We start from the raw sequence: 68,925 nt of genomic DNA, 5'->3' as shown, positions 1-68,925 counted from the left end.
TAATTTTCTCTCACATATCACACAAGTATGTCTGTGATCATGGGCATCATCACATTTATTAAATCAAGTATTAATACTACACTAATAAATAATGTATTATGTTTAGCGAAACATACCTTTACTTTGAGCCTGCTTTTCTCCATCTGCTTTTCTCTTCTTTCTTTTTTTTGGCTCCGGAAAGATATCGTTTGGATGCCATTTAATTTCAAATTAAAATAGCATCAATGTGCATTGCATAAATTAGAAATACGTCGATCAAAAATAGCAACCAGACTTATGACGTTATATAACTTTAGACTTATTTAAGACACTTTCTCGAGTATATATCAAAAGGAATTTACAGAGATATGTGGCTAAGTGGAATATGTGGAATATGTACTAGGAATACGTTATAACATTCTAGTTCACCCAATAGCCTATTGTGGGAGGTGTTATGCTAAATAGAGTTTGGTGCTGCTGTGTATGTTTCTAATCTTTTTTCCACTTTTATTTAGACAGTTTATTATTATTATTATTACTATTATTATCGTTTTCAGCTATTTGTCATGTATGAATTATTCAGAAATATTCTTTTAATAAAATATGTTTTGTATTTTGCTCACCGTCATTGTGAATTGTATCGTGTTTAATTGGGTCTGTGCATTACAACAGCGTTATAAGTGATATATGATTACTCATACTATATGTGGACATTTGAAAAAATAAAACATTGAAAAATGCGTGGCATCATTTGTGGGGGCGCCCTTAAAGCAAAGAGGGTCCCCCAGGCGACCGCCTGTTGGGCCTGTATCGCCTGTTGGACTGGCCGGCACTGCTAATGATCCGAAAACAGATGCAACCGGTTCTTGACTCGAGAACGAGAATCGCTCTAACCGGCATGTGCTGCAGTTCAGTATCATCAGCTGCTCTACTGGTGTTCATGTTCTGTTTACTACAAACTCAATTTGTGAATGTGTCATCATTAACTATAAATACAGTACAGATATTTCATAAGTCATCCCTTATTCCTATTAAACATAAAGTCTTTAGAGTCTTAATTATTGTGCCACTTCCCTGAAAACCCCTTAAGCCTATACATTATCTACAATATACAGATTAGAAACATTCGTCTTAAAAAAAAAAAAAAAGCAAAATAAAATATTTATTTTATCCCACTTTCCGATGTTTAACAAAATACTTAAAAAATTACACGTATGCGCAGTATCATCAGTTCATCGGTTCTCAAAACGGACGCGTCTGAAAAGAAACGGTTTTTGGTTCAGTGTACTGGTGATCCGAAAACCGATGCAACCGGTTCTTGACTCGAGAACGAGAATCAGCTCATCGGTTCTCAAATCGGACGCGTCCGACAGAAACGATTTTCAGTTCAGTGTAGGCCTACTGGTGATCCGAAAACCGATGCAACCGGTTCTTGACTCGAGAACGAGAACTGCTCCAGCAGTGGGCGTGTTCGTTCGTCATCTGGCACAGCTCGGTGTTCATCTTCAGTTCGGTCTTCACAGCAGTTCAGTCAGTGTACTGTTTGAGTAAATTAATTACTCCGGGATATTGGTTTATTCTGACGCAGAGGGAGTGTCAGTCACGTTAAAAAAGTTAACAGTTTAAGTAATTTGTGGATTAATGCTTATTGGAGACGTGAACCGTTTCAAACGATTCAGTTCGATTTGGTCAACTGGTTCAACCGGTTCACTAAGAAGAACCAGTTAAATAGAACGATTCGTTCACGAAACGGACATCTCTACTTCATGTGTATTTAACGCGTATTTAACACGTGAAATATATGGGAGGCCGTTTGAGGCGAAACCCTTTGAAAACTTGTGATACACACTGAAACACTTGCGATACTCACTGAAACACTTGCGATACTCACTGAAACACCTGCGATACACACTGAAACACCTGCGATACACACTGAAACACCTGCGATACTCACTGAAACACCTGCGATACACACTGAAACACTTGCGATCCTCACTGAAACACTTGCGATCCTCACTGAAACACCTGCGATACACACTGAAACACCTGCGATACAATTCAATTCAATTCAAGTTTATTTGTATAGCGCTTTTTACAATACAAATCGTTACAAAGCAACTTTACAGAAAATTATGTTTCTACAATATTTAGTAGTAGCTAGTAGTTTGTGCACGTTTGACAGGATTTTAGAAAAATAATAATAATAATAATACAAGACGTAGTCAGATAGATGATGAACTATCAATATTATTAATTAATAGTAATTATAGGATGCAGTCACACATGTAGCAATAATTGTTAGTTCTGTTTGTTGATTCAAGGTTAGCATCATCTGGGGTCCTCTGAGGGTCAGCATCATCTCTTCTCAGGTGTTCTGGATCCAGACTGGAGCTTGTGTAAATCCTAGTTACCACGGGATGTAAATCCCGTGGCAAAACATAGAAACAAAATAGAGACATCATTAGCATAGCTGCTGATCCAACAAAGTAAAATTAGTTTAACCCAAGCTAAAGAATAAAAATGCAGATGCAACTACACTCACAATTTAAGAGATACATTATTCGAATGCTTGGCGAAAGAGATGCGTTTTTAATCTAGATTTAAACAGAGAGTGTGTCTGAACCCCGAACATTATCAGGAAGGCTATTCCAGAGTTTGGGAGCCAAATGTGAAAAAGCTCTACCTCCTTTAATGGACTTTGCTATCCTAGGAACTACCAAAAGTCCAGCGTTTTGTGACCTTAGGGTGCGTGATGGGTTGTAGCGTGGTAGAAGGCTAGTTAGGTACGCAGGAGCTAAACCATTTAGGGCCTTATAGGTAAGTAATGATAATTTGTAACTGATACGGGACTTAATAGGTAGCCAGTGCAGAGACTGTAAAATTGGGGTAATATGATCATATTTTCTTGACCTGGTAAGGACTCTAGCTGCTGCATTTTGGACGACCTGTAGCTTGTTTATTGACGAAGCAGGACAACCACCTAGAAGTCCATTACAATAGTCCAGTCTAGAGGTCATGAAAGCATGAACTAGCTTTTCTGCATCAGAAACAGATAACATGTTTCGTAGCTTGGCAATGTTTCTAAGATGGAAGAATGCGGTTTTTGTAACATTGGAAATATGATTTTCAAAAGACAAATTGCTGTCCAATATAACACCCAGATTTCTGACTGTAGAGGAAGTAACAGTACATCCGTCTAGTTGCAGATTGTAATCTACAAGATTCTGTGTGGTGTTTTTTGGTCCAATAATTAATATCTCTGTCTTATCCGAATTTAATTGGAGAAAATTATTTGTCATCCAATCTTTTACATTTTTAACACACTCTGTTAGCTTAGATAATTGGGAAGTTTCATCTGGTCTCGTTGAAATATATAGCTGAGTATCATCAGCATAACAATGGAAGCTAATTCCGTATTTTCTAATAATATTACCAAGGGGCAACATGTATATTGAAAATAGAAGGGGACCTAGGACGGATCCTTGTGGCACTCCATATTTTACTGATGATAAATGAGATGACACCCCATTTAAGTAAACAAAATGGTAGCGATCGGACAGGTAGGATCTAAACCATCTTAGAGCCTGCCCTTGAATACCTGTATAGTTTTGTAATCGATCTATGAGTATGTCATGATCTACGGTGTCGAACGCAGCACTAAGATCAAGTAAGACTAGAAATGAGATGCAGCCTTGATCTGACGCAAGAAGCAGGTCATTTGTAATTTTAACAAGTGCAGTTTCTGTGCTATGGTGGGGCCTAAAACCTGACTGAAATTCTTCATACAGATCATTTTTATGCAGGAAGGTGCTCAATTGAGCAGACACAACTTTTTCTAAAATTTTAGACATAAATGGAAGATTTGAAATAGGCCTATAATTTGCCAGTACACTAGGATCTAGTTTTGGTTTCTTAATAAGAGGCTTGATAACCGCCAGCTTGAATGGTTTTGGGACGTGACCTAAAGATAACGACGAGTTAATGATATTGAGAAGCGGTTCTTCGGCTACAGGTAACAGCTCTTTTAGTAATTTAGTGGGTACAGGATCTAATAAACATGTTGTTGGTTTAGATACAGTGATAAGTTTATTTAGCTCTTCCTGTCCTATATTTGTAAAGCACTGCAGTTTATCTTTGGGTGCGATGGATGAAACTGAAGTGTTAGACGCTGTAGAATCTACATTCGCTATTGTATTTCTAATGTTATCTATTTTATCAGTGAAGAAATTCATAAAGTCATTACTATTTAACGTTGGTGGAATATTTGAATCAGGTGGCGTCTGGTAATTTGTTAATTTAGCCACTGTGTTAAATAAAAACCTTGGATTGTTTTGGTTATTTTCAATGAGTTTGTGGATATGCTCTGCCCTAGCAGTTTTTAGAGCCTGTCTATACCTGGACATACTGTTTTTCCATGCAATTTTAAAAACTTCCAAGTTAGTTTTTCTCCATTTGCGTTCAAGACTACGAGTTACTTTCTTGAGAGAGTGAGTATTACTGTTATACCATGGCACAGTACGTTTTTCTCTAACCTTTTTCAATTTGATGGGGGCAACAGCTTCTAATGTATTAGAGAAAATAGTGCCCATGTTGTCAGTAATTTCATCTAATTCATGTGTATTTTTGGGTACAAATAGCAGTTGAGATAGATCAGGCAGGTTATTTGCGAATCTGTCTTTGGTGGCTGGAACAATAGTTCTGCCCAGACGGTAACGCTGAGACATATAGTTAATATCAGTTATACGCAGCATGCACGATACAAGGAAATGGTCTGTAATATCATCACATTGGGGTACAATATCTATAGCAGTAAGATCGATTCCATGCGATATAATTAGATCTAGTGTATGATTAAAACGATGAGTGGGCCCGGTGACATTTTGCTTGACTCCAAAGGAGTTTATTAGGTCAGTAAACGCAAGTCCTAATGTATCATTTGCATTATCAACGTGAATATTAAAATCTCCCATGATTAGCGCCTTATCAACTGTAACTAGAAGGTCTGAGAGGAAATCTGCAAATTCTTTTAGGAATTCTGTATACGGCCCTGGTGGTCTCATACACACTGAAACACTTGCGATACTCACTGAAACACTTGCTATACACACTGAAACACTTGCTATACACACTGAAACACTTGCGATACTCACTGAAACACCTGCAATACTCACTGAAACACTTGCGATACTCACTGAAACACCTGCGTTACTCACTGAAACACCTGCGTTACTCACTGAAACACTTGCTATACACACTGAAACACTTGCGATACTCACTGAAACACCTGCAATACTCACTGAAACACCTGCGTTACTCACTGAAACACCTGCGTTACTCACTGAAACACCTGCGATACTCACTGAAACACCTGCGATACTCACTGAAACACCTGCGATACTCACTGAAACACCTGCGATACTCACTGAAACACCTGCGATACTCACTGAAACACCTGCGATACACTCTGAAACACCTGCGATACACTCTGAAACACCTGCGATACACTCTGAAACACCTGCGATACACACTGAAACACCTGCGATACACACTGAAACACCTGCGATACTCACTGAAACACTTGCGATACTCACTGAAACACTTGCGATACACACTGAAACACTTGCGATACTCACTGAAACACTTGCGATACACACTGAAACACTTGCGATACTCACTGAAACACTTGTGCGTATAAGTGAAACACTATATATCTGTGCAAATATATAAAAACTTTGAAACATTCTCGCGTGTGAGAGAGCATTAACATTTTCAGTGTGTCCGGAAGTCGTTTCATTGCAACCGGAAGTTATACTGCTTCTTCTTCTTCGGTTTTATGGCGGGTAGCACCAAAGTTAGGTGCATTATCGCCACCTACTGTATTGGAGTGTGAACCAGAGTTTACCCTTTCAAAACGTGAGAAAAAAAAATAATAATATAAAATAAAATAAAAATATATATATATATTTTTTTACATAAATACAATTAAACCCACTAACCGGAAGTTATAGCTCAAATATTCTCCTCATATATTCGGACTAAATGACCGAAAAACACGGGAAAGAAAATGTAAAAAAAAAAAAAAATCAGATTTGGCAATAACGCACGAGTGATCACATACGAAAAAGCCTAGTGTAAAGAATAACAACAAATACCTCATTTTTTAAAAAGTTTGGAAGGAGCCATATACGTGGAGAATATTTGAGCTATAACTTCCTGTTGCAATGAAACGACTTCCGGACACACTGAAAATGTTTATGCTCTCTCACATGTGAGAACGTTTGAAAGTACAGTCTTTGTGCAGGCACAACAGTACGTGGGCGATTACAGGGCATATGCAAAGAGTTTATAAGTAACCGCATCTTTCATATATTTGCAAAGATATATAGTGTTTCACATGTATGCGTAAGTGATTCACTTGTACGCACAAGTGTTTCAGTGTGTATCGCAAGTGTTTCAGTGTGTATCGCAAGTGTTTCAGTGTGTATCGCAACTGATTAAGTGTGTATTACAAGTGTTTCAGTGTGTATCGCAAGTGTTTCAGTGTGTATCACAAGTGTTTCAGTGTGTATCGCAAATGATTCACTTGTACGCACAAGTGTTTCAGTGTGTATCACAAGTTTTCAATGGGTTTCGCCTCAAACGGCCTCGCATACAGTTACCTTCAGGAAGATGGCTTTTCTATTCTTGCTCATCTCCTTGGTAACAGCACGCATCACATCAGCCTCAGCGCACGCGCACTCTCAGTCCTCCACATTGCTTATATAACGACTCAACACGCTCCCATAATGTGCTACTGTACACCAACATGCTGTTCTACAGCCTCAACATTTCTGCTGTATAGATAAATAGATTGATTGACTTTTTACTTGTTTTGAAATTAGCTTTTAGATTTTTAAATACATCTTATGAGTTTAATGTTATGCATTATTTTATTTCTCTTTGCCTGTGGAGTGAGGCACAGTTGCTCCATCAGAGGCTGTCTGAGCTGCTCTTTTTGCTGAATACTATCAGCCTTTAGATCGAAGTTCTTCAAATCTCTTCTTAGCTTGATCAGGGTTTGGACCGCACACCTGCAAAACATCCACCAATCAGAGCTCTGGATTCCAATTCTGTGATTGGTTAATTGAATGTAGCTCACTTTATGAAGTGTGTGATTTCATTCAGTAGCGATGTGAATCTTTAAAGGATTTAACCTGAAAGGACATCTTAAAAATGTAATGCTCATGGTGCAAGACCAGAGTGTCGGTTATGTGTACATTCATTTATGCATGAAACTATAATCAAAAGTGTCAATAAATATATTTGTTTTCTATTAAGAAAAGATTCCACAAAAATATGAAAATGTAAAAAATGTGAAGCACTACTTCAACATTGATAGTAATAAGCAATGTTTCTTGAGCAGCATCACTAAAGACTGGAGTAATTATGCTGAAAATACAGGAATAAATTACTTTTTAAATGTAATATATTAAATATTAAAACAATTACTGTTTTTATGTTTGAACACAAGCGACTTCTTTCAAAAACATTAAAATATCTTACCAACCTTACCAATTGGCAAGTCATGCAATTAATCTGACAGCTCAAAAATTGACAGCTCCAATTTTAACATTAAAAATGACATCACCTTATGAACAGGTTTGTGTGGGTAAGAAAAAGGCTTGTGCTAAGTTATAACCTTTATTTTTCTTTAGAGCATTTCAGTCGTTGATTTCCTCTTCAGAGAGACTATGTAAAGTTTCCCCAGACTGAGTTCTGTGCCAAAAAAAACACTTTTGAGTCCTCTCGCGCGCGTGTGTGTGTGTGGGGAACAGCAGGACTCCCTTGGCTGTGTTATCCACATCAGTAACTCTGAGGGTCAGGCACGGCTGCTGTCTCAGACTTTGTGGGAGGTAGGTGTGGGCCGTCTGCTCAGAAATGAAGCTCGGCACCCTGGGTGACGTAGGCAGAGTGTTAATGAATTAATTTTAGTCCATGTGTGTGTGACAGATGAGTGTGGTGAACCTGTGAGATGTCATGCAGGCACTTGTTCTCCGTTAAAGACTTCTGAGTTTTTACTCTGCAGACATAAAATGAAAACCTAAATAGCACAAAACTCTTTGGCTTTACCAAAGAAAAAAATAGAAGCATGTGAATGGGTGTTTTTTTTTGTGAAGTGGTAACAAATATGAACTAAACTGAACTAGAATGATTCTTTGTCGCACTTTGGGTTAAACAAAACCCCTAATTTGTTCTTTTTTCCCTGTAAATGTAACTTATGGTTTTTTAGATGAGTTATTGATATTTAATTAGAGTTTCTGGTAGCATTTTAGATAATGGCAAAAGAGCACAAACAAACAGCAGTCTTGCAGAATTTTAGATCGGTGTTCAAGACAAAATCAGTGAAAATTATGTCGAAAGAGTTTGTAATTTTTGTGAAATTGAGGTTCAAAACCACTGCTTTCTGCTTTAATAGTTTTCTTTCTTTCTTAGTCTCTCTTTTTCAACACAGTAGTTCAAAAGCTTTTTTGTCAGCTGAACCCTTTTGACCTTACATATTTTCTCAAAAACCCCAAAATACTTGAAATACCTCAAATACTCAAAATAAAGAGTTCAAGTTAATATTTCAATAATTTAACAACACATTTGCATGCTCACCATTTTCTGATGCCAGTTAATGGTCCCCGAAATACAGGTAAACAAATCAAATGTTTAATCTTTTAATAAATGTTTTTTTGATTATGATTTATTCATAATTTGAAATGATTTATTTTAAAAACTAATAATTTTACATTTTATATTAATTAATTAATGATTAGCTTTTCATTAAATCTTGAACCCCCAGCTTGGGAAACTTTGATCTAGCAGGTGCTTTTACCTAGAAGCAGTAAAATCAAAATGTAAATTTATATATTAATATATATATATTAATATATATATATATATATTAATATATATATATTAATATATATATATTAATATATATATTAATATATATATATATATATATAGGTGTGTGTGTGTGTGTGTTTCAAATGTATATTTTTCCCTTCAAATATTATGTTGGACAACACAATTGCAAGATTCTAACTGAGAACTTTTATGTTTTTATGCTATTATATTTTCTAAAGAAAATGTGAGTGGTATACTTGCAAAACTGGCCATCACGATTATTGAGCGCTTGTGGGTAGTTGCAAATGAGTTGCTATGTGCTTGTGAAGGTGTCCAAAGTGATTTTAACAGTGATGCTTTCCTTAGCAAAAACATTATGTATAAAACTACAAAAATGTAAAAATAAAAATGTAAGTGGGGACGTAACCGCTGTGACCTTCTACAAATCAAAGAGTATGAGACAGAAGGGGAGAAAGAGAGCGTTTAGTATCTGAGTCATGTATGTGTGTGGGTTTTAGTTAGTGTGGGGAAGAGTTCTCCTGTAGCGTGGAGGGACACTCATGTGACTGACAGACACAGCATTCTGTTCTAATGACAGCCCTGGGTGAGCATCAGAGAAACCCTCACAATGTTATTACTCACCACAAACTGAGAACAAAAATGGAACAGAGCGAGAAAGAAACAGATACTGACCTTGACAGATGATCCACCATAACCTGCTCAATTACTGCTTGCAGATTCCTCCTACTCACAAACAATTAAATAGGTCATCCAATCACATTAATTGCTCCCATAGGACTTCTGGAGCATAACAAACACCCTCCGCCAGGGGGAGACAACAAAAACATGTAAAAGATGTTTGGTCTGAATGAATGGAGGTCAACAGACTAAACTGCTTTTGTGTGGAAATATATGTTTGGAAAAAAAAATCTGAAATTGCTTTTGTGTAGGAACATGATAAATGTGTGGACAAAAATTATATATATAATTTGTTTTTGTGTAAGAACAATACATGTGGGAAAAAATATAAAATGTTAAAACATAAAATATCAATTGCTTTGTGTGGAATAAATTAAAACAAAATAAAATAAAATATTACTTTTGTGTAGAAGCATGATAAATGTGTGGACAGAATAATATAGAAATAGTTTCAAACTGCTTTTTGTGGAAAATTTGTATAAAATTAAATAATAAATTGACTGCAAATTCACTAGCATTCGGAATGTTTTCCATGACATTCATTTTGGAGTTACAAGAAGGACTAATTCATAAACAAATTTTATGAACGTTTACAAAGTGTTTTTGTGACGTAAGGGTGCTGTATATGATTTATTTATAAAGTGAACATGATCCATCTTGACCATTGTGCTTATTTCATTGAGTTTATAGAGATCTCCCAACATCCCTCCTCCTGCTGGTAGTACAGTGTTGGACTGGCTGTAGCTGGGTTGTGCTGTGATTTTACAGGTGAAATGAGATGAATCCAGGTTGAGTTTGTGATTGGACAGTGGACTTCTCTGTGTCTGGACTCTGTGGTTCAGCTGTAATGATTCTCCTTGATCCACAGCAAACACCTGTTTTTTAACTGAGTCCTTCATCTTGGTCGCAAAACACGGGTGCGAAAGGCACAAGATGCTTAATCTACACACTTGTAGTTATGTACAGCAGGGTTATTATAGGTAACTATGAACCATACAAAAATGTTGTTACTTGAAATGGAAATGAAAACGTTAATTGAAATAAAATTCAGAATATAAAAAAAACTGTAATAGTATCTAAATCATATTAAAATAACACTGATATACAACAGACATAAAGATTTATTATGTGGGGAAAAAACATAACATAACAAAGAAAAAAAAAAAGCTCTGAAGCTCAAAAAACATTCATTGTAAGGTACTGGAGAAAAATATCAGTACTTCAAAATCATTCTTCTTTGTTCCACTGAAAAACAGACCTATATTACGACATGATTGTGATTTTTAGATGATGCTTTCAGTTCTCATGGGACAATCTTGATAGCAGCATCCTCTGGAATTATGGGGAAATGCTGTTCAAAATGACATGTACATTAATACTTAATCCACTTGGACTTCATTTGCTAAATCAAGTTAATAATCTACACAGCATCATGTCTTGTTATCCCACCTCCTCCTCCGTGTCTTGCAGGGTCTCTAACTTTAGTGCTGGAACTCTGAGATATTTAATTATTAAATTACTTGCATAAATAATTAATGAACAACTCATGGTTCTACAGATAAATATTATACAGCTCTGGAATTTTTTTTAAAACCCATTCCAAATTTATTTTTAAATCAGCATCTCTATATGGCAGCCATTCCATTCCAGTGTCTGTTGAATTCCAACAAGCAACCTATAAAAAGAACAACAAACTGCAGCTGGGGAGAAGTGCTCTGCGAGGGCAGTTTAAAACAGACTCCTAGGGACAGGGCAAATCTAGAAAAAAATCCTTCATCAATGAGAAGCAAAGAAGAATAGGCTGAGGTTTGCAAAAGACCATCAGAATTGGACCGTCAATCTTCAGCTTTGCCCAACACCTGGTCGTCTAATGGTGGCATACAAGCCACAGTGTCTCGCACCCACTGAGAAATTTGATGGAGGATCGGTGATGATCAGGGGGTGCTTCTGCAAGGCTGGGATAGGGCACATTCATCTTAAATTTAAATTTATGCATTTAGCAGACACCTTTATCCAAAGCAACTTACATTGCATTCAGGCTAACAATTTTCTCCTAACATGTGTTCCCTGGGATTCAAACCCCCAACCTTTGCTTGCTAACACAATGCTTTACCACTTGAGCTACAGGAACATCTTTGTGAAGGGCACATGAATCAAGCCATGTACGAGGTCACCCTGGAAGAAAACTTGCTTCGTTCTTCTCTGACAGTGTTCCTCAACTCTGAGGACTGGTTTTTCCAGCAGGTCAATTCTCCACACAACACAGCCAGGTCAGTCAAGGTGTGGATGGAGGACCACCAGATCAGGACCCTGTCATGGCCAGCCCAATCTTTAGACCTGAATGCAACTGAAAACCTCTGCTGTCCATTATTAACGTAAACAGTTGTGCAAATTACCAGGTTTTAAGACGGGTTTCACTTCCCCGCTCACGTTGCTCTGTGGTGATTTTAAACCCAACACACGTGACTGTGCTCATGAAAGGATTGTGGGTAACGTAGTCTGAAATGCCCAAATTAAATGGAAAATAAATACCGTGTTAATGCATTTATGAAGACTATGATCATGAATGAGACTTGCATAAAAAATAATTAGTATATAAAGATAAATATTTAGTAAAAAATGATAATAAAACTAAAATTGTGCTACTAAGGACCAAATTTTGAAGGTATACAAATGTATGGTTTGTAAGTACTCCGTTTCTATACATGAACAAGTAAAAAAGACATTTTTAATCTAAATGTAATAATATTGTAAAAGTTGCAAAAGTACTGTATGTAAAAAAGCTAGAAAATTTAACAAAATAATCCATTCTCGTGTAAATGTTTACAATTAAGTGAAAAAATATTTGTAAATTTAAATTATTACAGAAAAAAAATATTTAAGATGCTGCAGTAAATTAAACCATTGTGTAAATGTTTATTTATATACAATCTAAATCAAAATAAATACAAGCAAGTAAATATTAGTAAACAAGAATTGTTGCAAAATTATTAAAACTAATTATTAATGGCAAACAAATAATCAAATAAAATAAAAATAAAATAAAATACACACATCCTTTAACCGACCATGAAAAGAGACAATCTTACTTTTTTAATCAAACAAATAAATAAATCTTGAATGAAAGAAGACCACATTAAAATAAAACTATTATATATATATTTTTTTATTTATTTATTATTAAATAGTGGTTAAAGGCAATATTCCATGAGAACAACCATTATCGTTCTAAATGTTTGATATCCACTACTGCATTTAAATATTTTTTCTTAAAAACTTAAATACACGATCGGGTAAATCTAAAATAAATGAACGTAAATTTATATTTAGCTGACATCTAAAAAATTTATTTTTAAAACATAGATTCTAAATATGAACGGGCCAAATATGTCAAAGTGGGTAGTTTTGTCTTACGCTTTAATATTTGAACAAGTGTGCGCGCTCGCGTGAACTTGTGCGTGAGGGATGAAGACATAGAGTAGCCTGACGCGCATCTTATTTTTTCGTGACACGGTGGGCCGTTCAGCTTTAGTCCTTTAAAAAGCTCCCTGTGCGAAGAAAGACGGACAGACAGACGCAGAAAGACAGCGACAGACAGAGAAAGAGAGAGGGAGAGAGAGAGTGGGCAAATCCACGGCACCATGACGCACAGGTCAGCGCGTCTCCTGCAGTGATGCTCCATTGACTCATTTATCCAGATCGAAGCATAGCTCCTGCTATGGACTCTCTCGGCGGTCTTCTCTTACGGATATCGGTGCTTCTGTACGGCTCCTGCGGCATCCTGTCTCTCTTACCGGAAATAACGGAACCGGAGTTCATCCGCAGGTGTGTGCTGGCGCATAACGCGCAGCGCTCGCGCACCACTCCACCTGCGGCCAGCGCGCGCTCAATGGTAAGACAGGTGCTCAGGACGCAGGTGTTTGGTGTTTCGCTTTAGATTAATCATTTATGATAGTATTTATGTGTTCATAATCATTCACGCAGTTAGCATGTTGTTTACTCACGTTCATCTTCATCTGTGTGTGTTTACCCATTGTCTCAGTGTTTCACATTTTAAATGCTCGTGGTAATATTTCGCTTTAATAACAGCCATTTGTTTTTGTCTCAGAGTAATTGGTTTGTTTTAAAAAAAAATATGTACAACAATCATTGTGGTTGCTATGGCAATAAAGATATTACTAGGCTCCCTATTGTGTTTGTATTGATCTGTACCTATTTTGTAAGTAGAAGAATGAAAAGAAAACAAAGAATCTTGTTGATTGGGATTGTGCCTGAAGAGAGTTCTGGAAGGAAATTCTCAGATATTTCTCCATCAATGATCATATGAATTGTGTGGTTTTTTTTTTAAATCTAATAACCTGTTTTTTAATGTTGTAAATATAAGTTATTGTAGTTGAATTGGTTCAAATACATATTTTAACATGGAATAAACAAAGTTGGTTATTCAGGTACAGATTTAATTCTAATGGCCCGTTGTACTTACCTTTTCGGTAATGGGGCTTAAATGTAGGTTTTAGTGGCACTTGTTCATTCAACCCTGTTAGTTGTATCTTAAAGGGGTCATATGATGCCGCTTAAAAGAACATTATTTGGTCTATTTGGTGTAATGAAATGTTGTTTAAGGTTAAAAAAAACACCTTATTTTCCACCTACTGTAAATTATTGTTTCTCCTCTATGCCCTGCCATCTGAGATGAGTCGATTTTTACAAAGCTCATCTGTCTGAAAAGCGAGGTGTGCTCTGATTGGCCAGCTATCGAGCGCGTTGTGATTGGCTGAATACCTCAAGCGTGTGATGGAAATGTTATGCCCCTTTAACATAATGTGATGCCCTGACCAGCCGGAGCGACTACACATAAACATAAAACACATTCTAAACCTGATATAATATATATTATATATATATAGTTTTACTTTCTCAATGAAACTCCGCTTCGTCCATGGTAAAAGCCGATCCGGTGATCCACAGTGCAAAGTTGATGTATTTCCTCAGCGAACAGCACAGATCAGCTCTAGGCATGATGAAGCAGATATCGTCCTCTATTGGAGGGCCAAACAAAGTAGTTTTGCTTTCACAACGAAACACACAGTGTCTTTACGACTTGGTGGCGACAACAACAATACTACAACGAGAATAAAAGGCACTCCTTCTTTCTTTGGATGAAAATCTGGGCGGCATTAAGCAAATCTTCACACATAGTGAGGTATTTGGGGGCGTGTTAGAACGAGCCATTTTAGGAGGGTGTGGACAAGTCTAAACTTTTATAAGTGTTCCTGTGGCTCAAGAGCATTGCTTTAGCAGCGCAAGGTTGTGGGTTCAATTCCCAGGGAACACATGTTAGGTAAAAACTGATAGCCTGAATGCACTGTAAGTTGCTTTGGATAAAGGCGCCTGAAATGCATGAATTTAGAATTTATAAATAATATCTCTTTGGATTTGAAACTTTAGTCTTTGCAACCTTACAGATCTTCATTATGCACCAAGAGCTTGAAACACTCCAAAGAGAAAGGAAAACATGAAATCGCATCATATGACCCCTTTAAGTCATATCATATCATGTTTTGTAATTCAAATTGATTTGGATTATTGTTTGTGTGTTTGTCTACAGTCCTGGGATAATGGATTGGCCAAGGGTGCAAGAGACCGAGCAAGACACTGTAAAGCCTCTCATCACCCTGGGCTGGCACATTTCGGGCACCCGCTGTTCGGGTGGATGGGTGAGAACATCTGGCTGGGGGCTCCGTTTTCAGCATTCTCAGTGGAGAACGCAATACACGGATGGAGCAGAAAAGGAGCTTACTCACTCAAAAATAACAACTGCTCACGCTTGTGTGGCCACTATGCACAGGTATGTTCAGCTGTGAATATTGTTTAGCAAAGAAAGCTTTGTTTATCAACCTTATGGATTTGTGCACATATTGTATGTTTCAGTTAATGTGGTCTACAAGCTTTAAGCTGGGCTGTGCTGTAAATGTGTGCAATAAAGGAATCGAAAACTTCTCCACTAACCCAGAATCCACTATTTTTGTGTGCAACTACGGAGACACGTAAGTTAAGACTTTATATTTGCAAAAATGCAGCAAAATGTTCCAAAGGTGGTTCAAGAAAATAAAAAAACGTAACAATCACGGGAAGAAGGAGGCGGGAACCTGGTGATGTTTATTAATGTTATTGTAACATGCGCCTTTACAGGGGACATGTTCATGGTGTAACTCCAAGTATAGCAGGTGTGGCCTGCAGCGGTTGTGGGTCAGAGATCTGCCGAGACAACGTCTGTAGTAAGAGCTTTCACAATAAAACACAGAAACAGAATTAAACAACTTGGGTTTATCTTTTCGCACCTTCTATAAACAGATATTCATGAAGACATGTGATAATGACAGCATTCAAAGTCAGACCTTTCTCTTTTAAATGTGTGTTTTTATATATACATACGAACAGCATATATATATGTATTAATATATATATGTATATATATCGAAATTAAGAATATTTACTATTTTTAATATTATTATTTTTTATTTTTAATATTATATTTTGATTATTTCAATAAAAATGTATGTCTACCTGATCTTACTCTTAAAATGACACATTTACGTAATATAATGATATAATGTACACCAAAAAAATCACTTAGAAATTGCTAGTAGATTTCACAATTAAATACAATGAAACAGCAAGTAGCAAATGTAATTATATGTGAAATTTAAAGTAGAAAGACTACTTGCACTATCTTGTAAAGCATAGTCCAATTATCTATTTAATTTTTTTTTTTTTTTTACAGTATAGTCAGTTTTAAGAAGCCATATTAAAGGGGTCATATGACATTGCTAAAAAAAAACGATAACACTTTAGAATAGCGAAAAATTATTCACAACTAGCAACAACTTTTTCTTGAATAAATTCCTAATTTGCTGCTTATTAATAGTTAGTAAGTTAGTTGTTAAGTTTAGGTATTGGATAGGATTAGAGATGTAGAATAAGGTCATGTAGAATAAGGCATTCATATTTTCTTACTTAATACTAATAAATGTATAAATAATATTCTAGTAATATGCATGCTTATAAGCAACTAGTTAAGAGATCCTAAAATAAAGTGTTACCAACAAACATTATGTTGTGTATTTGGTGTAATGCAATGTTTACTTAGTTTAAGGTTAAAAAAACACATTTTCCACATACTGTACATTATTATTGCTCTTCTATGCCCCGCCTTTCTGTTGATTTTTTACAAAGCTCATCATTCTGAAAAGTGATGTGTGCTCTGATTGGTCGGTTATCTAATGCATTGTCATTGGCCGAATACCTCAAGCGTGTTACGCCCCTTAAAATGCAGATATCCAGATAAAATCCAGATAAAATGCGCTGCACACACTCGAATATTTGGGTTGTACTGTTCTGCAACAGTGTTGTAAATACAACTTAACCACTGATTTCTAGTTGTGCCTTCTTTTGTAAGACCAAACTAAGTAGTTTAGCTTTCACGACGAAACATATAGCTTCTCCACAACATGGCGGTGGCAACAATTTTACAGCGAGAATAAAAGTTATGCCTTCTTTCTTTGCGTATACATTTGGGCAGTGTTATGTAAATCTTCCCACACACTGACGTAGATGTATGGAGGAGTGTTTAAATGAGGCGTTTTAGGAAAGTGTGGCTGAGCGTTCACTTTTATAAAGAATATCTCTTTGGGTTTGAGACTTTAATCTTTGTGACTTTACAGATCTTCTATATGCACACTTTTAACAAGCCAAAGACAAAGAAAAACATGAAATCGCATCATATGACCCCTTTTAATCATATATTTGGCTTGACTAAAACCAATTCATTTAGATGTAACAAAATTCACATTATATTAAGTAAGTTTGACAGTACATCACTACAATGCCAAGTCGATTTAATTTGTATAGCACATTTCACAGAATACTTTTCAGACATGATGTTAATATTTAAAGTATCTTAATATCTTCATACCAATTTAATGTTTTTATACTTTATTTATTTCCATATTTATATTCACTTTGCATACATTTACCAGTATGATGCCTTTCAAACATACATCTTGCTCAAATACGCTGTGATGTCTCTCTGTACAGGATATGACTGGTTCCCTGGGTGGGACTATGGCCCTCCCTCTTCAGCCTACAGTATTTCCTATTGGCTGACTGATCTTGGACTGTGTCTACTAGGAGTTTGCTGGCTACTTCACTTTTATGAAACACATTAATGTCATCATGTAATTTAATGTCTCGAATTTGAACCTTAAAATTAGCATCTCTCCATAATTTCTTGGATATTAAATTAGCAATCACTGAAATAATAAGAAGAAATCTGTTATGTAGAAATATATATATATATATATATAGTTTCCTTTCTGCTGTGTGTAAATCATTTACTTTAGTTCCATATACACAATAGGCCTATAAATGCATTTAGAAATCTGGAATTTAAATTTTACTTGAATGCCCATCATAAAAGTGCTAGCTGAATAAACTTGGGTTGATATTTTATACTCTTACTGCTTGTCTTCTCATTTCGAAAGTGTGTTACAACCTCTTAGGATTATGGAGCGTGAATATGAGTGTGTGTGTGATAGTGAAAATACACATCAGTACGGTGCTTGTTGTGTGTTTCACACACATATAAGCAATGTAGTCACGACACATTCCTGATGATTTTACAGTCCCCATGGAAACGTGTGCATGTATAGCACACTGTAGGCCGTGAGTGAGAACAGCTATGAGTCACGAGTTACGAATTATATTATATTAAGTAGTTGTGTATTTAATCAATTGAGTAATCAATCAGCAGTGCTCTATTAGTGCATAAGTAATGTGTTGTTGATGGTTATATTATTTTAGGATGTCTGTACACCTGGGCTAATTAACACACAAGGATGTCAGAGATGAAGAAAAGGAGAAATACTTTACAAATTTGGTTAAAAATGCATGAGTCATGTTTGTAGACAAAAACATTTAATAAAAATGCTTCATTGGTTTCTGGAAAATATCTGAACATTTAATGATGCAAGTGCACTCATTAAGTAAAAATCAATTAAATTTTTATAAACACTGAATACATGACAGAGTCATTAAATAATAATGAATTATCATTATTTGTCTTGAGTCTTGAATATCATGATGGTTTCTTATGGTTACTGCATTTTAATAATTTGAAAACCTATCCTGCACTATTTATTTTTTATTTTAAGAATAATAATGTTTTAATTTTTTTGCCTAAATTCATCATGTGAAAATTTCTTTAAAAAAAAAAACATACTTTTTGTTTAGCCAAACAAAAAATATCAACATGAATTTTATGAGTTGTTTTAAAGAGTTGTATTTATATCTTTAGAAACTGCATTTTTATATATATTTTTTGAAAATATATTTATAATATAATTCAGACCAGAATATTAGTAAGAGGCTGGTTGAGCTTAAGAAGTTACACAAACAGGTAAATGAGGCAAAATTTGGAAAATCTGTTCCATCTTAATTTGTACCCTCTAACTCTAGCACTTTCTATTTTATTTTAATTATACTTTATCTATTTATCTTTAAAAAAACACTAGTTCTATATTTTTTCTATTCTATTTGTGTACTGCATTAGGCTAACCGAGACTTGTCATGTTAAGACCATCAATCGATTGCATTTCCTGGAGGTCTTTTAGACTCTGCTGGCAGAGTCACTGGGTTTGTGCTCCAGCAACATCAGCATATTCTGGGTAAAATATAAGATAAGCTGTTACATGCTGTTGATTTCCACAGAACATAATTGCTGTGGGATGAATTTAAACAAGTCTTCATTTTTATTTAAAGGAATAGTTCACTCCCAAAAAATGGAAATTTGTTGAAAAGGTAACCTCAGGCCACCCACGATAGATGAGTTTGTTTCTTCAGAACAGTTAAATGTAGCATTTCATCACTTGCTCATCAGTAGATTCTCTGCAGTGAATGGGTGCCGTCAGAATGAGAGTCCAAACAGCTGATAAAAAGTCACAATAATCTACAAGTAATTCATTTGACTCCAGTCCATCAATTAGCATTTTATGACATAAAAAACTATGTGTTTGTCCGAAACAGATAAATAGTTATGAAGCTTTTAACTTCAAACCTTGTTAGCCTTAGCCTTGTTTCTGGCTAAAATATGAGTCCTTAATCTATATAGCTTTCTTCAGTGAAAAAGTAATCTCGTCTGAATCAGGAGAGAAATATGCACAGATCAAGCACCGTTTACAAGTAGAAACAGTCCAAAACAGTTCTAAATAATTAGGTAGGTTGATTTGATGTGATTTTTTTTTGAAGACAATGGGTTATTGACTTTTTCACTGAAGGAAATGTTATTATGAAATATGGACTATTTTGGCCCGAAATTATGGTTTAAAGTTAAAAAGTCTTAATGATGAATGTGTAACAAACACCCAGATTTTCGCTTCACAAGATGTTAATTGATGGACTGGAGTTGTGTGGATCACTCGTGGATTAGTGTGGTGTTTTAATTAATTGTTTGGACTCTCATTCTGACGGCACTCATTCAGAGGATCCATTGTTTAGCAAGTTATGTAATGCTAAATTTCTCCAATCAAGTTCCGATTAGGAAATAAACCAAATCATTTACATCTCAGATGGTTTGAGGGTGAGTACATTTTCTGTACATTTTTATTTAAGCCTGGAATATTAGCATTGTTTACCCCTCGCAGCTCTCCTCTGTTCTGTCCTGTAAGTTCAACCTCTGAGGAAGGCGTGACCTTTGTGTTGGCTACAGTGTTTTCAACCAGTCCATATCAATGCTAAAATGTGTGCTCTATACTGCTGTCATTTTTAAGCAACATGTGCTTAAAATTCTGCACAAATAGATTCCAATTTTCAATCAGATGGCGTGTTACAGAGGAATGTTTGCCCACACAGAGGACCCAAACTCTCGACTTGAACAGGTGCACTTAAGCACTGAGCAGAGGCTGTTTCGCCACAGTACACGGCTATAGATGGCCGCTCCATCCTGAACCTGACTCTACAGTCACCTACAACACGGGACGGACCATTTCTGTGACTTCTGTGTTGGCTGGACATCTCTTGAGGGGAGGAGATTGAGCTAGAGGAAAAACATGCAAGATCAGGGCTCAAAAGTTAGGGGTTGGTACTTTTTTTTCATAATAAAAAATACAGCAGAAACTATGATATTGTGAAACATTATTACAATTTAAGAAAACAGCTTTCTATTTTTAATATGTTTTAAAATGTATTTCTGTGATACAAAGCAGCAATTTCCAGCATCATTACTACAGTCTTCAGTGTCACATAAATCATTCTAATATGCTGATTCCCTGTTCAAGAAACAATTCTTGCTGAATACAAGAACCTATTTCATAAAAAAAAAAAAAATTATACTGCCACATTTGAACATATTGAATTGTACTACTTTTATTGATTTACTAAATGTCAAGCTATAAAAAAGAAAAAAAAAATCAGAAACATCAGACAACAATAACAACTTTTTTTGTAAAACTAATTATAAATGTTAAATGCAAATATAACTGTATTACAAATATGCCTAATATTTGTTTCTAGAAAATTACACAATGCATTTAGAATCTATATTTAAATATTCAAAACAATTTGTATATTCTATGAAGGTGTTACAAAAATTACAGAATTTTATATAGATAAATATATATTACGTCAAACAAGTATGTGGACTCTTAAACATGCCTGAATGTCTTTTATATATAAAAATATCAAAGCAAGTGGCATTTATTTTAAAAGAAAAATAAAGGAAAATGGAAAGTAGGCTTTAAATGTAATTAATATGATGATCTACTACAGCGGTTTATTCTGCAAGGACAGATTTGTGAACTTGAGAGGTACTGACGTCATACATGAACTAAAAACAAAACATAGCTAAAAAAAAAAAAAGATTTTGAGAGAAGCATTTGTTTGCAGATGCCACTCTGGTTTATATTTTTTATACAATGCTTTGACATTCAGACAAGCATGACTTGAGAACAGAAACTTTTTAGGGCCTCTGTAAACAGATCAGCGCTGCGTTGACTGAGTAGAATTTGAATGCTTCAGCTTCTCTTCCTCCTCATCCTCATCCTCCTCAGAGTGTGTTTGCGGGCCGGTGCGTAATGGAGAGCGTGTGTGTAAAATAGCCCCTACACATAAGAGTCTGTGCAAGCACTGCAAGACAGAAACAACCAGCTGCTTCTTCCCACTGACCGACTCAAGACACGGTACAGAACTCTCGCCGAAACCAATCCCAAAGTTCAACTCAGGCATTTCTGAACTTTGCTCTTTGGTATTTTCCCATTGCTTAAGATCATCCAAGAAACGTGTCTGGATATTCAGAAACCATCTGTGATTGTGAGAATACAATGTTCTAGGCAAGCACAACAAAGCCTCTGCCAGCAGCCTACAGCTCTCTGGGTCACAAGAGTTACGTTCGTTCAACAAAAAATGATGTAGCAAGAACTCAAACATGCCGCCAACAGGAAGCACTCCACCTGCACGCAGAATACCACCCCAAAGGTCTTGCGATGAAAGCACACTTTGTGACTGGTCCGAAGAAGGACTCTGTGATTGGTCAGATGCCAGTGTCTGACGGAAGCTTTGAGATAGATGTTGCAGCATTGCAAACACACCTTGGCTCACACACACAATCTGGTCAAGAAATCCCGGCGCTGGTGCACAAAGAACAAGCGTGTGCATGTGCAAAAACGTTCCCAGACAGGCATAGCGATGCCCGCCGAGTTGCACACGTCTACAGTACTTGAGCATCACAAGGTGTTGAAGCGGTGGATGAGAGAGTGTTTCTGCAGCGCTGATGTGTGAAAGAAAATCCAGCTGGGCCGAATCGACACACTCAAGTAAAGAAACATGGTTCAGTCGAGCCCACTGTGACACTCTTTCTGGCTGCTTCACAGAGGACAGCACCACATGCACCTGTAAGTCCAATAAAGTCGCTAACTTTTGCTTCATGACGCTCTCCGAGCGGTGCAGATAGTCCTTTTGAATGCACACGGATATGTTTTCACCTACAGTGACAAAGGAAGCTTCAAAACTCTCATATACAATTAGTGCTTTTATTGGTCCTTGCAGTTCAGTCCACACTGACCAATCACAAGTCACAACCAGGCCTTCAATCACCTCTGAGCAGGCAATAGGAAGTCCTGTCACGGCCGTATGTAGAAAAGAGAAGTGTGACTGTATGAATGAGATTGTTTCTACTGCATTTTGATCTTGACTGACTTTGTGGTAGAACTCGCACAGGACTCGTTTCAGTACATCCGCCTGTCCGATCCCCACTCTTCCAGAAATAAACCCGCCGATCAACAAATCAAGAATGCTGCCCTCCACTTTGTAACTATGGTGACTACAGTACGTTGAGGCATATGGGGTAAGTTTGTGTGTTACGACATCTTCCAACTCCTTCCTGCTCACAGCCAACAGGCGATTAGCAAGATTTTGAAGACTAGGGATGCTCCGAGATCCTTTGCGCTGCATGTGTGAGTCCTGAATTCCTCGTAACAGCGCGGCCAGCAGGAGAAGGAATGATTTTGTGCCGTCTCCAGTAGCTTTAGCATGTGCACACACACAGTCCAACACCATCCTAAAGAACAAAGATAACAAATGCTAATTAAATCCACATCATTTTCATGTAAAAATATAATTAATATAGAATCTTTAGTTTCTCTATAATATTGACTTTTAAATATGAATACATATACCTCACAGAGATTTCTTTTAATTTAGCCCACTAGACTTGCACTAAAACCCTTCATAAATCAATGACTCGAAGACTACAATCCACAAACACTCAACATCAAATCTAACTGAACTTGAGCAGTTCTGCAGAGAAGAATGAGCAAATATTGAAAACGTCTAGATGTTCAAAGTTAGTAGAGACAAATCCCAACAGACTAAAAGCTGTAATTAAAGCAAAATATTGACACAAGGGGGTGATCCTTTTTCCAACAAACCAGTGATTCTTTATAAATTTCACTAGCATAAATACAGCTGGATAAAACAAAAACTGTGTCTGTCTTCATTTCAGGCTGCAAAGCAACAAAATGTTATTTTAAAGGGGGATGATTCTCTTCTTCACCCACTGTGCTTGTATATTTATACACATATATACACAATTGTTTAAATGTTTGGGGACAGTAAAAATTTTTTTAAAGAACTGTTATCAAAAGTCGCAGTGAAGGCTTGTACTTGTTACAAAAAATAAAATAAAAAATTGCTGTTTTGAATTTTCTATACATCAAAGAATCCTAAAATCAAATTTGTGATTATTCCACAAAATACAAATCACAATAAGCACAACTGTGTTCAGCACTGATAATAATAAGGAATGTTTCAGCAAGTCAGCATATCAGAATAATTTCTGAAGGATCAGGAGACATGGAAGACTGGAGTAATGATGCTGGAAATTCAGCTTTGTGTCACATAAATAAAACACATTTTAAAATATACTGGTTTTACTGCATTTTTTATTTTGAAAATAAGAGACCTGGCCATGGGGTGCTGCAGCTGGAGTGTTCTGAGAAGGCGTTGTCCGTGTCTGCTGATGAGAGTTTCTCCTGTGTCTCGTGTGAACAGAACACTTCCACCGTCTGGACCGAGACACCGGCGGACAACACACTCCAGAGCTCCAACCACACTGACACACACCTGCAGAGACACACACTCCTCCTGCATCTACACACACACGCACACGCACGCACACACAACAACAACCACAACGTTAACGCATGTATGAAAACACTAATGTATTAAACAAAAACACACACCAACAATATATGAGGACAGGCACACTGCAAGTAAATCATATTTCTAAAGAACAATCAAACTTGTTTGCATTTATCTAAACAGTGACACTTCCGAGCATGATATTCGTCATACTACTATCATTACACTGCTGGATATACAAAAAAAAAAACAAGAAAACACGAAGCCAAAGACCTTGAAGCAAAACAAACCCAACAAAACTGTGTAAAATGATCTGTCTGGAAACGATAATAACCTTCTAATCTGTTGAACATCCTCAAGCTTCGTGCAGTATCCAGGCGACGCACTTCTTCTCTCATGTGAGCTTTCTTCCTGTAAACTTACCGGAATATACTGACACCTACCGGACAGACGTCTTGAAATACATGACAAAACAAACATCTATATTTTATTGATTGAAATGGTTTGATATATTTGGATAAATCCTAGTGGATTTCAGCATTTCAGGTTCAATAGAATCTTTAAAACAAAAATCTGCTGAATGAACAGATATTCTCATAAAAAAATACATACGTAGGCTATAAATATTTATTAATTCAATTTTTTTTACATTATTATATAACCATAATAAATCATAATTTATATTTCTTATGCTCTTAAAGCCGCATGTAAAATTAAAACATGAGCCAAATATATTCTCTTAAAGACAGTGGATTTTATGGTGTAGCAGCCATAATTTAGAAATGCCTATGTATGTCCTCTAAACATTTTGGGAAATAACCAGTATCAGTATCTTAATGTGACCCCTAATTTTCTAATTGTTTTTATCATCCCTCATTAAAACCTTTGTCATAATGTCCATATGATTCCACCCTCTGCTACACAGCTCGCAATTGGATGCTTCTCTCTTTCTCTCTCTCTCTCTCCTATCTCACCGTCAAGTGTTAAACTCAGTCAAACATCTTGATATTTTCTTTCTTTTCTTTCTCTCTGATGACCTTAGTTTGAAGTCTTTAGTTTTCGGTTCTTTCTTCATAGTAATTCAGATAACCTGCCTGTCGAATGCACTTCTAAATCAGAACTGCAAGTAAGTATTCTCCCTCCTGAAATAAATTATTTTATTTTATACAACCCTTAGATTACATACATACTTAACAGTGAACGTTTATGTGCATACAAACACTTGTTGTTTCTAAGGATATCCATGCATTTTTATATAAACTAAACCGTGCTTTGAATAAATACTTTTATATGAAAGCTTCTAAGGTTTGCATTATCAGAAGGATTTGTTTGATGGTATATATAAATGCATGTTTATCATTATGTGTGCTAGATATTCAGGTATAAGTTTGAGTCAGGGGTATCAGTGTGTCTTGGGGGGTATCAGTGTCACTGGCTTTCTGTGTCTCGTTTCACTGTAGAGAGAAAGTTAATAAACTACTCAGCATTTCTCAAAATAATCCAAGGTTAAGGGGCATCATGTCACCTAGTCTGTGTGTGTGTGTGTGTGTGTGTGTGTATGTCATTTCAGTACTGTCCTGGGCTCTGGTGGCCCTCGGCTTCCTCATAGTCCTCATCATACTCAGCTGCTGTCTGTGTTTCTGCAAGAAGATAATATTTAAGAAGAAAAAGGAAAAGGTGGAGAAGAGAAAAATGAAAAGAACACCAACCTGTCAACCGAAAAAGAGGACAGAACAAAACAGGTACTTGTACTTGTGGTCTTGTGTGTGTGTGTTTGTGTGTACACATACATGCAATGCGTGTATAATTATGATTAGGCATGTCGTTGTTCTGTTCATATTTTTTTCCCAAGCACATTTTACCAATGCCAAACCACATATATACAGATGTTGGAGGACATATTCATGGTAATGACCGGCATGGTTGTATTTACAGGCTGTTCATCACTGCACTGATTCTGATCCCAAGGAAGAAGATCCTGAGTCTAAAGAGGTTGCAAAACTTGGAAAACTTCACTATACCCTTGATTACAACTTCACTGACAGCGCGGTGTGAATACTCAGAAGCTATCAGCATTAATTCAGTCATCAATATCCATTTTAATGAGAGAAACTTGCTTCAGCAGGGGTTTATAGTGGCAGGGAGCTTTTATTGTAATGTGGAGAGTGGAGAACTTCATCTAAAAATTTTCTTTCATTCTTTTTCAGTTAATTGTAGGTGCGATTGAGGCGGAAGGTCTTGCTGCTATGGATATGAGTGGCACTTCGGATCCATATGTGAAAGTCTGCCTCCTTCCTGACAAGAAGAAAAAGTTTGAGACAAAAGTTCACCACAAAACACTAGATCCAACTTTTAATGAGCACTTCACCTTTAAGGTACATCTTAAAATCCACTTGTTCTGAAAATCCTTCATGGCAGGAATGTTACGGAGGTCACAGCATACAAATTCACAATGTGCTGTTGGAACAATAATGCATTTAATTGCATTATAACAGCGTCAGTAACTCTGATATTCTGTCTGCAGGTTCCTTATGCAGAGCTCGGAGGAAATACGCTAGTCCTGACAGTGTATGAATTTGACCGGTTCTCCAAACACGATGCTATTGGGGATGCGAGGGTGCAGATGAATAAGGTGGACTTCAGTCATCTTACAAAGGAGTGGAGGGATCTGCAGAAAGCTGAGAAAGAGGAGGTACGAGTGAAGAAGCAAATCTTGAATACATGCAGCATTGAGCTAAGAACTTTTTCATGCCTTAGTCTGAATCTGAATTGAATAGGTCACATTGCACAGTTAAATTCATGACGAATTGGAATGACCCAAAATAACTTAATTTCATTTGCCCAACACAAGATAGCTTTGCAATAAAACATAAAAAAATATTAACAATCAATATATTAGAATTTTACAGAATTATAACACATTTGAGATATATAAGAGAACAATATTAATATATATATTCACATCTGACAATTATAAATATTAAAATTTTATATTTTCATATATAAAATAAAACAAAAAGTAATATTTAAACATTTATATAATTTATAATAAAATTAGATACATTTATTTGTGCTAAACACTTACTTAAACTATCATATTTGCTTGCATACTAATCTTAATTAAAGTGAAAGTGAAGTGATATGTAGCCAAGCATGGTGTCCTATACTTGGAGCATTTAACCCATCCAAGTGCGCACACACACACAAACACACGCACGTGTCACAAGTAAAGGTAACATTTGGGTTACAAGTAAGACTCTCTAACCATTAGGCCATGACTGCCCTTAATGTTGAAGATAAAAATGTAAAACACTTCTGACATTGTTAACACATTATATTAATATTGACATAATAAATGCATGTAAAATATTAGAATTATATACATTATGCAAGAGTAATTCATACAAAAAAATAACATTGAATAACTGATAATACTCAGTTTTAAATAATATTTTATTTAAAAGGACAGGAAGGAAGTAGAAGGCTGGGAAAGCAGTGGAGGTGGCAGAGTCACGCCTAAGACAAAAGGCATTGGTGGGCACCGTGGCAACAGGCAGAGTGGGCTTGGGCTACATCCCGAAGATTTTGGTCAGCCAGGTCCGTGGCAAGGAAAGACACCATCTACTCCAGGAAGAGGTCCGAGCATGCGTAGAGGAAGAGCGAGTGAGCAGGGTTGTGGGACTCCGGCAGCAGGGAGCATGGACAAGGTGGGAGAGTACACTGCAGCGCAGGATTACCTGGGCAAACATCTTGCAGGCAGATTTCCATCGGGTCCGTTTCCTGGTACAAGCAGTCTATGATGCCCTGCCAAGCCCAGCGACAGGGGCGGCCAAGAAGAGGGCCATTCAATCTGCAAGCGAAGCCGCAGAAAAAGCTACAAGGTGGCTTTGGATTAAGAGGGCTGATCCGTGGTCTGCTACTGGGACGCAAGTCGGGGCTTGATCAACCCTGGCTGGGTCGCCTGGGCGAGGGTGTATGATGTTGCGAGACCCGAAACACCCAATGATCCCAGGATACATCACTGAAGATGTGTCCCAGTGCATCCATGAGATGTTTCTTGCATAGTACATTTCTATTTCCTTAGAAATAAAATAATTATATTTGTATGTTTATTCTATTTAAACGTTTAAACATGAATTCCACCTCTACACCTGCATGTGACAGAAATCTGTTGATTTCAGGATGAAAATTGATAAATTACCTGACTTTTCTTTGTTGACTCAACAGCATGAGTGGTTACGTGATGTTTGCTTGTCTTTGCGCTACTTTCCCACTGCTGGAAAGGTGACTGTTGTTGTTCTGGAGGCCAAAAACCTAAAAAAAAATGGATGTGGGAGGTCTCTCAGGTGAAGTGACCCATTATATACAGGTCTGAAATGTCATTACCCCCAGTAATTAATTATCTGTTCTACAGACCCATATGTAAAAATCCACCTGATGCAGAACGGCAAAAGGCTGAAGAAAAAGAAAACCACAATTAAGAAGAACACACTGAACCCGTATTACAATGAATCATTTAGCTTTGAAGTGCCATCTGAGCAGATTCAGGTAGAGCTGAAGCACTAATTTCTGTCCATTTGAAACTGAACACATTAATGTTTCTTTACTAATTTTCTATCTTCTAATAGAAAGTGCAGGTTGTGGTGACAGTCCTGGACTATGACAAAATTGGGAAGAATGATGCCATTGGAAAGGTTTTCATTGGACTAAACAGCACAGGAACAGAGCAACGCCATTGGTCGGATATGGTGGCCAGTCCAAGATGACCCATCGCCCAATGGCACGCCCTTAAACCTGAAGAGGACGTGGATGCTGAACTGACAAAGAAATTAAGCTATGTGGTTTTTCAGTTTTCAGTATCTGTGCAAAATGAACACAGATACATTAAATTATTTATCAAAGGTGCACAACATGAAACAGAATTCACAATGCGACATCTATAATGATAACATATTCCTGAGTAATAAAGAATATTCATAAATAATGAAAACCAGGACAAAATGCATTGGTGTTTGATTTGTGTAAAGTATTTTTTGACATTAGTAGTGGTTATTATTTTTCCTTGCCTATACAGAAGTCATTTCATAAATGGATAAAGTTATTGCATTTTGATTATGCAATAATTTGCATAATTATTTTTCTCTTTAAAATAATGTCCACTAATGAATTGTGCATAAGATCCTTATACAGATAGTTCACCCAAAAATGAAAATTCTGATATTTTGAAGAATGTTAGTAAACTATCTAACTATTCGGATGAACTATCCCTTTAACAACTGTTAAGAATGTAAACGTGGTCCATTTTGATCTAATGTTGTCTTCACAGAATCAACAGTATGACTTTCAGAAATGGCACAAAACACATCACATACAATTGTAAATATACAAAATCATTGATGGGACCATGTGATCCTCACAAATTACATGCATATGTATTGAATGGATTTTAAATTATACATTGAATATAACATTGAATGTAAAGTATGTTCATATATTGTTTGGGATTTGTAATATATAAATATATACAGGTGCTTCTCAATAAATTAGAATGATGTGAAAAAGTTCACTTATTTCAGTTATTCAACTCAAAGACTTGTGAAGCTTGGGTATTAAATAAATTAAATGCACACAGACAGAAGTAGTTTAAGTCTTTGGTTCTTTTAATTGTGATGATTTGGCTCACATTTAACAAAAACCCACCAATTCACCAATTAATCTCAACAAATTAGAATATGATGACATCCCAATCAACTAATCAATTCAAAACACCTGCAAAGGTTTCCTAAGCCTTCAAAATGGTTTCTTTGTTTCACTAGGCTACACAATCATGTTGAGGACTGCTGATCTGACAGTTGTCCGGAAGACAATCATTGACACCGTTCACAAGGAGCCACAAACATTCATAGCCAATGAAGCTTGCTGTTTACAAGTCAAGTCACCTTTATTTATATAGCGCTTTAAACAAAAAAGATTGCCTCAAAGCAACTAAAAAATATTACATTAATTAGGAAAACAGTGTGTCAATGCAAAATGACAGTTAAAGGCAGTTCATCATTGAATTCAGTGATGTCATCATCTTTTCAAATAGTATCTGTGCAATCATTTGCAATCACGTCAACGATATCGCTGTAGATGAAGTGACCCCCGATGCTGATCCACCGTCTGGATATGTACTGGATCCGGGTGACTGCAGTAACCCTCTGATCTGGATACAGACTGGATCTGGTGGCTACGGTGACCTCGGAAAAAGAGAGAAACAGACAAATATTAGCGTAGATGCCATTCTTCTAATGATGTAGCAAGTACATCAGGTATTATGGGAAGTGTCTCCGGTTCCGGTTTACCATCCTTTAACGGATTTGGATATTAGAAGCATATTAGTGTGTTATGTGTAAACCAGGTTAAAGAGATAGGTCTTTAATCTAGATTTAAACTGCAAGAATGTGTCTGCCTCCCGAACAATGTTAGGTATGTTATTCCAGAGTTTAGGCGCCAAATAGGAAAAGGATCTGCCGCCCGCCGTTGATTTTGATATTCTAGACTAGGTATTATCAAATTGCCTGAGTTTTGAGAACGCAGTGGATGTGAAGGATTATAATGTAACAAGAGCTCATTCAAATACTGAGGTGCTAAACCATTCAGGCCTTTATAAGTAATAAGCAAGATTTTAAAATCTATACGATGTTTGATAGGGAGCCAGTGCAGTGCTGACAGGACCGGGCTAATATGGTCATACTTCCTGGTTCTAGTAAGATTTCTAGCTGTTGCATTTTGGACTAACTGGAGTTTGTTAACTAAGTATGCAGAACAACCACCCAATAAAGCATTACAATAATCTAACCTTGAGGTCATAAATGCATGGATTAACATTTCTGCATTTGACATTGAGAGCATAGGCCGTAATTTAGATATATTTTCCAGATGGAAAAATTCAGTTTTTCAAATGCTAGAAATGTGGCTTTCTAAGGAAAGATTGCTATCAAATAGCACATCTAGGTTCCTAACTGATGACAAAGAATTGACAGAGCAACCATCAAGTCTTAGACAGCATTCTAGGTTATTACATGCAGAGTTTTTAGGTCCTATAATTAACACCTCTGTTTTTTTCAGAATTTAGCAGTAAGGAAATTTTTTACAGAGTGCTGTATCCAAGCATTTTAACAGAAAGTTGAGTGGAAGGAAAAAGTGTGAAAAAAAGCACAACCAACCGAGAGAACCGCAGACTTATGAGTATTGTCAAGCGAAATCGATTCAAGAATTTGAGTGAACTTCACAAGGAATGGACTGAGGCTAGAATCAAGGGATCAAGACAGATGATGTGTGACCACCACACATAGAAGTGTCAAGGAATTAATTGGGATTGGTTGGAACATAAGCTTAAGACTCTTGAGTCAAGAAATAATGGGACACTGGAGTTGTGCTACTCTGAATGACAAATGTAAATCAAATAAACAAATATGTAAAAGTTTTAAAGCTTTTGAGCTACAATATAGCGGTTACAAAAGTGTTTTTTTTTTCCAAGAAAAGATTCAAAAGTGAAAAGTGTTTCTGCACCAATTTGTATTAGTGTAGTTAATGTGATATGCTCCAAGAAACTGACCTGAATCAACAACAAAAAAAGAAAACGCATTTGGTTAAATGTAAATGCAAAAATGTCTCAGATAAATTTTGATAAATGTTTGTAGATGCCACTTGTTTTTGCAGTGAATTTTATGTCAGTGTCTGAATACTTGTTGAGGCCACTATAGATTTTTTAAATAAGCAGGGAAAAACATATGTAGATATATTGGTGTAATTCATGTACCTGCCAAAGCGTGCTGCTGTTTCTCGTCAAGCATGGCTGTTAAAATACTCTGGTATAATCTGTGAGAAGACCATCTGTTAAAACAGATAAAGTATGCATCATTTAATGTGATTTAAAATAACAATAATAATTCAGATGCATTCATTTTTTTTATCCAATGTGTAATGAAATCTACGAACATGGTTAAATTATACATTCATTAATTTAAATGGATAATACTGAAAATAATCATGTATTATATAAATAATAATTTACACATATGTACTTAATTACAAATAACATAATAAATAATTTTATTGCAATTATGTAAGCTCTATTGTCTGGTATTTTTAAACATTTGCAGACCAAAACACTCACAGATGACAGTGTGATCTTTACATCAACATTTATACCTAAAACAAAAAGATGAGAAAATAACTTAAAACACTTACCAGACACAAAACACACATGCAACTTCCATGAATGAATCTCTTCATCTGTTCACAACAATAATGAACAATATGTAGAAAGAGACATACATATTTTCTCTGTGTATTGTCCGCCATCTTGTCTGTTCCAAGCTTAAGCTGTTCTCTAAAGTCTGATCTCAGTGTGTGTGTGTGTGTGTGTGGCCATTTGCATGCTTATGGGAAGGTGCTGAAGGCAATGCATCTGACAATGAGCTTACCAACAGATATAATGGAATGTTTAAAACCATGAAGTAAAACGTGTCACGAGTCATGCATGGAAAATTTCAATGGCAGCTTTAACAAAATGAGTATGTGGATGTCATGTAACATGATATATTCAGTAAAAAATCATTTTACAAAATAAATTCTTATATATATATAGACTGCATTTTATATATATATATATATAAATATATATATATATAAAATGCAGTCTGTTTATAGTGATTTGAAGCATCAATCCTTAGGGCAAACAGAAAGTGCTGCTATATCATAATGGAAAAATTAGTTCATAAGAATTGTTTTTTGACGGAGATGCTCCATAAACTATAAATGCTGACAGCAGCACATCAGATGAGCTTGTCAGGAACTTTGTTAAACTATTCCATAATTAAAGAGACAATTCCTGCAAAAAACAAAAAAAAACATTGTCAATATTTAACCACCCTCATATTGTGCCAAACAAGTTTCTTTCTTCTGTTGAACGTTGAAGATATTTTGAAGAATGTTGGTAACCAAAGAGTTGCTTTCATAGTCAATGGCTACCAGCAACTGCTTGATTACAAACATTCTTCAAAATATCCCTTTTGATTGTGTTCAACCCAAGAAGAAACTCATACTGCTGCCAAGTTTAAAAGAAAAATACACTTCCGGTTTTAACAGCCATATTTATTTTGCAGTACCTTTACCAGGATATTTCAGTTTTTTATAGTTTAACACAGAAATAGCATATGAGACCCTTGGCAAAAACACATACTTGGGACAAACATGGCACAAAAACACTTCCCATCAGTTTCACAGTCTCTAGAGTAAACAGATATAACCTACTGAAGCTTCAAATAAATCTCAAAGAATTCATACGGTTGAACATTACTTGCCCCCCCCTGCATGAATTATCATACAGTATTTTCAGACTGACAGCTCTGTAGTGCTATTCTTATACTTGCACATTCCAAAATATAACCCAAGAACCCCAAACGACCATCAGATTAGAGTATACTCTGTTTAGTTTATGTTGGCCAGACTTGTCTTCTAACCTCACTAGGTATAACGCATGGCCAGGTATTCCCAAAATAATTTCTTAAGTAAACATTCATCAGTATTTTTCAAAATCAAAGCTATATGATTCTGCATGCATTTCATATATTCATGTACATTCAAATAAAAACGATTCTCCTTTCTAGATGAAGACTTCAGTTTGACAGTCATATAAATTGTTCCCAGAGTAAATGAAAAATAAAAAAGCTTTAGTCGAAAGCCGACAAGTAGCGCTTCCCTACTAATGCAGTAAACTTCATATCATGTAATTAAGGACACCCTCATACATAAGCATAGCCCATAACAGATTATTGCATTAAAATGTAAAGCATTTCAGTTGATCATTCAATCCCGGCCAACTGTCAGAATAAGGCAGGAGATAAATAGGCACTTAGGAAACTTACCTCATGCATTCAAACCAGACTGGTTTGAGTACATGGCTTACCTGAAAATTAATGGCAATGGCAAATCCATCTATCCTTACAATGTGGTAAACCATTCTAAAATATAGCACAATCTATAGGATGCAATGACAGATCAAAAATCTTAAACGTGCCACTATTATGCAAGCATCCAATAAAGTAGTAGAATATGTAGATTGTAATGCATTATTATATAAAATATAATGTCCTTTTTTTTAGTGTCACATATGATCTTCTCCGAGATCTCCTTTCTTAGTGTTACATGGTGAGGGTTCACATTTGTGTTGTGTTACAGGATGCTCTCACGAGAGTTTCCGGTGTTAGAGGAAGTGCTGGCCCTGTTATCGTTGTAGACAGGCTTCTTGTTCCAGGTTAGAGAATCCAGTAAGGTCTGATTCAGTTTCTCCATCCAGTCAGACCTCTCTTCTCGTGTATCTGCTGAAAACCAGCACCTGCACAACAAAAGATCATTTAAATAAAAATTTAAACCAATACTCTATTATAAACTGATACTAAATGTCAGTCATATAATGAAAAAGTAGCAGCAGATCTTTTCTTCCATAATGTGATGTAAATTTGAGTGAAACTGATTACATCGAAAAAAATGCATGGATGAATTGTTCAAAATAAGATCTATAACATGCATTTTTTTAAAAAACAGTCAGAATTTTCATTTCATGTAAGGTTTAAACCACTTTTTTAGATGGAGGATCTTCTAGTTTTACATGTTTTTTTTTTTTTTTGCAGATCTGCAAACATGGTCACTTTGCATGTCTCCCTTGTGATCCATGAAAAATGACAACATTAGGGCGATGACATAAGTTTAATTTTTGGCTGAACTATTTCTTTAGGAAATTCATGAATGCATTACTTCTTCAAGGTTTGGTTGTGTTCTTGCTGGAGTGCATCTGTCTCTACTAATTCAAAGGTGTGAGGCCGTGCACAGCACTCTCGCTCCACAGGCCTGACACTGCAGAAGCTAAAGAGAGAGAGACTGCCATCTGCTGGCTGGAAAAGAAAGAGATAGATTTTTAAAAAAAAAGAGAAGGATACACATTTTTTACACACATAATTGCACAATCCCACCTTGCTCCCCATCTCATTTGGGTAGTTCCAGTAGAGAATGTGTCCTCCTTCCAGAAGAAAATAGAACCTCTGCCAAGCTCCAAAGCCACTCACATCCTCAAACATAGTCTATGAAAAAAAAAAAAAAAAAAATTACAGCATAAATTTCACAAAAACACAGCACATTTCCTATAGACATGTCACAAAGCACATAAAATTACAAAAGAATAACAAACTGTAATCACAGATGAAATAAATATTTTAAATCACCAAATGAAATACTAGTGTAACCGGAGAGAACCTGTTAACAAACCTTTAATAGTAGCTCTATTTCAGCACATAAAATATTCTTCTGTCCTAAGCCATTTTCAAACAACTTGCATTCAAAAGGATCAGACTGCGACTAAGGAGATAAACTGCTAACGTATTTCACATATTCTTACCTTTTTTGCTTTATACAAACTAATCAAGGGACTACAGATATGGTAAGTGCCTTTCCATATGATAAAACAAGCTAAACAAAACATCAGTCAAGTTCTGGAAAACATATACACCAACTCACTAAAAAGCCCTGATGCTGGACGTTGGAGTGGCCCTCGCTGTGCAACCGCAGATAGATGTGGCCCTCTAGAGGAGAGAGGAAGGGAACCTACACAATATAACAAACGGGTTAGTCATGACAAAGAAAAAAACAACAACATGTTCATGTCAATTTCTGAATGGTTTACTTTAAGTTAATTGTTTAAAACTATAACATTCAAAGAACATTAAACCTTTGATGAATAGTTTCAAAAGTTCAAACAAACAGCATTTATTTGACAATCTTTTGCAATATTATAAATGTCTTTACAATCACTTCTGATCAATTTAATGCACCTTTACTAAATAAAGGCAAAGGCTGTACTAAAATGATAAATTATTAAAATGCCTTCAATTATAAATGAAAAATATAAAACATGTAAATTAATTTTTTTTAGGTCTGAAAGACAACTGTAAAATTCCATAATATCTCCATAATAAAATGCAGGATGTTAAGAGATTAAAAGAGGGTAATTGTGGGGATATTGGTTTGATTTGTCCCAAAACAAGTGATGAATGCACAGGCCAGAGCATTCATTAACAGCAAATGGATCAACAAAATGGCCAGTATTGTACCTTGTCACACACACACACACAGCGACACAGGAAATGTGCAAAGCCCACTAAACCATAATCAGAGAATAAGATGGAAAGAGTGACACCTTTTCCTGAAACTCATCTCCAAGGAGTCGCCTGATTTTGCCTTCAAATTTCATCTGAGTGGAGAGAAACAGGAGATGGACAGAGACCCAGTTACATTTCCACAACTCCCACCACAGTGCAAACACAACACAGAACAACCACAGATCTCCTGGTTAACCACTGTGAAAATTAAGAGTGAAAGTGTGTACACAAAATTTACTGTCTTTAAAAAGAAATAAATTATTGCATGATACAGTAAGTGCTCGTAAAGGTGAGGAAAACAACACACAAACACTTTAACATACATCTCCTTTTTCTCTTTAATGTGAACACAGGTTTACTGAATCAATACCTTGTCCAGAGGAAACTTGCTCTGTCCCAATGAATTCAGGGTAATCTTGTGAGAGCCTACTAATGTGAAGTTACTAGAGCGTTGGGCACTCAGACCAGGCAGAGTAGCAGCTATAATGGACGGTAAAGAAATATCAGTAATTGATATTACCAATCAACAAATAATTAAGTGAGTAACTGATGAATACTTACACATTACACTCTGGTTAGATTTCTAGAAAAACAAAAATAGACATTTGGATGAGCTAAAGCTGTCTATCGTTCAACAAATTTAAACATACAATGTGCCTCATTTATGATTTTCTGAATCGTTTGTAACGGTATTCTCGTGTCTTATGTGACAATTCAGAAAAAGTGAGATTTTATGAACATAACAGAATTACAGAAAATACACATTTGTTTAGCTCATGTTTCATAAATGAAGCCTAATGACGGTAAGGAAACAAACAGAGAAGATACATACTGTGATGCTGTGGAGAATCTTCTTTGGTGTCACCTAGAAACACAAACATTTTGCTGCAACTGTGGATTGCTAAAAGTAATAAAACACTATGCTTTCTAAACATAATGTGTGAAAGTGTACAAACCCTTGACTTTGTTGAGCTGCGAAACTGCAGAGTATCCATGCTGCAGGTAGTACTCGGAGTACTGCACTATAAAACAGAGAATACACATTAACACCTAATTATGACCTAAAAAATATAAGCTAAAGCTTTAGGGAAAAATAATATTTTATATATTTTTTTTAACTTATTTAGTTGTACACAAGCTCTACCTACCAAACTGTAGACCTCAACATCAATCTCAAAATTGGAGCGAATGTCTTGTCTGTGGAAGCAAAACATAAAAACTAGTGTATATCCCTGCTGTTTGTATTTAAAAACCTTCTTTTAAATGCATTGCACAGTTTCAAACTCTGACATCAGTTCAAAGAAGCACTGTATGTAGCGTGTGAACTCACAATGTAATAGAAGTTGGGAAGGTAATGGTGTCTCCATTTTGGGCATCAGCAGCTGTAGCCAAAGGTGTTGCCACAATATTACATGGGCCATAACGGATCAAAACTAAGAAGTATTGTGTTGGGCGACCTTTATAGAGATAAAAAACAAATTGTGTGAGAACACTGACCTTGTGCATTGAAAATTCATCATCTCCCATTTATAAATATGTTGTAATGCTTACCTGTGCGAGCAGAGCACACAAACTCCACTTTGAGGGGCAGCTGGATGCTGCTGATGCTGATTGTGCCTCTGCAGGGCTGCAAAGGTGCATTTTGGGAGTCTGGTTCACCAGACTTACCCTCTCTCAGCCTGCTGACCTCTGCCAGTAAGGCTGTTCGCTTTTCACCTACATTAAACAGATGTTGGAAAGCCAAATCAGAGCAGGGAGGATCAAATAGAGAAATGCACTTTGCTCGCTGATCTTTCACTTACTGGAGACCAGCAGGAGTTTCTCAGCCTCTGCCTCCTGCTGGGAACCTTTCCCATGTTCCTCGTCACTGCAGCAGCTCAGAGCCTGCAGTGTCTGTGTGATGATTGTCTGCAACTTGGCTGCCTCCTCATTTAAAGCCTTAATGGACCAAATAAAATTAGATCATGCATTAGATCTTGCATGAAGTCTCCTAAAATAGTCCAGTAAGTCTCTCAGTAAAAAGCTGCAAACCTTAATTCTCTCCTTGATGTTTAGGGGCTTTTTTAAGCAAGTCTTCTCTCGAACCGGTTTCTGAACTCCAGGGGTCAAGCTCGGAGTAGAGGGGGGATGGATTTTCCTCTGTGAGCGGTAGGCATCAATGCTGTCAATTGAATGAAAAACAATTGGGTAAAAAGGTAAATATAAGCGGTTGACCGATATATAGACAGCTGAGTGACTCTTGATTGATATAATACGGATATGCATAAATATATATATAAATTTATTTTTTACCAATGCTGTTATTTTGAGCTTGAGTCATTAAATGCTGAAAGACAAATTATCAGAGTTTCCAAAAAAATATTTTCAACATTGATAAGAAATATTTCTTGAGCACCAAATCAGCATATTAGAATGCTTTCTAAAGGATCATGTGACACTGAAGACTGGAGTAATGATGCTGAAAATACATCTTTTCCATCACAGGAATAAATTATCTTTTTAAATTTATTCAAATAAAGAAAGTTAACTTAAATTGCAATAATATTTCACAATGTTACCGTTTTTACTGTATTTTTGATTAAATAAATGGATGATTTGTCAGTCAATCACTACTATATATATATATATATATATATATATATATATATATATATATATATAAAATAGAAAAAAGCATGCACTTCCAGTATTAAATACCAAGTTGGACAAACAGCGATACAGAATCACAAGGCTCTTGACAAATTATTATTGTTATTATTTAAGTGAGTGCACCTGTATAAAGGTTGATCGCAGTCAGCATGACTAGCTGTCATGTCTTCAGGTGAGGGCGGCTGTACTGATGGCTCAGACACATTGATTTTAATCTGAAAATGAAAACATTCAGAAACAGACATTTATGGTCTTTTTAACAAACTAATACATTTATATCTATGCAATTTATTACACTCATACACTGTAACTGAAAGGTTATCTGTACCTGTGAACTTTCCATTTTTACAAGGGAAAACTCTGATGTAAAACACTGCCTTGCATTTAACTTCATATGAAAAGTGGCATAATTATGCTAAAAGGCATTTTGATAAAAAACATTTTTGACAAGCACTTGAATTTCATTGGTGACATAATATTTAACTATATACACTAAACACACTCTTAAAGTCCTAAAGCAATTTCTTTCATTTACTGGCTGTCACCATAACAGCAACTAAAATCTCATAAAAATCAGAACAATACCAGTGGTGTGACAACAGCCTCCACAGATTTGCTGAGAGGAGAGAGGATACAGCTGGGTGGCAGGGTTAGAAAGTCCTCATCACCCATAGGGGTGCTCTCCTGCTTTTCTTCCATTTTTCCTTCACCATCATCAACAGACTGGTGCGCCTTCTCTTCATCCATGGCATCAGGAGTTTCTTCACTCTCTTCACACATCTCACTCTGTTCAAGAGGATACTTATTTAATGTGACTGGTTCCTGTTTATCTTCCTTTTCAGCTGTGTCGGAATCTGTTTTGTCTTCCTTTTCAGTCTCTGATGAATAACTTTCATCCTTCTCCACCCCCTCTTCCTCATTTCCATCTTCACCTTCAACTTCCGTGTCTGCATGCTGCAGGACGTCTTCAAACATCTTGTCAATTAGAGTGGAAGTGTTCAAAGCCCCAGGTTCTGTTACAGAAAAAAATGTGGTAAATACAGTAGCTAAGTAAGATGCAAGAGATTTTAGCAAGCACATTTACCTATAGACGTATAAAGTTCTTCATTGGGGAAACGGATGTCCACAGAGCATAGCGGCGTGGTGTTCAGACTTTCATCAAATACCTTACTGTCAACCTCACAGGAGCTGAATTCAGATCCCTTTAACTCTTCCTGCAGAACAGATAAAAGCTGAAATTAAGTTTTGCTTTATATATATACAAAAAAAAAAAAAACAGTTCTCCCCAAGTAAGCCTGTGCAAACTGTGCAATTTACACTAGTGACCATAAGCGAATTATGGATGAACCTCAAAACCAAGTGTGAAGTAGTATGACGAAACAGACAAATGAGAATAAATAAATAAATAAATTATTTAATTAATTTCAACAAATTGTCACAAATACATGCTCACACTCCCAGGCTGAAATGGAGGCCACTGGGGTTTTTGATTTTTCCTGTAAACCCAGGGAGAGGATGTGGATGGAGATGGCCTCTGGGAAAATGGGGATTATTTACTTTTGATCTAAATTTCTAAATGCTCAAAATCCAGACAAGAATCCACAGTAAACAGACAAACATCTTAACCTGACTGGCTCACCTCAGTGAGGGAAGAGTCAGACAGACTCCTCTTCAACCATATGTTTTCTGCCACTGGCTGAACCTTCAACTTACGCAATTCATCCTCACGTGCCTGTATTTGAAGAGAGTTGGACTTAGTTACAACACATATTCTTCTCTTAGAGATTTGTTACAGAAACAGTCAGAAAAAAGGTGAGATGGGTGGGACAGATCTACCTGGCGGATACGGGAGGCTTCTTTACTGCTGGGTGTCACTGCAGCATTCAGCTGCTGTTGGATGCCATGCACAAAGCTGGAGAGATTGCGTGTGCAGGGTGTGGAGCGACCAGGGCTGTTCAGTGGAGTCGGAGCTTTGAAGCACTCCAGGCGAGAGCTAAACTCTCCCTCACCTTTCATAAAAATGCACATTCAGCTCGCCGCAGTTAAAGACTTAATAAAGAACGCAGTAAAAGAAGCTGCAGCAGCCTATGTGGAAGAAAATACTCACCGATATGACAGATCTGCGAGGACATGCTGTCGGTGCAACCCTCGGACCCGGGGTCTGACAGGCAGCGCTGGACTAACCCAGTCCCACCTGACAACACAGGAAAATGACAATTCATTACTAAATTCTGGAAATATAATTACACTACATAAACATGCTTAAAAACATATCAATGGCACAATTCTCATAATACAAACAACAAAATTATAAAGTGCAACATGAAAGCGAATGAACGGTGGTTAATAAAAAAAACATGGCCATTTAAAAAATATTTTACATTTAAATTTACAAATTAGGAAAAGTGCATTTAGTAGATGATTGTTTATTTTTTTTCTCAAACTTATTTTTGCAGTTCCCTTAAATAACCATGCAATGGGTCAAATTACATTTTAGAAGTACAAATATTCCATGCAACCTCCATAAAAAATACATAAAAATAAGAAAAACAAAAAATTCTAAAAAAAAAAACTGAAATGTTTTATAACTATTTATGTTATTTATTAACAGATGTATTTAATAGCCTTCAATTATATGTTACATTTATATAAAAAAAAATGTTGACGTTCTGAAGTATGAACAAAATCATTTGGATTAAACATCTTTTAATAACCAGAAAGGCTGATAAAAATGAGCATCATAAAAATGCTACATTATGCACCGAGTAGTGTTCCATTTCCAGATTTCCAAAAAAGGGTCTTTAGTCTGTCACTAACATTAGAACAAAATAACCAGTAACATTATAGGCAAATAACACAAATGTAAAAAGCAAAGCAATATTTACTATCAAGTAACATTGTGTGTCAGTTTCACTTTACAAATCTACATATAAAATAGTACACATATAAACCATCTCAAGCAAAATGATTTTGAAATCTACTGGAAAATCGCAAAAACATATATTTTTTAAATAAATAGTTTAAATATACTTGAAGTGGCAGAGTGATTTACAACAGGAAATCTGAATTCTTACCATCTCGTCTCTGGCTGAGTTGCTGGACTCTGGAGCGGATAGAGGTTATAGCAGGAGTGTCTGATTTCACCTCGAGCTCTGCCAATCGCAAGCGTGTCCTGGCAGGCGATTTCTTGGGGTCCAGGTTCTCCTCTCCCCCTGCTGCCAGCCGCCTTTTCTTCAACACATTTTCAAGTTCTGTAAAACATTTTAGAACTTATAACTCACACTGATATCATTATACGGCCTAATAGTTAAACTGACAACATCACATATAATGTTAAAACTCAGTTACAAAAGAACGTAGCTGACATATCTTAGAATTTGCAACAACTGACAAACTATTAAAATTCAAAACATTGACACTAATTCGCTGGTTAGTGTGTTTAATGAGTGAAGGAGGTGACAGACGAAATCTTACCACTAGAGGCTGAAGTGTTTTCCTCCAGTGGATCTCTAGGTCTCTTCTGATTTTCCATCTTATGACCTGTCAGTAAAAAAATAAAAAAAAAACGCTTCAAGTTTAACGAAATAAAGTTTAATATAGACTTTAAAACAGTCATAAATCAGGTGTCTGTGACGTATAGGTTACTGATTTTAAATTATATAAGTTACAGAAGTGTTACTAACGTTCGTTGTTTATACAGTCCTGTAGAACATGGATTCATTTTAAATGTTCATATCAACAGCAATAAACTACGAACGTCGTCGTTGTTGATACGAGATGACTGGTTAATCTAAGGATTAAAAATATGTATTTTTCATATAACGAGACATTGAGGCCAAAGAGCTGCTAAAGCTAACTTAACATACCAATCACTGTTAAACAAAAACAAAATACGAAATACAAAATGGTCGAAGTCGTAGAGAGTGAAAGGTAATGGCAATCGTTTGAATATAAAACGCTATTTTCTCAGCTTTATTGATAAAATATATATTTCTTACCACAGTAAAATAACCGTGGCAGAGTTTGTGGAGTTTTCAAACGTCCGCGTCTGCCCTGTCGAGCGTTTGAATTTCCGCGGGCGGTCCGCGCATGTGCAGAACTTCAACAGAGGTTCCTGTGGACCGAGGATTAACTTTATCAAAACGTATGGACAATTGTAAATTTGAATAATAATACTTAAACTGCCGTTTAAAATTTGCTATATTTTTAAAGAAGGATTTTCTCATCATGGTTACATTTATTTGATCAAAAATACAGGGAAAAATTGTAACGTATATTGCTAAATACTATTGCGATTTAAAATAATGCTTTTCTATTTTAATATACTTTAAAATATAATTTATTCTGTGATGCAAATCTGAATTTTTATTACCATTACTACAGTCTTCAGTGTCACTTGATAATCGTTAAAATATACTGATTTGTTATCAATATCGCAAATTTTGTAATAAAGGCTTATACATATATATATATATATATATATATATATATATATATATATATATATATATATATATATATATAATAAATGCTGTTCTTTTTAGTTTTATTCATCAAATAATCCTAATCAGCATATTAGAATGATTTCTGAAGGATCATGTGACACTGAGGACTGTAGTAATGGTAATTAAAATTCAGCTTTGCATCACAGAATATTAAAATAGAAAACCATTATTTTAAATAATATTTTTTTTCTGTACTTTGGGTCAAATAAATGCAGTCATGATAAACAGAAGAGACTTATTTAAAACACATAAAAAAATTCATACTGATCCCATTTTAAAACAGCAGTGTCCATAAGTATTAGTTAAATCCCCTTTTACCTGTTATTTCATTAGATTAATTCTCGTTAGAAAGCAAAGAACAAATATTTTTCTACACATCTGACTACAAATGTGATTACTACTGAATTTAGATCAGAAATTTATATTTTACTTACAAGAACCATTTTGAGGTGTTTTTGCATAATTTTATTTAACAACCTTGTTTTTTCATAAGAAGGCATAACAACATTTCCATGTTCAGTGACTAAAATGTGACTATAAGTGTCTGTGTTGCTTCTTTCTTTGTCCCATTCTGAAATAAACAGATCAACAAGATAATCTGGATTAAATCTATTTTAATAACCAAAGAGGCAGATTATAATAGACATCATAAAAATACAAAGACAAAATTCTGCAGTGAAAATATATGATCTTATTCACAAATTTTCAAGAGTTATTTAAGTCTCTCACTCACATTAGACCAGAACAAATAGTAACATTATAGACAAAGCTAAACATTGTTTAAGGAAACATAGTGCACCAGGTTTACTTCATATATCCACATAACAATTTTGCTAAATAAATTTTTTTTTAAATGTAACGTTAATGTAAAATGTAATGTATAATACAACCTTCCATAAAATTGGCCCCTATGACCTTCATACTGTGCACTGCAAATATTATCAGTCTAACCATTGACAAGAATTAAGTTGTGACTCATTGTAGCACTTTGACACAACCTGCAGTCACTACAAGGTGCAAAGTGAAAATGTTTTCAAAGCACAAGCAGAGAAAAAACAACATACAGTAGAAAGTAGTAAGTGTCCTTAATATGCAAGCAAAATTAATGTCTTATGGAACATCTATAGAATAAATTAGAATAATTTTTATCATCCTAATCCTAGTGTTGTAAAAAATACACTTTAAATGACAACTTCTTTGAACAGATCTAGACAAACCCAATATAACTATGATTAAAGACACATAGACATTAACTATTTCAGCAAAACAGTCAAGAACAGATCTATACTCATCAGAGACATAAAAGGTGTGAGGTATAAGGAAAAGCAGATAATTAAAACATTTGCAAGAGGCTGAAAAATAACTGGCCTTAGTTAGAGACACTTTTTGATTTGCATGTTAGTTCTATCTGTTGAAAGAACTACATAAACAGATTAAGACTTTACCTTCACATTTGTAACCCATAAAGTGTTAAGTGAGTCACTAAACTCAAACCATTGTCTGCATTCACATTTTCCTAAACAAAATGCAAGCATCTGTTGCAAACTCAAATTAATGTCACCTGTAGACATTTTAAGTATACGCAACAATATAAAAGACAGTAAGGAACTTATTAGTTTGCGGTTTTGCTAAAATTAGGGTTAAAATAAATCACGGTGACAGTGATGTCATCTCGGTACATGCGTGCTAAATCGCTAGGCAGAGCCAGCATGGTTGCCAGTCTCTCCTGGTCCATCTCTGCATACTCATTTGTGCCCAGTGCATGGCGAATCAAATGTGTGGCTCCGTTCAAATCCAAAGCGGGTGTTGCTCTGGCCCGTCGCTGCAGCAGCAGCTGGTGCATTTGTCCCAAGTTGAGCTGGCTGGCCGAAACCGGAACTTGCAGATGAATACCAGTCAGATGTTCTGCCACAAGCCTGACCGCCTCATCACTGGTCATCTCGTCCCAGAGCCCATCAGAGGCCATAATCAAAAAACGGTCCTGCGGTCGAAGCCGGTGGTAGGTGACTTCTGGCGTCGCCTCTAAATAAGGTGGAGTGAGATAATTAGGTGGAGTGTATTGATAAAGATTCAGTGCTTCTGATTCAGAGTCTCCATTCTCCAGAACACTCTGCTGCAGCTCACGACTCCACTTGAAGCGAACGTCTCCAAACGCACGTAACGGCATCAGGACCCCGAGCAGCCTGTCATCTATGATGACAGAATGCCGTTCACTAGCCGGATGCTGCTGCCATACACGCTCCACCTCGGCTACATTGGCAGCATTGTGGTCTTGTGTGAGTGGCAAAGCACTCCAGCTCCCATCATGCTCCTGGACGCCCAAAACTGCCCGACAGTCTCCTGCATTTGCAACATGCACACCTTCTGGTCCAACGTGAGCCACACAAGCCGTGCATCCAGCGAAGGCGGCCTGGATGGCTGTGTTCCGCATCAGGTCATTTGCGAGCGGCACCTGTGCCTCAAGAGAAAGATCGGTGTCCAGTCGTTGGAACGCATAGATGAGAGCATCTGCGGGACGCATGCCATCTCCATGTTCTTCACTTGACAGAAGCTCCTGCCAGTAAACACGTAAATGATCAACATAAAGGGCTGCTGATTCCCTGTAGTTGTAGTCATTACAGTGCTTGTACCACTGCAGAATGGGCGGCACGGGTCGTAAGGTCTCCATGGCAGCCTCTAGATCCTCTAGGACGGACTCTGACATCATCGATACAGCGATGTAATAAGGCAGGCGCTCGCTGACCGCTTGAGCGCATGCATGTCCACCGTGTCCATCAAACACGCCAAAAAGCAAGCCACGAGTCTGGAGGCAGCTGGCACTGCTGCGTCGGTCCTCTAGTGGAGTATTGGCTGAAAGCTGGTTACTTTCAAACCTCAGCACTGGACTGGGACCACTACGGCCATCAAACTCTGGAATACGAACGGCCTGCTCATTAGCACGCAGAACTGTGTTGATCTGCAGCCGGCTCAGCTGGAAGTCTACTTCATGTCTTGGAGCATGCAGTGTGTTTTCTCCTTCCTGTCCTGAGCTTCCATCCGATCGACCATGACGAGAAGAGAAGCTCCGGGCTTGAGAAGGATGCGGGCAGCAGGTTCTACATGGTTTATCAGATAAAACATGCTGGCTGGGAGCAATGAAACTGATCAGATGTTTTCCACTAGTGTAAAGGAGAAGCCTTGAACACAAATAGCCAGACATTACTGCCTGGATGCAGTGATCAAATCAGTCTACAACTACAACTCCAGCATCTGGGAAAACACAACGAGAAATCACAAGATTAAGTAACAGGCAGTCTTAAACTGATCAAAAACCACAGTAAGAAATAGTTGTGTTTTGCAGGCTCAAATCAGTGATATAACCAATAAATATTAAGAAGTGTTAATATGACATAGTTTTTATATACTCATAGATCATGCAAAAATCTTCTAAATATAAATCTAACCATGTTTGCAATGTAAATAATCCAACATCAAGGCTTTTTCATACGTGTCCGGGTCAAATAAAATATATATAGGTTACGTACAGTATAAACACGATTTATTTCTTGATTTAGTCTAAAACGTGCTAGCCTTACAAGCTAACATACCGGCTTTCGTGAAAATTTGGCAAATATAACGGCTAATTTTATAATTTGGTGATGTTTTCCTGCAAATTTGAGTAATTGAACTAGAAAAATCTAGAAGTGTCTGCGCAACAATTCCCAACAAAAGACAACTTTAATATGAGTAAAAGCCGAGTTAAAGTGACACATACCTGATACTGCTCGGTGAATGATCTTCTTCTCCTTTTCAGTCCCGTCGTAGCTGAGTGGTTGCAAACGTTCAGCTCGCAGCGCCCCCTTCAGACCTGTGCATGTCAATAGTCACAGCTCCGCCTTTTTTATATGAATGAAAAATAAATAAATAATTAATTTATGTTATATAATATTATACACACACATAAAAATAAATAATATAAATCACTTAACAACTAATTATTCAATTTCATTAACTAAGTCGTCTTTCCAATTTGCTCATATCACGTGATTGCAAAAAAGCGGCACGTTACTGAGCGCGGGATTGTGAAGTTTTTCCGTTATGAAATGTCGTCGGTCTTTCATATTAATAATTCTGGCATCATCAACAATATTTAAAGTTTTTTTAAGATTGGGTCGTATATAAATTGTAGCCAACCCAACCCTACTGTCGGAAGGTAAATATGGCGTTCAGCGAAGTTTGAGAAATATTTGTTTATGTTATTATTTACTGACAGTTTAGGTAACGTTAACGTTACTAAATTCTAACAACGTTCATCTTTTTTGCAGGATATAGTGACACCTTAAGTGTGTTGGTGAAAAGGATGGTTTAATGAGTACAAAAAAAGCGTAAGGTCAGCGTAATATAAAATATATTTTATTTTTGTTTAAATAGCAATGTTTTGAATTACTATCACGACATAGTTCTAGTAAAATCCTTTACTTTCTCTGGTTTGTGTTCTGTTAAAGTGGAAAGATACAATGTATATTAATATTGTATTGTGTTTTATTGCACAAAACCCATCTGTTGTACAGCTCTAAGTACATATTTTGCTTCATAAGCTAAAGGACTTAACAGTCATCATGTTTTCAGCTACCCAGACAGATTTGCGTCTGTTACTGGAATGTCTAAAATACCAGATGAAATGGCCTGGATCACAGAAACAAGCTCTTCTCACTATCATCTCAATCTGCAAACAAAATGGTCTGAAGTACAGCTCACAACTGCCTCCTACAAACCTAAAAGTATTTAATTTTAATGACACTTTTGATTGTCTTTGTGTATTAGGTCAGTATGTGGAGTTCTTTAGAGAGATTGGGGGAATTTCCTTCATCTATAACCTGTCAAAGTCCAGCACTTTCTCTCAGGTTAAAGAGACTGCTCTATTTACACTTGCATCCTTGGCTGAATTACATGGTGTGTATGCAGTTATCATTATACATAGATGTGGATCTGTGTGTGGTTTTATAATTGTATTGTTAAACAGTTCATATTTGAAATATAACATTTGATTATGAACATATTCTCCTTGTAGAGAGCGTTAAGCAGTCATTGTGCAAAGAGGAGACGTTTTGTGACTTAGCGCAGCATCTGGAACAGAAACTGCCTCTGACGGAAAAAAGAGTAGCAGTGTACATGCTGTCTGTATTGGTTGCCAACAACAGTAAAGTTCACCATAAAACTTACGTCCAATGAGACCATTCCTTTGCTGATACTGTGGTTTTGTAGAATGTGGAGAGAACAGGTTGGCAATTCACAAATTATTTTTGTTGTGTGTGTGTTTGTGTGTGTGTTTTGTTTTCTAGGATGTGGACAGACTCTTGCTAAGACCTCCAGGTGTATCGAAACCTTGCTCAATTTGTTCAGGTACACACATTAAGTTCAGTTTGTTCAGGTATGCATAATTATCATAGTATTATTTTTACTTTAATACCTTTAGATTTAAACTACTAAAAGCTATGTATTGAAGACATCTGCATAGTGTTAAAACAGTATACAGCCAATTTTAAAACTCTTATTTTATGGCGTTTTTGTATACTGAAAATGTATTTTTATAAAATCATCTTCAATGTCCAGTGGCTTTTTGCTTAAAGAGATTGGTAAGCAAAAACTGAAAATTCGGCCTTTATTTATTCTGTCTGACTTTATTTCTTAAGTATGTTTAAACTGTTAATTTTCTCTTGTGTTCCACACACTGAAAAACAAAAAATGCTAGTAGATTTTGAACAATTGAGCAATTTACAAAGAAACAGAAAGTAACACGTTGAATTAAACATGAGATTGTGAAGCAGAAAAACTGAAATTGAATTTTCATGTAAAACATACTACACTCAATGTCCTGGATAAATGAAAACATCCCAAAACAAAGTATAATATGCTCCCTTACTTGGTGCGGAGGGTTAACATTTCAGAGACACCGTCTGGTGTTTTGTTGACGTGAATCACAGAAATTTTAATAAACATCTGAAAATTCACTTAAACACTCCCTGCTGCTCAAAATAAACAGATTTCAGTTTATTTTCTTTCTTATCCTACTTTTCAGGCATAATTTTCCAGATCCTAACGCATCTTATGAGCAGCTACAGTTGTGGGCTACTGTGTCTAGTGCTCTCTGCGGCTCTGTCAACAATCCTCAAAATGGTATGGTTATGTTCTCCATCCCTTCTCTACCCCTTTACCATAATTAAAGGGAAAGTTCACCCAAAACTGAAAATTCTGTCATTAATTACTCACCCTCATGTCGTTCCAAACCCATAAATCCTTCATTCATCTTTGGAACACAAATTAAGATATTTTTTATGAAATCCTGACCTCTCTGTCCCTACATAGACAACAAAGGAACAACCACATTTAAGGTGCTGCTATTCACAAGTACCATGACGCATGCGCTGAGCCGTTTACGAACAGGAATGTACTGTACACACGTGCAACGTGTTATTCTCGGAAATGGTGGTGGAGACTGATCGGAAGAGAAGGAATTATTGAATAAAGTATTCTCGCACAATAAGTATTCTCTTAGCTTCATTAAAATAGTCCATGTGTCAACAGTGGTTCAACCTTAATTTTATGATGTCTTTACTACATTTCTGGGACTTGAACATAGTAGTTCCCTTACTGTCAATGGAGAGACCGAAAGCTCTTGGATATCTTCAAAAATAATTTGTGTTCTAAAGATGAACGAAGGTCTTTAGGGTTTGGAACAACATGAGGATGAATAATTAGTGACTAAATTTTGGGGTGAACTATCCCTTTAAACCCTTAACGTTTAGAATGAGATTGAGAGACAAGTTTTGTATTTACACACATGCAAATACTTGAACTATCTTCCAATGTGTTTGTTTATGACAGAAGAGAATCAGAACACATGTATGCATGTGTTTCCCCTGGTGAAGACCTGGCTGCAGGAAGTGGCATTGCCCAGGGCAGAGCTGGCACAGCCTATATGCTCATTTATTGGCTTGACTGTTGCAAACAATCGTGAGCACAAACAGCATCAGCACAAAATAACGTAATGCCACAGTATGTACTCATTTTCTCATCTCATGTGAATATGTGCTTTTTAGCTTGTGCTCAGCAGTATTTTGTGTCAGTCGGAGGCCTAGATTCACTCTCAGACACTCTTACAAGAGTTTTGTCTCAGTCGGCACACAGTGCTCCTGCTTGTAAGGTGGCCATAGTAATCACTAAAACACTGTCTGCTTGCATCTCGAACAATGGTAAGACACACACAAGAGAACTGTACTGTGTTGTATTGGATTCTCCATTTCTTTCGTCTTTGTTTCAGAGCAGTTGGTGCCTTCTTTGTCAAAGTCGATGGTCATCCCAGGGCTACTGTGTCTGTTGTCCAGCCCAAACCTTGACCCACAAGACCAGCTCGCTGTGGTGTTGACGATTGGACACCTCACAGATGCCTGTGGTTAGTTTGTAGGTAACGGATGGAAGTTAAATGACATTTGAATTTTTCTACCACATACATGTAGCACTACAAATGATAAAGTAAGCTCTAGATTCAAATTCCTGATATTTCTTTGTATCATTCTCTGTGAATTTTAGCAATTTAGCCCAATACAGCTACATACTCCATTCAAATGTTATATTGTAGATAGTTTATATATGATTTTTTTTTAAGAGATGTAAAATAATAATAAATGGAAGTCAATTAAAATGAGCATGTTTGTACTTGTATTTTTAGTTTCGATTGCTCTTCTTTCTCACAAAAGTATAGTTTCTTGCATCTGTTTAACCACATGTGGCTGCTTTTACACTGCAGTTATAAATAACCTCACACCGTTTGCTGCCTTTCAAGCACTGTTGTTTCCTTTGGGAAATGCATGGCTTGAATATTATTGTAATTAGTTTGTCTGTTCTCTGTCTGTGCAGTAGAGCATCAATCTCAGTTGTTGTCGACAGGAGGTTTACCTATTATGATTTCTCTGCTCACTGAGGCTAGTGATGAAGAGGTTAGAAAGGCAGCCATGTTTGTCCTGCACAGAATCAGTGAGTTCGATGTATTATTTTTTGTACATGTTCACACTATATGTCGGTTGTAGCATGCAGACGTTATTGCAAAAGAGTCATTGGCAGCTAACAAAAATTGTTACTCTGCAATAAGTAGTGACAAACCTTTTTCTTTAAATAAAAATGCTAATAACTGTCTTCAAGATTGAAATTGTCGCCTGTGGTGATGATATGCTATTCATTTCAGGTGCACCACATCACAGCACTTAGTAACCATGCCCTTCTTTTCATGTCCTGTTTCCATTTAATTTGAGACTATGGCACATGAGGTTTTGATGTTTTTTTCCCTTCTCCACACAGCTGAATCATTAGGCGCAGGCATGTCAACAATGAGTCTAGAGGAGAGTGACATGAAGAGTCACTGGCAGTCCGCCGGAGAAATCCTCCAGAGAATACAGCTCCTAGAGAAAAAGGGTTTTCTGTTTGTGTATGTGAATTATGATATTTCAGTTGCTGTGTATTTCACCAAGGGCTTCCATGTGCAGTTTGTTAAAGGGAAAGGTCACTCCAAATGTAAAAAAACCCCTTAGCATTAGATTGAACAATCCCTTTAATATACTTTATTCTTTAACTTTTCGAAAGAGGGTTCTTGTTTTATTTAGTCCATAAGTCCTGAAATCTTTCAAACAAAATGAAACCAGATCTGATAGCATATTATGACACCATAGACGAAATGTGATAAGAAATGTGTGAAAGTTAGCACTGTATGGTTTATGGGTGTAAGAAAATATCGATAAACGTGAGTTCGAGATATTTTGTTTGCCGATACTGTATCGATTCTGAAAAACGTAATATCGATATTTATAAAAATAAAACAAACAAAAAAAAAATCATACAAGATTCATGGCAGTTGTTTTGAGTTTATATCCAGACTGCTAGATGGCAGTCTTCATCTCTGAACTTAAACAGTGACAGGAAATACTAGGATTAAAGCACGCCACTAGTTCGACAGTAATGGAGGATGAGAGAATTGTTCCAGTTCCCGCTTCGGTGTACAAAGCTGAAGTGTGCCGTCTTTACTAGGGCTTTTGTGCCAATGTCCACCCCGGGACCGCGGCACGGCCACTGCTTGCCGCATCCCATGTGATGGCATGGCTGCAGCTTTCTCTCCTGATGGGGGTGTTTTGTGCAGATGGGGAGGTGCTTGCATTGCATTCTCTGTAATTCCACGCGGAACATAAATACAAACTGAAAAACCTGTGAAATCCAAGTAGAAAGGTTCTGAGAATGTTAAACATCGGTATTTATTTTATTGTTTTACAATTTTTTTTTTATAGGAATCCTGCAAGAACTTTATTTTTCATTTATATTAAGCAGATGTAATTTTTTGTTCAGATCAAAATCTTACATTGTCACAATTGTAAACTTAAACTGTAAACCTTTAAAGCACGGTCTTAAAATATATATGTTTTTTTAATAAAATAAATGTATACATATACATTAACTAAATAATCCTGCAAGGTACTTGAATCCCCCCCCCCCCCCTTTACTCATACTGCAAAAAAAATTGGTTCAATAACGTTGAATGTTACAGGGACTGATTATTGCAAATGCAGATGCCAGTGGATCCATATATCCTATTCATAAATATGAAATATCCCAATATATCGCCTTACTTACAGTATCGCAGTGTATAGCAATATATTGTATCGCAACCCCTGTATCGTGATATGTATTGTATTGCCAGATTATTGCCGATACACGACCCTAGCAGGGTTTTAAAAATGTTTAACTCAAGCATGCTCACATTTCATATGTGAACGCACACACAAACCATGTTTATTGGCCTAATCTTGTATTTTGATTTTTAGATTAGTGTGAAACTGGGGGAAAGAGACACCGAAATCCAGCAGCCCAGCAATCTGAAGTTAGCCTCATCTGTGGAATGTAATGAGGCATGGTGGGAGGGTTCTGTGATGCGAAAGGTGAAAGGTTACCATCGAGTATGTGGGGAGTTACACACAACCCCTGCAGGAACTCTAGAACGACCAATCCCAAATGAAATACCATACAGTAAAGAGAACTTGGTGAGAATGACATGTAAACACATTAACAGAAAGTAATTTTTTACTTTTCAGCAACATACTATACAGTATGTTTGTGTTAATACATAAATAACTAGTGTAAACATAACATTGTTTGTTTTGTGTTTGTAAGTAGCAGTGTGTCAGCACTGAAGAGTGTTTGAGTCCTGCCCAAGTCACTCGCTTCGAAGGACCTAGCTGGGAAAAAGGTAACAAGAGAGAGGATGAACTAATGAGAGAGAATGAGAGGAATTTTGAGAGAACTGGCAACCAAGAGACAAGCACACAGGGATTTGTGAAAAAGAGAGACATGGAGAGGAAATTACAGTCTGAAAGAGGGGCAAAGAGAATAAAAATTATGTATCAAGGCAAAAAACGTTTACTGCACTGCAGCACACCAACAGGGGGCGGCAGAGATACACAGGGGTGAGCATCATAAATAATGTTTTGCTTTTACAGTTTTGCTAGATAAAGATACTGTTTAAATACATGTGATTTGATGAATAAATCATTCAAATCAATGTCTTTCAGAAAAATATCATACACTTGTGGCCCGAAAAATTAAAGATATAGATTTTTTGTTTGAAAAATGTGATATGAGTATAATTTATTCTTGCTTTTCTCATTCCTAGTTGTTTTATTCAGTGTTAGGATGTTCACATTAAGTCCAGATACACAATTCATGTCAGTGTCTTTTCAAGAGAGCAAATTTTCCATCTCAAAGGAGTGACATTTCTCTCTCCGTTTTATTTTTCTTGGGTTTCAGCCCAGATATTTTCAGACATCCTGATCCCATGAAGAGAAACCAGTGCCCACACACTCGTTCTGATGGTAAATCTTAAACATCACGTTCACTTTGTGCTAGGTCATAGCAAAACCTTTGATTTCGCTTCACCTACAGATTTATATTAGGAATGAAGTTCTTTGCTGTTCTTTTGAAGTTTTAGATCATGAATTTGTGCTGCTGATTTCAGATGAAATGGCTCTGTGCTCTGAGCTGTTAGACAGAGAAATTAACAGGTTTCGGAAGCTGTCTTCTGCCTCTAAAGCCAGCAGTCTTTGCTGTGCAGGTGTGTGTCTGTATAAATGCACACAAACAACACATTAGATAATATAAGCAATACTTACTGCCATTTTCTGTTTTTTTTTCAGTCCTCTCATTGTTATTTTTGTCTTGCATGTTCCTTTTCTCCACACTGTCTTGTTTTCCATTCCTCAGGTTGTGCGAAAAATATAAATGAGATGGACAGTCGTTCATTTGGTGCTGTGTTGGGTAGCTGCAGGTTTCGGTGTGACTTTCACCTGGTCCTGCGGGAGGCTGAGGATCGATTTAGGAGAAAACAGCAGTTAAAGAGGACTAGACACACTATAACACACAGTCACATCCACACACATGACAAAAACAGAAAAAGCACTAGTGAAGAAACAGAGATGAGAAAGAGGGAAAAACACAGACTGAGTCACCAACCATCAGACAAATGTAAGAGACGGTGTCCACATGGTCATTCACAGTGTCTTTGGGATTGTTGAAGAATTGCTCTTAGCAGATGCTTTCATCCAAAGCAACGATGTATGTTGGGAATTTATAATTACATAAAAAATCTGATGAGCCTTTTATATTCTATTTAATACAAACTGTATTAACATAGATAATTAAAATTCAAACAGTATGAGACAAATGGTGTGTGGAATTGAGATGCAATTGTATGATGTATTATGTCCAGGTTATTGCATAGAAGTATGCCAATTGGGATGCAGCCTCTTTTTTTCTTTATCAACTGAATATCTTCACATGATATAATGGCAACATTAGTGCATTTGGTGTTTCTTTTCTTCTCTCTAATTCTTAATGTTTCTTTCTTCAGGTATTAGGCTCACACCCTTGAGAAGACCGAGTGAAATATACAGTAAGAATAGTGTTCTTTCTCTTTCAGGACAAAAGAGAACTGTAGCTCTTAGACGTTTAATAGTTTAGAGGTTTGGGCAGAGGTAACATTCATAATGCCTGTGCCACTATAAACATCTGGAAACTGTCCCATACATTTGATAAATGGTGCATATGCCTTCAAAGAGCCAGGTTATACTATTGAATAAATTATGTAATACAAGACTCATCTGTGCTTTCGACTTTTGTCTATGTTGCTGAAATGTCTTTCCATCTTTGCGCTCAGTTTTTTTCCCCTTAGTCTCACTCATTCCATTCCCTCTATTGCTGAGCTGTGGTTTCTGAGTGCCGTTCAGTTGTTCCGACGTGGCTTCTTTCCTGTAACCTCGAGACTTACTCACTGAACTTTCTAGAAACGTTCTCGCTATAATTGTCAAGTAAAGGGTCATGTAGTGTCATCCAGTCATTATCCATAATCAAACCTGTAAAGGGGGATCAGGAACCCAACCATAAGTTTTTTACTTTACATTTTTACTAGTCATAACATGGCACAAATAAGCAATTCAAATTGGTGCTGATGTAAAAGTAGCAATTTATAGTTAAGCAGCCATTTTGCAAAAATATGTTAGCACTCAGTGCTGTAATTGATTAAAAAGGAACAAGAATTCTTGAAAGGCATGTGACTACAGTTGACTAGAATAACTCTTCATTTAATTAAAAATAATAATAATAATATTTGGTTTTAATTATTTCATTTTTAATTGTAAAATACAATAATATTGTATTATTTTAATACTCTGAATTCCTGGATTAAACAAGTAAATGATAAAGATCCATACATGCACACACAAAGTGTTTTGTTCCTCTCAAGAGTTGGTGGAACGAACAGTGTGACTACAATAAGAATGCCCTTCATGCTGTGAAGAATGTCCTGCTAAAGAATAGTGTGTATTTGTTGTGTAGGATACTAGTACAGGGTTCAGTACTGTGAGTACAGTTCCACAGACTGCTCACTAAATCATTCTAAAGAACGATATACCTCCCTGCTGCCTGTGCAAGTCAAGTCTGAATTGCTGTTACCAGCACAGACACATTTTGTATGGTTTGGTTATTTAATTCCACTCCCTGCCTCTCTTATTCTTTCTTTTCTTTTTCTCTCAGGCCCAGGCATAAAAAAGAAAACCTCAGAAGACTGTCTCCCAAAAAATGTATGGTACTCTTAGTATTAGATGAATTATACCATGATTTCACACTTGAATTGAAACTAAAACACCCTATATTATTTTAGTGCTTTTTTATAGTGCAGACAGACATGCAATGGCTTCTTTGTCTTAAAACTCGGAGGATAATCAAAGAAAATGCGAATGTAAAATTCATTAACTTGCTCTTCCTCTGAAACAATTCACATTGACTATAAATATCAACTTATTATGAACCGTTCATATCTGTGGACCCATATGCCTACATTAATGTATATCATCCTTACTGTAGCTCGTCTAAATGTGTGAATTTGAAAAATGTTTTCTGGTTTAGTCTTCAGACAGACACAGAGAGAGGAGGAACTTTTCTGCTGATGAGTTGCAGTACCTCAACATGGGTGTGAAGAGGTTTGGTCACTCCTGGAACTCATCCCTTCCAGTCGGGACGCACCAATGTAGACCTGGCCAAGAAGTACCAAAACATGCAGGCATGATATGACCAATGGTGATGAAGATCAGTTTTCTAAATACTGTAACTTGTGTGTAAATCTAACAAAGGCTGCCAAGAACGTTCACTTAATATTTAACATCAAAATCACTCTATGCTTCAATCCAGGATTTACATTACAGTGGTGAGAAACTGGGGGAGTGCTACATTTCACAATTTAATGATAGAATTCATATAGAAAACCAGTCATTTTAAATTATTTCATAATATAATTTTTTTATTGTATTTATCATCAAATAAATGCAGTCTTGGTAAGTGTAAGAGACTTCTTACAAAAACATAAAACAAATTTACTGAGCTCAAACTTTTGAATACTAGTTTATTTGTGTGGGGTGAAATATGATTTATTTATTTTTTTATGAGATGCGCCCATGTTCTGACTGAAAGTGAATAGTAGTGATGGATTAAACTGATATTAGACTCACGGTGAAAGAATGATCTCACTAAGAGGAAATGCTAAAGAAACTTTGGCCTCTTTGGTATGTGTTGTCACACGGTTACATAACTCAGTCTATTCTTCTGGTTGTCTTTCTCAAATCAAAATAGCAACATGACAAACGTGATATGGCTCAATGAGATCTAGGGGCCATCAGATGTTCATTATATTGCCATGTCATTACCTTTACGATATCTATTTTACTTCCTGTTTCATTTCCCCACTACTGCCCTTTCAGAATCCTGATTCTGTTTTCTCTCTTTGACAGACAGAAAGCCAAAGCACAGGATCTGTCTGATGCAGGAAACGAATAAATCATCACCAGCTGAACTCATTTTCAGACATCACTATTTATGTTGTTTTATTTAAATAGTTATGTTCTATATTTTTGTTATTGGATTGTATAATTGTGCCCTTTTGCTAAACAGGTGATGTGTTAAAAAATAACATTGTTTGCACTAAGGAGAAATGGAAAAATAAGATTTAGTTTGAAAGTTTATTTCCCCCCATGCTCAATTTATTTGAAAAATAATTCATATGGGTATCACAGTTACCTGTTTATTTATTTTCTGTCAAATCCACTTTATTTGCATGGGAGTCCATACTATATGTATATTTGTATAAAGTTTACTTGTTGTGCAACAGTAGATTCCCTAGAGCCACGTCATCTAAATTCATTCCTCTTTTGGCTGAAATACACAAAGCTCTGTTATACAAGGATAATGAGGCATGGCATTTCCTTGAGATTTCAGCAAATGGAAGCAGCTTAATATTTCATCAAAAACTCTGCTACACGTTCAGTACAGAAAACTCAAGTGAAAGTTGTTTATTTATAATAAAGCCAAAGTTTCTTGGGAAAAGATCCAGAAAGTTAACCTCAAAAAAGAAAAAGAAAAACCCTGTCCCATGAGACCCCTTTTCTCTGGAAAGAATGTTGCCCCTATCCCCAGAAGCTTCGCTGAGAAAACTGAGAGATGGTGTATGCTATCTTACCAGAAACTTCCCAGGAATCTCCCATGTATTGGGATTGTTCATACACTTCTGTGTGTTGAGTTTTGTTTGTTCTCCAAATTATTTCTAATTCCAGCGGCACTGCAGTAATGTTGAATCAAGCTATTACACACATATTGATGTGTTGTTCATATGTTACATAGAAGATACTGTAGGAATGCATACCACAAACATATTTGATTAAATGCAAAATACAGATCAAAGAACAATTATCATTGTGATGTTTTACAGTCTTTATTTTCCTTTATTACAATTATTCTTTTAACATACATTCTTTTCCTCTTCTATGGGAGACTGGTGGAACGGTTCATACACAAGAGCTTGGAAGAATACAGACCATCAGGAAGAACAAATATCAGATGGCTGGTTTGCTGCTTGTCAACGACTCAGTAGGCATACTTTTAGGAATGTTTATTATATATCTGAGGTGACTGGTTTTACATGTAACTTTCAACTAAAATTCAGAAATAAAGAACTGGATCTTTTGATTAATATAAACCTTCAAACATCAAGGCTTTTTAAACTTTGGTCCAAGCTTTCCTTTTTATCAGGACAATATTCTTGATAAAATGAAGTTCCTTTAATTTTAAATGCATTTTAATTATTTCTAACATACAAATTTGAATTGAAATTCTTCATCCAGTTTGCTACCTTAATTCAATTCTGAATGACACAACCCTGTTTCATGACTATATCCTCAGGAAAAAAAACATGTAATTTTTCATTAATTTCTAATCTACCAGCTGCTACTGTTTTCTAGAGGCAAGTGTAGTGGTTTATTTAAAGTTGATTGTGTCAGCTGCGTTCTGTCCCATATCTTCCAAAGTAAATGATGGATCTGAGTTAGGTTTTGTGGATTCATTGGTCAGTTTACAGTCCAGAAGGTCCACTGAGGGTGTCTCCATCTTCCCTAGACAATCCAACAATTCCTTGTTCTCAGCTGATGCAGAATTACTAATTTTGTCTTCCACTCCCCCACTGGTTATGGCTTCACTCACCATAGTGAGTCCAGAAATGAGGGCTTCTGAGAGTGGAGATTTCAGGAGGTCATCCAAGAGGCTGGGTTCTTGGAGAACCTCAGAATCAGCGAGATCTACCACAGGTTCAGACTTCTGTTCATGCTCTTTCTCAATCAGGCTGACGGATGCCAGTGTGGACTCCACTGCCTCGATACCTTTGTTTACAACATCTTCCACTGGTGCGGCTATCTGTTCAGTGACTGTGGTGACCGTTTCTCCTGCAGCTTGTGTAAGGCTTTGCAGAAAACTGGTTGAAGAGTCAGACTTCTCTTCTGCAGGCTTGCTCTCTTCTTGAATCTCACTTTCAGAACATTTCCGCTCTGCATTTTCAGCCACAGGTGAGCCCTCTGCTGTTTCAGTCTCTTGCATAGCTGGACCTGTCGTCTCTGCTCCTATCCCTGCTTCACTCTTTTTCCGACTGAGCTTTGCTCCCATTCTGCCCTCTTGCAATATAGAGAGATATCACAGTTATTAAAGCAAGCTCACGACTATTTTCATGTATACAAAAACAGTCTAAACTCGTTTCTCCAATATTAGGAGAACCTAGTAGGTTGTCATTGGGCCAAGGCCAAAAATTTCATGGTGATGGTCTCAGCTTATAAATTGGACGTTATAATAAACATCACATTGTAATGGAAAGGAAGGCCCCAGGAAGTTGCCTTAGCAGGAATGACAAATTGAATGAATAATAATAATCAACTAAATCGAGAATTGTTGGTCACAATTTGTAAAAGTTGCTAACATGTAGGTATCATGGGGCCATTGTGTTTTGCATATATTTTATGCAAAACATCAGCCAGTGGAACATGTAGAACAAAAATCCACTGAATAAGCCTAGTTAAATTTACAAGTATAACCACTACTACACTTTACATACAAGTGTGTGTGTGAAAAGAAAACAGAAAAAAAAAACTTTAAAAACACAATATATTGGATAAAAGTCTGAGCTATGATGCTGAAACACTAGAAGCATCATGATTTCACATTTTGGTTTTAGACAGCAGAAGGTTTTGTGGTTTTATTGACCACTAAGTAGGAAAAAGCTACAAGCACACATTGATGGATATGATGGGCAGTTATGTAAATATAAGCACAAAGAGCTGTTTATTTTGCATACTCTGGACATTAGAGAGAAAAAAAGCTCATTAATTTACTCGTATTAATTTATTTTTCAATAGATAAAAGTTTATTTGTAAGACAATTAAAACTCTTTATTTTATCTCAGCCACACCTTTAGGAAGTGCTTTGAACATGGGTCTCATCTGGGGACCACACTCTCGGGAAAAAAATTCAAGCACAACTTATACTGTCAAAGAAGATTTTAAAATAACTGACCCTGAAATATTATGGTGGAACTTAGCCCGTTATAAATTTCACCACTGACGTGGCATCAGAGAGACAGAGGAACAAAGCAAAGTCCTACTGAGACTCAGACTAAGCAGGACACTTCTTTACTCTACTAATCCAAAACTTTAACATTACAAATTCTGCATGCGTGGCAAATCAAATGATCAATTAAGTAAACACCTACCCTTGTTGAACAGTGAAAGCGTGGACACGCGAGCAGAGGCAGTATCTGGGATGTAACGTTAGAGGCTGACTGTGAAAAGGGAGGAAAACTCTCAGATAGTGATGCAGTTTGCAGACGAATCGCTCTTTTGAGCCGATTCCTTTTAATGATTCATTTGAACTGATTCGAAAAGCAGTTGCAATCGGGCTGTGTGGAACCTTAAACACACTGTTTTCAAAAAAGATACAACCAGTTTCTGTAATACAGAAGTATTGGTCCATGTGTAAAAAGACTTTAGTTAACGTTTGACCATGCTAATTTCGCGAAACTAACAGATTGCGTGGCAGAAAATGCTAGTAAGTCTTTGCAAGTCGACCACCATGGAATGCAAAGAATAATGCGCACGCTGTATTTAATGACCAACTGAATTTTTTATTCATAGGTAGAAAACAACAAAATCCCGCAGTTCTAGGAAAACTGCAGTGAGGACCTTCTCGGAAAACTTGACGACTCAAAGAATCCGTTTTGAACTGGATCACTGAAACGAACCGAGTCGTAAAAACGAATCGAACTAATGCTACCCGTGATTGACTCCCTCGGTCAATACTAGGGCTGCTGGAAATGTACGTGTTCCACACAGACACTCCCTGCCCGCTCTCTTTTTCAACATTTAAAATGTGGAACTATTGATTAAAGTGAGTCATTTTCTGCCTCGTTGACTACACAAACGGTTCAATGATGTGCAGGCATTCAGAGCTGTATATATACACTGAGAGTTACACTGACACAATAAATACGATTAATGATCCGACAGATTATATTTCGTAATATTGTATAATTCTGCATTGTGCCAGAGCCCAATAAGTTTATCTATTATTTAACTTTTATAGCCTACTTTAATTTTTTCTATCCACAAGATGGAGACACAGAGCTGTGGATCATTTTGGCACTGTAAAACAGTATAATAATCTGATGAAACCCTGAATATTTTTCTTTTTTTTAACACCTGCTTCATGTTTTTTTATAAACACCATATGGCCCTGAGCTTAAAACATTGCTTTATATCTACCCTTTAAATATTCTAAATACAACATTAATGCAACGTCATCTCTCTCTTTATCGTGTGCAGTCATCTGTGTTTTTTCTATAGATAATGGCAGCTGTTGTTATTTCCAGTAATTGCAGAGCTGTGAGAACTAGCTGCTTGTTTAATGAGTGTTTGAGACTGAGAGATGAAGCTGTTATCACACCTAAGACTGCCAATCCCTTCATTTTAATTCCTCGCTCAGTGTCTGTCATGGCATGCTCTTTCGCCCTTTTTAGAGGAAGCTCTTTGTACAGAAAGTAAATACCCAGGGCTGATTAGAAACATATGCTTCAGAAGGAAAGAAAGTAGCACAGTTGGAATACTAGTGTGTTGTGTTTTCCAACTCTGTAATTTGGATTGGATTTGCTCTTCTGAAATGATTCTCTCACCCCATTCAGATTATACATTTCCTTCTCTTGAGAAGGAAATAACAGACACATAGATTTCCTTCTAAAAACAGATTAACACAGCGTGCATTTATGTAAATTAAATTAAAGTTATGCATTTAGCAGACGCTTTTATCCTAAGCGACTTACAGTGCATTCAGGCTATCAATTTTTACCTATCATGTGTTCCCGGGGAATCAAACCCCCAACCTTGCACTTGATAGCACAATGCTCTACCAACTGAGCTACAGGAACACTTTATGTTTCTGTTATTGTGTGGTAAAGAGAAAAAAATCTAAACTTTTTAATGTACCAGTCCGGCCAGACATGAGTTTCACTATCATTCAGAACATGTGTAATAATAGAGCCTTGGGTTTTATCCATTGTGTCTTTGATCACATGTATAGCCATAGACGTGTCCGATGATGTAACTCATGGAATTTTATTAACAGACTGAGAGCTGACATCAAGATTTCTACACCAATCATTGTGTTTTCCACCAAGGTCAAGTTTCAGAAATCTCGAGATTATAAACTCAAACTGTTGTAAATAAGGATATCACTTAAAAGTTTTTGGGATTTAGATTTTCTGGTTAGTTAGACTAGTAAAAGAAGTTACCTCTATTAATACTTTATACAGACAGCTGCTGATTTCTAATTTGATGTGAATCCAGTGGAGATCAGTATGTGTTTCTGACCTCTGTGGTGTGTGTGTGAGTGGGTTACTGGTGGCTTTAATGTATCTTGAGGTTATTTTTAGTCTGAGGGATGTTGAGAGATTTACTGAAGTCTTAGATTGCTTGACATCAGGACTTCACTCAGAAAGATTCTCTTCATCTCCCTCATCATGTTCTCACAGAGAGAGGCCAGCTGCCTTCATTTCTTTCTTTCAGTGTCATTTTTAGTGCTATAGATACACATACATATAATCTTCATTACTGCCATTTTTAATATTGCTAAACTAGACCTATAGTTTAAATAATGCATTTTTCAAAATAAAATCTAAAACAAAATAAAAATATCGAAGAACCATTCTTTTTGAGGGCATTGCAAAGAAAATCACTTGTATCTTTGATGACATTGGAATCAGTCTGATTGTGTGCTCTGTCACATGGTAAAGTCTAATCCAGAGTGTTTCCTGGATTTAACCCTTCAAATTCACATACACATGTACCATGTGTTCTGTGCTGTAAGTTTGAAACATATACATTTAAAATATCTGGTGATATTAAGCATCATATTTGAAGCATGTAATGTCACTGATTCTGATAAGAGGATATTGTGATTAACATATGACTACATATTGATTGTGTGGTATTAGAAAGAAAGATGACAGAATGAGATAGTTTCGATGAATCTGAAGGATGCAAAACCTTTGGTTGCTCTGCTACTCAGAGAATGTGAAAGATTTAACATACTGTGTGTGTGTGTGTGTGTGTGTATGTGTGTGTGTGTGGCCATATAGCTGTCATAATTGTTTGTATTAAGTTTACTTGTCTTTTATGGTCTTTCTTCCACTCTCAAAATCCACTTGGCACATACATAGATTTCAATACAAACATAAGCGTTCTTTTAATTAGAAAAAAAAAACAATATATACAATTATTTTAAATTTAAATTTAATTAAAAATTTAATTTATGCATTTAGCAGACGCTTATATCCAAAGCGACTTACAGTGCATTCAGGCTATACATTTTTACCTATCATTTAAAATAACATTTATTTTTAGAATTTGTTTAAATATGAATAATATTCATTTTTATATGGTACAGGCCTGGCAAAGAGCTGTTAAATCTATTGGAGACCTGTTCTTTAGGTAGTGAGATCTAGATGTATCTCCTTAGAACTGTGAAGTATCCATATCTTGGGTATTACTATGTCATCTAAAGTTTTCATCTTCTATGCTATAATATATATATTACTTATATATATACTACTTATATACTATAAGTAGTGCTGACAGAATTTGTTTCTTATCTTTGTTTTGTTCAGTTTTGACTGATTTTATTTATTTATTATTGTTATTTTTTTGTGTATGTTTATGTGTGTGTTCTTTTGAAAATCTAATAAAAAGTAAAAAAAAAAATTATAATATTAATGTTTATTAATATAAACATAATTAAGTAAAACAATTGACATTGGTTTACTCATACATAACAGTATATTCCTTGTTTCTTCTTCCTTGAAATTAAGTTTGCTGACAGGAAATTGACTAGCAAATTCTCCCCCTCTCTCTCTCTACAAAGCACCAGATTAACAAAAAGATTTCACTCTTTTCTTAATCTCTCAACACTCAACCAGATGCAAAAGCAAGTCTGACTTAGATCTGCAAATGCATGCAGACAAATACTCATAAGTCATGCTGCAAAACAAATTTTTTGAGTGTTATACCAAATAAATATGATTTCATATAAATGTTTAAATGCAGCCTCAGATTATATTACAGTACATTACATTACTTTTTTTTTTTTGTAAAATCACATGGGAATTACTTCAATGCACACTAAAGAATAGTGCACCCCAGTAGTACAGTAGTTGTGCTATTATATATAAATGTTTGTTCTTTTAAAAAAGTTAAATACACAAGATGTGCCAAAGTGTCAATGTGATGGTCACAACCCATTTTTCCAAAACACTATATATCAATTAAAAAAATGTTTATATCACTCTACAGTAATAAATAAAGTATAATGTATGGTAAGTAAACCTTTAAACAAAATGCGCACTGGCCAAATCTGATCCTATATATCTCAGTGGTTATATGTTGACTTCAGCACAGTAAGAGTGGCTTATATAGGCCATTGTAAATGAATGTGGCAGAATCTCTATTCTCAGGTGAGAATCTCATTTTCTCTGTCAGAGATGAAAGGGGGTTTCAGCTTAATTTGAATTGCAAATAAGTGCCATCATACTTGACTGGCAGCTTAAGTTATTTATGAAAGCTATATTAGTTGTCAGCAGGCATGGTCTTGTTGGGCCAAGAATGGAAAATAACTGTTCTGTGATCATTTAAGCAGTGCATATATTTCAACTGGTGTGGAGCTTGATTCAAAAGGGTTTGATAAAATTATTTTTCTTCCGTTTTTACAGTGCCAAAGTTTACTTTTGAAACTTGTAGCCTAAGGTTAAAAAAAGCTGGCCTGTTAAATGAAAATCGCATCATATAAAATGCATCATTAGCATTCATCATACAATTATGGGAAATAGATTTAGTAATTTAGATGGATGTAAAATTATCCCCATCCAAGCCTTTAATTTGGGCAAAAATCATATATCTGATCGCTTAGAGCCACATGATTTGAGGCATCATTCATGTTTGTACCAGAAACAATGAGAGACTGGTGGACTGGGGATGGATTACTTGTGGATTACCGTGCTGTTTTAATCAGATGCTTGGACTTTCATTCTGACGGCACCCATTCACTGCAGAGGATCCATTGGTGAGACAGTGATGTAGTGCTAAATTTCTCCAAATCTGTTCTGATGAAGAAACAAACACTACATCTTGGATGGCCTGAGGGTAAGTAATGTTTTAATCTTGAGTAATGAGTAATGTGAACTATTCAATTTTTAATATGATTTTTGTAGCTTTAAATGCATCTATTTCATAAAAAAAATTGCATTAATGCACATTTTCATGTGTAGTTTTTGATGCAGCTTCTCTGCTGACTCACTTCTGCTAAAAAATTTAATGTAACAGTCACATGACATGACATTTAATATTCACAAGTATTAATTAATAGTTGAATGGTGCCGACTTAAATAGGGTTTTAACATGCATAGGATGAAAATGATAATGCATATTTCAAAATACAATCATGGGAAATATCTAGTAACATTTGCCTGTTCAGATGGAGCCAAGATTATCCCCGCCTCTAAGCCTCTATAACATTATGGGCAATGATCATAAATCTGATCTCTTAGAGCCACATGATTTGAGGCACCATTGATGTTTGTACCACAAACACTGTGGGATATCTTACAAAGTTTAATACAAAGATCAAGGGTTTATGAGCAACAATACTAGTAATGCTTGCCAAGTTAGTGGACATAGTGTGTGACAAACCTATTGACAAAGAGATTATTAGAATTCATAACCCTCCTTACAGTGACCATGTAATCAGCTCTACAATTCAATTCTACAACATGCCTCATCAGTTCAGTCCCCTACTGCTTATAAGGCGTTCAAGGGTGGAACAGACCCCTCCGAGAGACCAGTGTTAAGTCTCAAATCCCTTGTTTCCAACAGCTGTGCGGACCCCATCTGCAATATTACGAATCCTACTATCAAGACTTAGCTTGTGAATATTACTTAGGTCATATGGATGCTTCTTTGTAATCTTCCTAGAGATGTGGTTGGTTTTCAATCCTGGTCCTGGCTGGAGTACTGTACATTTTAGATGCCTTCTAATCTAACATAACCAATCAGCTCAAAACCCGAAATGTGTCCGTTCACTAAGGAAGACACCCAAAAACGAGCAGTGCACCAAAACATTAGTAGTACTAAAATATGGCAGCTCTGACTTAACTCAGCCCTTAGTGTCTATATATATATATATATATATATATATATATACACACACACACACACACACACATACGCGCACACACACACACACATATATATACAGTATATATATATATATATATATATACACACACACACACACATCTATATATATATATATATATATATATACATACAGTATATATATATATATATGTGTGTGTGTGTGTGTATCTATCTATCTATCTATCTATCTATCTATTTATCTATCTATGAATTACATTACAATATGAATTAATATGAATTACATTACAATACTTTTGAAGCTACATCTGCATATATATATATATATATATATATATATATATATATATATATATATATATATATATATATATATTTATATATGCAGATGTAGCTTCAAAAATATTGTAATGTAATTCATATTAATAAGTATTTTTTAATCAGCAGTTGAATGGTGCAGATTTAGCGCCTATCAACCAATCAGTTGTACATACTGTGCTTGGGTCATGGAATTAATTAATATTCATGAGGCGAGCCTTAGTTCTGCCTCCTCAATGTCATAATGAGAATGAGAACTGGCTTTTCAGAAGAGCGGCGCTAAGGGGTTTCTGCAAAAGTCTCGTCGTATTCAGTTTAATTTGGTGCTTTTTTACCGCTTTCAAATGGATTTTTTCGAATTTATTGCAGGAAGGAGATACTTCTTTATTCGTGAAATCTGTTGCAGAGCCGTGTTGAGACGGTCTGATTTGATGCCATTGAAAATGTAGATAGACAATCTCACAAGAGCCAAAGTGATCGGTGAAAGTGGAAATGCATGAGGGTGAGATCATGTTTTAATTAATGATGTTGCGTAATTGTTAATGAATGCTACTTGTGTCTTTGCAAATCTGATACCAACTTATTTGTACAAATGTCAAACATGTTATTATATATATTGTATATAAATATGCACATTGCATATTTACATGGTATTTCAGTGGAGCCATGGAAATACCATTGTATTTTTTAACATAATTTTGTCAGAATTTTGCTTTTCATTCATCCAGCTCATCACTAGCATTAAAAGCAGGTGTGAAGTTAAGCAATGCGGGTTCAATAAACACAAGCTAAATGAAAAATTAGTAAGGTGATTAAATGTAATTACGATGTTTACATTATGACAACAATGCAGACTTTGGTTGCATTTTGAAAACTGTACACTTTACATTTACACATAATAAAATAGAAAACAGTTATTTTAAACTGTATTATTATTTCACCATATTTTCCATTTTTACTAAATTATTGATCAAATAATTACAGGCTTGTAAACATAAATTACTTTTTCAAAACATTAACAATTCTTATCAACCCCAAACTTTTGAACGTTAATGTTTATGTAAAGAAAATATATGTAAAGAGTTGTATTTGATTTCTTCATGGTGTGTATATTGGTAAGAAAAGTTCACTGGATGTCCAAGATCACTCGGAGACTTCCAAAACTTTGTGAACATGCCCCGTTTTTGTTTTCTTGCAGCCTTGGTTCTGATTATCCTGATAGAGGAGGGTTTCGCATTGGCTCAGAAAACTCAAGGTTGGTTCAAGTGGGAACTTTCATGCAAAGCCAGTGTTTAATTTGGAGTGTGAGAGAGATTGAAACCGAAAAAATAAATTGAAATGATCATTTAATGAGTCTTTCCCATCTGTTTTGCTTTAATAACC

The 68,925-nt window shown here is 36.1% G+C and overlaps 7 protein-coding genes and 1 pseudogene across 9 annotated transcripts in view; 4 read left to right on the top strand and 4 right to left on the bottom strand.

The window, feature by feature from the left end:
* Positions 1-13,015: 13,015 nt before the first annotated feature.
* Positions 13,016-18,474, top strand: LOC132155728 (GLIPR1-like protein 1). Its single transcript, XM_059564444.1, has 5 exons — positions 13,016-13,441; positions 15,158-15,397; positions 15,481-15,596; positions 15,742-15,827; positions 17,647-18,474. The coding sequence occupies exons 1-5, from the start codon at positions 13,268-13,270 to the stop codon at positions 17,775-17,777; spliced, it is 747 nt and encodes a 248-aa protein (XP_059420427.1). The 5' UTR covers positions 13,016-13,267; the 3' UTR covers positions 17,778-18,474.
* A 2,473-nt stretch (positions 18,475-20,947) lies between these two features.
* LOC132156329 (Bardet-Biedl syndrome 10 protein-like) lies at positions 20,948-24,673 on the bottom strand. Its single transcript, XM_059565298.1, has 3 exons — positions 24,575-24,673; positions 24,062-24,249; positions 20,948-23,158 (listed from the first exon to the last, which is right to left on the bottom strand). Exons 2-3 carry the CDS (start codon positions 24,247-24,249, stop codon positions 21,583-21,585), a joined length of 1,764 nt encoding a protein of 587 aa, XP_059421281.1. The 5' UTR covers positions 24,575-24,673; the 3' UTR covers positions 20,948-21,582.
* A 1,376-nt stretch (positions 24,674-26,049) lies between these two features.
* Positions 26,050-33,914, top strand: LOC132155777 (synaptotagmin-1-like; annotated as a pseudogene).
* On the bottom strand, positions 33,826-43,201 carry LOC132156328 (anillin-like). 3 transcript variants are annotated; one of them, XM_059565295.1, is made up of 24 exons: positions 43,088-43,201; positions 42,564-42,629; positions 42,164-42,340; positions 41,197-41,283; positions 40,926-41,098; positions 40,729-40,821; positions 40,543-40,623; positions 40,174-40,303; positions 39,675-40,102; positions 39,213-39,304; positions 38,472-38,601; positions 38,243-38,378; positions 37,992-38,156; positions 37,771-37,897; positions 37,589-37,637; positions 37,397-37,462; positions 37,273-37,305; positions 37,002-37,023; positions 36,811-36,920; positions 36,479-36,532; positions 35,800-35,886; positions 35,259-35,366; positions 35,044-35,180; positions 33,826-34,624 (listed from the first exon to the last, which is right to left on the bottom strand). In XM_059565295.1, the coding sequence occupies exons 2-24, from the start codon at positions 42,619-42,621 to the stop codon at positions 34,462-34,464; spliced, it is 2,706 nt and encodes a 901-aa protein (XP_059421278.1). In that variant the 5' UTR covers positions 42,622-42,629; positions 43,088-43,201; the 3' UTR covers positions 33,826-34,461. The 3 variants fall into 3 exon arrangements, with proteins under 3 accessions (XP_059421278.1, XP_059421279.1, XP_059421280.1); XM_059565296.1 differs by lacking the exon at positions 36,479-36,532; XM_059565297.1 differs by lacking the exon at positions 40,543-40,623.
* Positions 43,202-44,468: 1,267 nt separating this feature from the next.
* LOC132156327 (pyruvate dehydrogenase [acetyl-transferring]-phosphatase 2, mitochondrial-like) lies at positions 44,469-46,840 on the bottom strand. The gene has a single exon (XM_059565294.1). The coding sequence runs from the start codon at positions 46,791-46,793 to the stop codon at positions 45,207-45,209; it is 1,587 nt and encodes a 528-aa protein (XP_059421277.1). The 5' UTR covers positions 46,794-46,840; the 3' UTR covers positions 44,469-45,206.
* A 1,352-nt stretch (positions 46,841-48,192) lies between these two features.
* Positions 48,193-58,892, top strand: LOC132155776 (telomere repeats-binding bouquet formation protein 1-like). The gene is made up of 19 exons (XM_059564469.1): positions 48,193-48,313; positions 48,398-48,526; positions 48,645-48,773; positions 48,916-48,976; positions 49,653-49,750; positions 50,459-50,587; positions 50,674-50,826; positions 50,895-51,026; positions 51,491-51,607; positions 51,929-52,053; positions 53,440-53,655; positions 53,789-54,078; positions 54,419-54,483; positions 54,627-54,722; positions 54,872-55,132; positions 55,518-55,559; positions 56,699-56,745; positions 57,071-57,241; positions 57,949-58,892. The coding sequence occupies exons 1-18, from the start codon at positions 48,193-48,195 to the stop codon at positions 57,233-57,235; spliced, it is 2,376 nt and encodes a 791-aa protein (XP_059420452.1). The 3' UTR covers positions 57,236-57,241; positions 57,949-58,892.
* A 539-nt stretch (positions 58,893-59,431) lies between these two features.
* On the bottom strand, positions 59,432-61,382 carry LOC132155727 (uncharacterized). Its single transcript, XM_059564443.1, has 2 exons — positions 61,242-61,382; positions 59,432-60,153 (listed from the first exon to the last, which is right to left on the bottom strand). Exon 2 carries the CDS (start codon positions 60,143-60,145, stop codon positions 59,468-59,470), a length of 678 nt encoding a protein of 225 aa, XP_059420426.1. The 5' UTR covers positions 60,146-60,153; positions 61,242-61,382; the 3' UTR covers positions 59,432-59,467.
* A 6,429-nt stretch (positions 61,383-67,811) lies between these two features.
* Positions 67,812-68,925, top strand: part of LOC132155726 (neuropilin and tolloid-like protein 2) — an 11,179-nt gene continuing 10,065 nt past the window's right edge. The window contains exons 1-2 of the mRNA XM_059564442.1: positions 67,812-68,044; positions 68,741-68,797. Coding sequence (XP_059420425.1) covers positions 68,035-68,044; positions 68,741-68,797 — 67 coding nt within the window. The 5' untranslated portion in view covers positions 67,812-68,034. The remainder of the gene's footprint in view (positions 68,045-68,740; positions 68,798-68,925) is intronic.

This window comes from Carassius carassius, chromosome 13 (assembly GCF_963082965.1).
Source record: "Carassius carassius chromosome 13, fCarCar2.1, whole genome shotgun sequence".
Lineage (NCBI taxonomy): Eukaryota > Metazoa > Chordata > Actinopteri > Cypriniformes > Cyprinidae > Carassius > Carassius carassius.
Note: the sequence above shows the minus strand (reverse complement) of the source record. Positions and strands in the feature narration are given on the sequence as shown.

Excerpts from the sequence above, each read along its gene's own strand:
- LOC132155728 (XM_059564444.1), top strand. The coding sequence starts at position 13,268 with ATGGACTCTCTCGGCGGTCTTCTCTTACGGATATCGGTGCTTCTGTAC. Across the intron at positions 13,442-15,157 it reads CGGCCAGCGCGCGCTCAATG|TCCTGGGATAATGGATTGGC; the intron begins GTAAGACAGGTG and ends GTTTGTCTACAG. Across the intron at positions 15,398-15,480 it reads TGTGTGGCCACTATGCACAG|TTAATGTGGTCTACAAGCTT; the intron begins GTATGTTCAGCT and ends TGTATGTTTCAG.
- LOC132156329 (XM_059565298.1), bottom strand. The coding sequence starts at position 24,249 with ATGCAGGAGGAGTGTGTGTCTCTGCAGGTGTGTGTCAGTGTGGTTGGA. Across the intron at positions 23,159-24,061 it reads CTGCAGCACCCCATGGCCAG|GATGGTGTTGGACTGTGTGT; the intron begins GTCTCTTATTTT and ends TTTGTTCTTTAG.
- LOC132156328 (XM_059565295.1), bottom strand. The coding sequence starts at position 42,621 with ATGGAAAATCAGAAGAGACCTAGAGATCCACTGGAGGAAAACACTTCA. Across the intron at positions 40,304-40,542 it reads CTCCATTTCAGCCTGGGAGT|GAAGAGTTAAAGGGATCTGA; the intron begins GTGAGCATGTAT and ends TCTGTTCTGCAG. Across the intron at positions 38,157-38,242 it reads GAAACTCCTGCTGGTCTCCA|GTGAAAAGCGAACAGCCTTA; the intron begins GTAAGTGAAAGA and ends TGTTTAATGTAG.
- LOC132156327 (XM_059565294.1), bottom strand. The coding sequence starts at position 46,793 with ATGTCTGGCTATTTGTGTTCAAGGCTTCTCCTTTACACTAGTGGAAAA.
- LOC132155776 (XM_059564469.1), top strand. The coding sequence starts at position 48,193 with ATGTTTTCAGCTACCCAGACAGATTTGCGTCTGTTACTGGAATGTCTA. Across the intron at positions 48,977-49,652 it reads ACCTTGCTCAATTTGTTCAG|GCATAATTTTCCAGATCCTA; the intron begins GTACACACATTA and ends CCTACTTTTCAG. Across the intron at positions 54,079-54,418 it reads GGCGGCAGAGATACACAGGG|CCCAGATATTTTCAGACATC; the intron begins GTGAGCATCATA and ends CTTGGGTTTCAG.
- LOC132155727 (XM_059564443.1), bottom strand. The coding sequence starts at position 60,145 with ATGGGAGCAAAGCTCAGTCGGAAAAAGAGTGAAGCAGGGATAGGAGCA.